This window comes from Eleutherodactylus coqui, chromosome 8, assembly GCF_035609145.1.
Source record: "Eleutherodactylus coqui strain aEleCoq1 chromosome 8, aEleCoq1.hap1, whole genome shotgun sequence".
Lineage (NCBI taxonomy): Eukaryota > Metazoa > Chordata > Amphibia > Anura > Eleutherodactylidae > Eleutherodactylus > Eleutherodactylus coqui.
The window spans coordinates 181,987,785-182,059,873 of NC_089844.1; the positions used below are offsets into that span (position 1 = coordinate 181,987,785).

The 72,089-nt window shown below is 46.8% G+C and overlaps 1 pseudogene; it reads right to left on the minus strand.

The window, feature by feature from the left end:
- Positions 1–8,026: 8,026 nt before the first annotated feature.
- Positions 8,027–16,593, minus strand: LOC136578057 (olfactory receptor 2D2-like; annotated as a pseudogene).
- Positions 16,594–72,089: the final 55,496 nt, after the last annotated feature.

The following is a 72,089-nucleotide window of genomic DNA, read 5'->3' on the forward strand; positions in this document are numbered from 1 at the left end:
CAATATCGCTAAAACTTACTATCTGAATGTCAGGGATGTCCAATTCATGATGTAATTGACTAGCTCATGTCAATAAAACACCATCAAGAGAACCTTCTAACAATGCATACAGACTGTCCGCTAAACATAGATTAGAGTCATAATTGTTAAAGTCATGCAACCACAGCTTTTTCTGATTGATGATCTGGATATAAAGTATGGATTTCAAATGCCTACAGCGTCTCCCGCCTCTTCTCCTGTTTCTGACTATAAGGACCATGAGTGTCAAACATTCACCAGCTAAATACTCCGCATTACTCAGTAACACATTGGCCACTGCATTTAAGAAGCTCTCTGCATTAAAATCATCCCTTGTCTGTTTTAGTGACTAAATAGGGTCCAGTCATCGACCACAGTCGACTTCCAGCTGTATAAAAATCACTGGGTTGTATATCCCATCCGATTCTATCAAGGAAAGACTGAATGATGTCATGTATGGCATTAACAGCATCAACAAATGAGTGTATGCGGTGTAAATGTACAAAGTTTAATTGATCAATGTGCTCAAAGGCTTTGAAGTGTTCAACTTTACTATGAAATTAATGCTGTAAAAATACAGATACATCAGCAGGTTGCTCAATCTGATCAGACGGCATGCAACCTTTCTCTGGTGCTGGGCTTGGAGCAGGGCCCTCATTATGAGCAGGATGTTCGGGCATATTTGGACTCTGCGGGGTATGTGTGGGCGGCTCAGGATTTTGCAGCTAGGTTGTGGCTTGGCTCTTTTGCCATCTTCTGGCAACTATCGACCTAGCGGTCATACAGAGCATTTTTAAAGCTTTAATAGCCTTTGTTCTGTGACAACTGGACGATCTGATACCACCCTGTTTTTTCAAGCCGGATCCAACCATAGATAGACATAACATGTTAGGTTGGCAAATTCCTGAAACCACCAAGCACATTTTCATACTGCTTGTATAGTTCAAGAATTTGGGGTGGGGGGTGGGGGTGGGGGTTCTATTTTGGTCTTGCTAAATGACTGTTAGCTCGAATCACTTCTGCAACATTTACAAAACCTTAGTGCCAAGATCTGGTACCAAGGCAGGGATCTAGGCACTGCATTTTATTTAAAAGGTCTGATATACCCATCAGCCATGGTTTATAAATAGGAATGTCACCATTTCTGTGTGTCTTTGGTCTTTTGGCGCCTTTACGCTCTTCAGATATTTTTGTGTTTCTTTGGATTATGGTGTTAACTGTAGGGCTAGCTAGCGACTGCTGTGTATAAACACATATTGTGGTAGTGTAAGCCGCCGACCGGGGTGGGCTTTCCAGAATACAGCGAAGTCCTGAACAAAAGATGCGACTCAAAACCAATCAGACATGCCTCGGTCACCATTTCTCCCAAATCCGGGCAATATACAAAGCGCTGGAGCCATTGGTACGTCTTCGCGCTCCCGAAATGAGCCCCCCTCTCATGGGCTTCTTGAGCGGCAGCTGGTCCCAGTGACATAGGGATGACAACCTGTTGCCGATGCTGCAGCTCTGACTGTACGTATATGGTCTGGCACAGGAGCCCCTGGTTAATACTCAGCTTATCCCATTGTCTCAGCAACTTCTGACCTTCCTGCGTCAGACTGGCCCGCTCGTCCGGGCGAGGCCAAACCTTAGTTCGGACCCACTCTCTCACTTTCCATAGGTCCGAGCAGCTACTTTGGACTCGTTCCCAATCTCCCAACGTCTTCCCCAACACCATCGGCATCCCTGAAGCCACCCCACTTGAATGTGTCAGATTCTGGAATGGTGGTACTCTGCCGAGGTGTGGAATTTCAGTGTCTTCTAAATCCTCTTCTCCCCTCTTGGTCGGCGACCCCACTGGAACTCGGGAGAGGGCATCGGCGTTGCCGCTCTCCCTCCCTGACCGGAACTGGATGCGGTATCGATACTTGGAAAGGCGGGCCATCCATCGCTGCTCAAGGGCGCCTAGCTTAGCGGTCTCCAAGTGCGCTAGCGGTTTATTGTCCGTCATCACAGTCACTTCTGCACCCGTCAGATACTCTGCAAACTTCTCAGTCATGGCCCAGACCAGCGCCAAAAGCTCCAACCTAAAGGAGCTATAGTTGTCAGGGTTGCGCTCCGACTCCCTTAACGACCTACTGCCATAGGCAATGACCCTCTCACGCCCGTCTTGAACTTGAGATAACACAGCCCCAAGACCATGTAAACTTCCATCCGTGTACAGCAAAAACGGGCTATCAAACTGTGCATAGGCCAGGATTGGGGCGCTGGTCAGAGTTCTTTTCAATGCCTCGAAGGCTTCTTGCTGTCGTGGCCCCCACTCGATGGGGCGATTCCTGGGCCCTCCAGTTGTGCCTCTCAGCAGCTCGTTTAGTGGACCGGCCAGATGAGAGAACTTGGGTATAAATCTCCTGTAATAACCGGCCAGGCCTAGAAACGCTTGTACTTCCCGTAGGGTTCTTGGCTGGGGCCACTTTTGCACGGCCTCCACCTTGCTAGGGGCCGGTTGTACCCCTTCTGGAGTGACCACATGTCCCAGGAACTCTATGTGCTGTTGAAGCGGTTGACACTTTTTGGGCTTGATTTTCAGACCATGATCTCGTAGTCGTCCCAGGACCTGCCGCAGTTTTTTAAGATGATCTTCGAATGAAGTCCCAAACACCACAATGTCATCCAGATATATCAATACTGATTCAAAGTTTAGGTCACCCACACAGTGCTCCATCAACCGCTGAAACGTCCCTGGAGCGTTGGTCAGTCCGAACGGCATCCTATTGAACTCATATAGTCCCATGGGCAAGATAAAGGCTGTCTTTGCCTTGTCTTTTTCAGCTACTGGCACTTGCCAATATCCACTAGCCAGGTCGAGCGTGGAAAAGTACTTGGCTCGACCCAAGGAGGATAGTGACTCTTCGATCCGTGGTAGAGGATAAGCATCCCGGATGGTTCGGGCATTCAATTTACGATAATCTACACAGAACCGAAGACTTCCGTCTTTCTTTCACACCAGGACCACAGGAGCAGCCCACGGGTTTTTACTTTCCTGTATCACCTGGTTTTCCAGCATGCTGGCCACCATATTTTTCACCTCTTGATACATCTTGGGTGGGATTTGCCTGTACCGTTCTCGAACTGGCGCAGCGTCGCGGGTAGGGATTTCATGCTCGATAGCGGTGGCACACCCGAAGTCTTCATCATGCCTTGAGAACGCTTCCTGGTATTCCCATAGCGTGTCTTCCAGAAGCTTTTGTTGCCCCGGGGTCAGAGAGCGGGGGTCCACTCCCATCAGAGACATGATCACTCGACCGTTCCACTCAGCTGTTGGGGCCTGTTCTTGCTGGACCTTCACAGCAAAGGTCCAAGCTGACCTCCCATCTGGCTGTAGCGTGAAGCTCCTCCGGTGAATGACACCGCCCTCGGGCACATGAACTTCAGCCAGCAGGGTATTCCCAGGAACGATCGACTCACTGTCCCAGACATTGAGGCAGCGTATAGGCACGCACCCATCTTTCACGGTGACGAGTGCTCGGGCTACCAGTGGGCGGTTCTGCAGTTCTCCCCGTGGAGCAGGTTCGATTAGGACCTCCAGTCCATTCAGTGGCCGCCCAGCTCCCACTGGAAGCATCAAAATTTTCTCCTGGCATGGTGGAATCTTCACTGGAGCTCTCAGCGGTACTCTCACATGCCCAATAGGACACCCTGACATGAGGCTCTTCTGTAAACTGCAGCTCCTCACCATCTGCTGTAGGACCTTTTGAGTTGGCTGGTGCGTGGTGGTCCGCTGCCAGTATTTAGGCCCTTCCTTGGCATAGAGGTGATGATCGAGGTCTCTCAGCACGTTCATGCCCAGCGTTACATCGAGTCCCTTTCGGGACGGATGATCTACCAGCACGATCCCCTTTTTGCCAATGTCCTGCCCAAACAGCCGGATTCGCATCCAGACGATCCCTTGTACATCCATTGCACCATTATTGGCAGCTGTCAACCGGATAACACTTCCATCTTCCGGTTCCATCATATGCCCGAAGTGTCTCTCGAAAAACTCCAACGGCATCAGGGTGCATTCCGATCCGGTATCCACTAGGCAGTGTACCTTTTGGCCCTCCAGCTCAGCTTCCATAATGGGACTGCTAGCATAGAGATCGCGTTCATTGCGTAGTGGGCTTAGCTCTGAGGGAACTGCCGCAGGATGCCCTGTTACTGCGGCAGTCGGAAGTTTAAAGCCAGCTCAGGTTCTGTCTGTTGGTGGCACTCTCGAGCGATATGGCCATACCGTCGGCAGCTCCAGCAAAGAGGTCCTCTTGATCCCCGCACCCCGGATGGGTCTGGATTAATGGATCCTCGCCCCCGGAACACTCTCTGTGGAGGTGGGCAGGACGATGGGGTCAATCCCGGGGCCCTGGATGAGTCCGCCTTCATCTGGGACACTTCCAGGCGGAGTTCTCTCATTTCTGCTCGTAGGGCCTGGACCACATCCTTCAAGGACTCGGAGTCTTCAAGACCTCCCCGGGCCCCTGTCACTTGGGTGCTACTCACTGCCTGCACACTCACAGCCGTGGGCTCTTCTTCTCTCTCTACAGCAGCCTGGTAAACGTTATAAAATGTCAGGTCAGCATCTGCCCGGGTCATCTCTTGCAGTTTATCCTGTAAAAATCTATTGGATAGTCCTAGAATAAATTGGTCTCGTAGTAGCCGGTCCACTTCCTTGAAAGCTCCCATGGCCCCTGAATCCCGTCATTGCACTTCATTCAACACTTCCTGTAGGGTGTTAGAGTATTGTATCAACGTTTCACCCTCTCGCTGGGACCGGTTGAAGAAGCTGCTGCGCAACTGCGCTACCCTGGTTCGCCCTCCCTGTGCCCCCTCCAGCAGGGAGAATATTTTCTCCAAAGTGTCTCTTTCTGACTCGGGCCGTACCATCACGGTCCGTCTAGCGTCGCCTTCCAGGGCTCCCAATGCTATCTCTGCATGCAGCGCAGGTATCAAATTACTCAATTTAACTATACTTTGTACCCTTTCGGTCCAGTCCTGCAACCCCATATTTTTACCGTTAAACTTTGGCAAGTGCTGCATTAGTGCTCCAGCCGATAAGTACCCTACTTGGGCTGGCGTGACAGGTACTGGGGCTAGGAAATCTTGTTGCGCCGGGGCACCCTGGGCCGCTGGCGCTAGGGGAATGTTTCCCGCCACGTCTCCGTCCATGACGATCGCTGTATCCTGCCGAACTACGCCAAGTGTAAGCCGCCGACCGGGGTGGGCTTTCCAGAATACAGCGAAGTCCTGAACAAAAGACGCGACTCAAAACCAATCCGTAGCAATGAGATTTTACTTAATTTGGCAGAACCCTTAACCAACCCGAACTCCCCCAGAAAGTTACATACACTCAGCGGGGAAGCTGAGACTCTTGTGCCATGCAGCGCTGTGCTCTATAATGTGCGCTCTATAATGTGCGCCTTCAATATCCTCCAAGCTTTGCCTAGCCACAGGCCGTCTCTAACCAGCCGCTATTACCTGCTATCACCCTGGAAGTAGGAACAATCAGTGAGGATGCTAGGGAAGCACCGGCGGCACAGCACAAGAGCTTACAATCTTATCAACACACCCGTATCCTCCCCTTACACAACACCACTCAACAGATATAACAATATATATAGCTCACAAGTCAAGGCAAAGTACAGTTGCTTAACGTGTGACTTGTAGATATCCTTAGACAGCTCTACGAGTATAGAGTTCTCTGTGTGTTAGGACTATGTCGGACAGCTCAGTCCCCAGCAGTGCGGCCAGCGGCCATCAGTATGCCTAACTAACTAACTAATTAACTGCCGGCCTTGTTATTAGTCTCAGTCAGATTGGCGGTGCGTGCACGGTTACACCAGAGGCCTTAGTTCTCTGGCTGACCCGGGTCTGGTGGGTACCTTTAGACTTTGTCCGGAACGCAGGAATAGGATTTCATCCAAGAACCATATGAACTCACTGACGCCGCTACTTCTGAGCCCGGTCTGTAATGACCATCTTCTCCGTTAAGATGGTAGTCTGACAAACTCTGGAACAGTCTCTAATGCAGCTCCCCTCACGGAAGCTCCGGTCCTCGTTGGGGTCCTTTTTCCGGTGGATCGCAGTGTCTCTCTCGCTAGCTGCAGTCCTCACCAGCTCGTCTCAGCTCGCTCGCACGCACCTAACCGCTTTTCTCTCCTACTCTCTATGGTCATGATGCACTTTTTTCTCTGTCTCAGTCCAGAGCACAGTGACCTCTTGTGGTCAAAAACAAAATGACAGTTACAACAGAAACCAGGACATTTACAGCAGGAGGACTGTTTCACCATCTTACAGTTACAGTGCTAGCACTAGACTGAGCTAGTGGGTGTTGTGTATCAGCTTGTATTGCATTATGACAGACCCATATATCTTTTGAAATTACAGCATGTGGCTTACCATTCCTGCAATGTGTGTCGTTGTCTGGATGATTGTGTGTCTTCCAAAATAGGAGCTAGTGCTGGTTTTCTCACATTTGTTTTTGTCATCATAATAAGCTGCATTGTTGTTTGCCCACAGCCACGGAGGTGGCAATGCATTCTTCAGTTATGTGCTGTTCTACCAGTTATGTTGTCGGTAGCATAGCGTATCTCAGGGAATTGGAGTGCGTCTGTAATCCCGTCAAGGTGCTCATGGGTTCCGTGGAGGTTGGCAGTTGGTTTGAGAACGCCAATGCTGTGTTTTTTCTGATGCTACAGTGACCATTCTGTGAAAGAGGGGCCTCTGGACCCCTCAGTCCTGGTTTACCAGAATTCCTGACTTAACAGTCTGGTTGACTTCAGCCGCTGGAAGCCATGTCATCTCCTGAGGACCATAACCCTGCCAATACATCAGATACTGCAACGAATTCCTGACACCATGAGAGTCAATAATGTGGCTGAACTCAAACTGCAGATTCCTATCAACCAACACTAGGAAAGGAGGTGACAACCCCAGTCTGGGATTCACCATATTCTTAAATAACGGCTTACTGAACACATCACTAATTTTAGGTGATCTAGGAATCTCCAATCTGAAAGACACCTGGGTTAATGCTCTCAGTGATCTTAAAAAGACTAATAAACCATGGTTTGACCCTCTCTAAAAACCTACGTATGAACTTACAATAGTAATTCGTGAACCCCATGAATCTCTGAAAGGCCTTCAAATTCTAAGGTTGAACCTAGTCCAGAACAGCTCGTACCTTCCCCAGGTCCATATTAAACCCAAGAAATGAAATCTCCTCTACTGTGAAAGTACACTTTTCTCTCTTGGGAAATAGGTCATTTTCATGGAGACCTTGCAATACCTGTTTAAAGTGTAATTTGTAGAACCCTTTGAATGCTAAAAACTCCTGCCTCTTACAAGAAAATGATCTGACAGATCCAGCTTAGGTTCTCTAACTGAACCCATACCACCTACATGTTGTTGCTTGACTTCAGCAAGCTCAATAGCCAGAGACCTAAGCTGGTTGAAAAAAAAAAAAAGGAAGTGTCTTTCTGCTTATTATGTCACGTCTATGCAGCACATGAGCACTAAGCTAAGCCCAGATGTAGGGTGTTGATAACCATGACAGTAGTTAATTGACTGTTGCACTGACAAACAGCGCACACCACAACCGATCAGCCACTTGTTAAACAACATACAATTCCTAGATGTAATGGTTATTAAGAAAGCGTTAGTGTAACCACAGAAAAACAGTTGAATCATTGCCATGGAGTCAGCTGTTAAGGGTATGGAGAATAACAGATGATGAATTTGTAGATGGACGGTTGGAACAGATGGCAGATAATATTAGGAAGAGTGGTTAGCCCAGATCTTTGATAGATAAAACGGTTGAAAATGTGAGACAGAGGTCGAGACAGGTGTATGAACAAAATAACTCTAGGATGCAGACCAATAGGATCCCTCTGGTAATGACGTTTGGCTCAAACAACGGTAGAATTAATATCATCATCAAAAGATACTGGCCGATGCTACAGAGGGGTTGTGAGGTAACAGTTCTCCTCACCCTCAATCATGGCCTACAGAACTTTCCGGTACTTAAAGGACCGGTTGGTAAAACCCTTTTCTTTGGAATAAAGGGGGATTTATGTAGCAGACCCTGGCACCCGCCAGGGAGGGTAGTTTTTCTTGTCTGGGATGTGTGTGCTGTGGTAACATGGTTAAAGGTAATGAATTTAGGCACTCCTTGACAAGCGAAAAATACAAGATAAAGGGCAGGTTTTCTTGTGCCTCTTCCTTTGTAGTTTACCTAATAACCTGTCCCTGCGGGATTGGTTATGTGGGGCAAAGCACAAGGAAGATTAGTGAAAGAATTAGTAAACATAAAAGCACTATGCGCACGAAAAATAAGGAACTCCCAGTACCAAAGCATTTCCTCAAGAACAATCAGGCTATAAGCCAGTTACGGTTTAGAGTCATTGACGGGGTGCCACCCTTCGAAAGAGGTGGGGATAGAGTTCAGATTTTTTTTAAAAAACTAGAATTATGTTGGATTTTCACTCTACATACAATGTCACCTAAAGGGTTAAACCTGCAATATGACTTTATGCCACATATATAATCTGCATGGGTTCTTCCCGGTTAGAGATATGTTTTGTAACAGATACAAACAGCACTGTTCTAATATCAACTATTGTATTTTATATAAATTATGTTTTTTGTTTCTCTCCAGGTGTACATATCATACAGGGTGATGATAACCACAACAGTGGTTGATTGACTATTGCAATGATGAACAGTGCGCACCACAGCCAAAGTACGTAACGCAGAAGTAAGGCCCATGCAACACCAGAGTACAACACTCCGCACGGCAACAGGGAATATACACAGTAGAAAATAGCCAAGCAACATGCTATGCAGAATGGTAGCGCCACTCCAGAGAGAGGAACGGAAGCCTGGCCCTAACCTTTCAGGGAGGGTGATGGGTCCCTGCCTAAAGCGGGGACATCACCTCTATAAAGGCAGTCCAGCGGTCTTCTTTCTGGGCCCTGATTGTGCCTATAGGAACCCCTGGAGAGATGAACCGACACGCAAAGCAAAAAATGAAATAAAAGGCAACAACACAAACTGGAAGGAACCAGCAGCTACCTATCTGCAAGTTGAATAACGCCCCGCCCACCGCCAAACCTCCAAACCCCCAAACCCCCAAACCCCACTATGGTTCTCCACTATGGACTGGTGTAAGTAGCACTGCTCACCAAGAGGGATGAGAATATATAGCCACTTTGCACCTGAAACAATGGCAGAGTGAATGGAAAACCACACCTCCACCTTACTCTCAGGCATGGCTAATCCAGCATGCATCCATGCAGCAAGGCAGACAGCACCAGCAGACCCTGCACATTATGCATTAACACTTTACCTGCTTAATCAGGCAACCAGTCTTTACCTGTGTTGAAGCCACCATGCCATGACATTGTTGTGACCGACAGGCCATGACAATTACTTTACGACTAACAACATAAAGGCAGCATTGGTTGAATGCTTTAATCGCACCTTAAAAATAAAAAATGTGGCGTTTTTCATGCATCATAACACATTTCACTATATAGACATTTTGGTGGCGCTAGTATCTAGTTATAACTGAACTTACCATCTCACTATTCAGTGTTATACCGTAGATATTACGAAAAATAACATTAAGAATATGGTAGAATATCTATAGCGATGTTCGGAACTTAAAGCCTAACAAGCTTTCTTTAAATAGGGGATCATATAAAGCACATGTGTCAAACACAAGGCCCTCCTTGTGTTATGTGGCCCGCGGCGTGCCGAGGCCGCTGACCACTGCAGCAATTACCAGCTGGGGTGCCGCAGCTCCCCGCTGGTAATCACGCCTGCAGCGCTGATCCCGGCGCACACTGACGTTAGTGTGCAGCCAGGATCCTCCTCCCCGAGTCCCCTGCTCTTCAGTTCCGCAGGAGAGGACTTGGGGAGGAAGCGTGCCGGGCTACACACTAATGTCAGTGTGCATCCTGGAATCAGCGTGAGAAGAGGAGGAGCGGCGCTGACAGCAGGGAGGAGGTCAGTATATGGGTTGGGGGGGGGCCTTATTGTTACTGAAAGGGCTTATTACTGGGGGAGGGGTCATTACTGAGGGGGTATTATTGTTAGTGAGGGGGCGTATTACTGGGGGGGGGGTCATTACTGGGGGGGCTTATTATTGTTACTGAGGGGGCTTATTACTGGGGGGGTCAAAGTTGCTATGGGGGTATTACTACTGAAGGGGTTAATATTACTGATTGGGCCACTGTGGGGGTCATTATTTTTACTGGGGCCACTAACAGGGTCACTATTAGGGCTCATTCACACGGGTGTAATTGTATTTCGGTTGTGCAAATACGCTGCGTATTTGCGCTATCGAAAATCGCTTAGGCCTGTATATTTACAAAAATGAACGCAGGTGGGCCCATTGAAATGGTGCGCAAAAATGCAGTGAATACATAGGTTTCCTGCGCATTCACCACGTATTTGCGCGGCCCATGCACACGGGCGGAAATTCCGCGGCGGGATTTCCCACAGAATTTCCTCCTGTGGAAGCTGCCATAGGATTGCATTAGAAAACGCAAACCTATGCAGACGGCCGCGATTTGTCCACACGAAATCTCGCGCAGAAAACAAATCATGGCATGTCACTCCCCGGCCGCTAGTTACGCTCTGCGCATTGCCGGCAGCCGGCACATCACTGAGCGGGAGCCACGGGAGCAGGTAAGTACTGCGCTGGTTCCTTCAGGGGCGCGGGTCGGGTCCCACTGCGAGAATTCTCGCAGCGGGATCCGACCCGGCCGTCTGCAGGCAGCCTTACAATCGTCATTTAAAGGTCACCATAAGCCTGATGCGGCCCTCGGTGAAAATGAGTTTGACACCCCTGATATAAAGATTTCACGGTATAAAGGAAAATTTGCGAGAGGGTGTGGGCAGACATACACTGACATTTTTGTAATATACTCTATTAATAAGCGATTTCAGAAACTGCTCTATAAATTAATCGAACTAAGCAGCAAGGCTATAGAGAGAACATTTTATAAGGAGGAAGTACAGCGGGTACCCACGAATAAGAACCGCGTCTACAGGATCAAAAAAAATACTAAAGAAAAGACATGTCAGCGGAGCGATGGATTATCCTGTAAAGTGGCTCCGGTACCCTACAAATTTTAACAGCTAGATCGATTGAAATCAGTTAACAAATGCATAAGCCAGGGAATCGTGATCGTGATAACTCTTCCTAGTAACTAGAGATGAGCGAAAACCAAAATGCTTGGGTGCTCGTTACTCGAGCCAAGCTTTTTCTAATCCTCGAGAGCTAGTTTCGAGTAATGAACCCCATTGAAGTCAATAGGGACCCGGGCATTTTTCAATGGAGCCTCGGCTACTGCCGGCGGCTCCATTGAAATCCATGGTCTGCCAGCACCCCTGCATTGCTTTTCATGGAATGCAGAAGTGGCCCCCAGGTTCCAGAGGGCTGCCAGATGTCACATCAAAGGGGAGGGTCAGATGTCATGGGAAGTAGTCGTGGCACCTGTCACTTTTCTAAAGGGGACAGTTTGATTGAATATCCCAACTGTATACTACTGACATAAAAGTCTTCCTTCATATGGATGTACCATTGGAGACTTGAGGCAGATGAGAAGGCTAACCCTCAGTAGGCCAGGCTAAGCAAATCCAGAGATGCCAACAGTGACTGAATGTCTAGCTGTATAAGAGAGACAGGTCTAGAGTGTTCACTTGGTGCGATGGGTAGTCAGTGCATGAGGCCTTCCCATAGGCAGGAAGACAGAATGATATGTTGGGTCTGGCTGGTTGTAAGGCTGAAGTGCGTTGATGCTCTATGCAGCTTGGCACACTGAGAAATATACATCATACAGAAAGGGAGGAATAAGTTTGCAACACATTATGTAAGATGGTGTTGGGCCAGAAAGTCTTTGTAACAAGTTGTGTATCTGAGTAACTGTGCCCTGGGTCTTATTACTACTTTTACATGTCTATGCAGACTGGAAAAGAACTGTCTCTTTAAACTGTGTTGTTAGGTAACACCTACACTCCAGGCATATTTTCAGATTGCTAAACACAAAGAGTTAATGCTCAAGCTCAATAAGCTTACAAAATTTACACACAGCATTGAATGTGCTGATAATGTTAATGCTTAAAGGGGTGGTCTCGCGGCAGCAAGTGGGGTTATACACTTCTGTATGGCCATATTAATGCACTTTGTAATATACATCGTGCATTAAATATGAGCCATACAGAAGTTATTCACTTACCTGCTCCGTTGCTAGCGTCCCCGTCGCCATGGTTCCGTCTAATTTCGGTGTCTTCTTGCCTTTTTAGACGCGCTTGCGCAGATCCGTCTTCTCCCTTCTTCTCCCTTCGGCTCCGCTCGGCAGCATCGGCATTTTGGCTCCGCCCCCTTGTACGCATCATCGCGTAGCTCCGCCCCATGATGTGTGCCGGTTCCAGCCTCCTGATTGGCTGGAATCGGCACGTGATGGGGGCGGAGCTACGCGATGACGCGAAAAGGGGGCGGAGCCAAAACGCCGATGCTTCCAAGACCAGCCGAAGGGAGAAGATGCATCTGCGCAAGCGCGTCTAAAAAAGCAAGAAGACACCGAAGTTAGACGGAACCATGGCAACGGGGACGCTAGCAACGGAGCAGGTAAGTGTATAACTTCTGTATGGCTCATATTTAATGCACGATGTACATTACAAAGTGCATTAATATGGCCATACAGAAGTGTATAACCCCACTTGCTTTCGCGAGACAACCCCTTTAATGTTAAGGAAAGTCACAAGGTTTATAATATAACAGACTAAAGCATATAAGATAGATGCAAGATACAAAATGCATACATATTTATCGCTCTCACAGTGTAAATATATTAATGCTGACTGCCATCATTGAAAGACTGTTTACATATGTTCCTACATCACCCCCACATCCCTTCTAAACCTATTAAAGGATATGCATCTGGGCACATCTGCCAAAGTCTGCATCAATAGTTCAACCTCTGCTAGTTTTGAGACTTTGCCTGGTGTTCAACAAGCTTGCATCTTGGCTCCCGCACTCTTTTGCAGGGCCATGGAGTGGATTCTTCAGCCATTGTTCAATGTAATGGGGCTACTCTTTTGGAGTACCACTTCACCGACCTGGACTACGCCGACGATGTTGCCCTCTTGGACGTCGCATCTGCTAACCTAAGACATTCATTGGTATAGTTCGATTTTGAGGCGTCCTGTCTTCAGCTTCACATCTCCTGGCAAAAAAACAAGCTGCAGAATCCAGTAGCCGATGCAGTCTCTCCATATCTAGACATAAATGTCCAGAGAGTCGACACCGTCAGTGAGTTTGTGTACCACAGATCGTTTAGCACACAGATGGGAGGGTGCTTCCGGACGTCCTGTGCAGAATACCACTAGCAGCCTTGGCAATAAGGTCCCAGGAAAAACTCTGGTAAAGGCAGTACATAACACTCAAGACTAAGATTCAATTTTACCAGACCTGCGTAATGCCAATATTAATGCACGGCTAGGGGACTTGGACCTTGTTGTCGCAAACCACTAAGCATCTGGAGTGCTTACACATGCGATGCCAACAGCAGATTCTCTGTGTCCCTTGGTTCGACTTCATCAGAAACAGCTAGATGCAGGCTTGCACTGGGCTTGAGGCAATCACAGAAACAATAACAAGGAGATAACCTGCATTTTTTGGTGATGTTGAATGCTTGTCAGAAGCTGTCCCAGACTATAGTACTCAAACCTTAGCAATTGCTAGGAAAATCGAGAGAGATGAACCCCTGCCGGATGGCGGAGGCCACCTAAAAAATAATGTTTATTCGGCAACATAGGGCATATTACCTTGTCTTTAGAAAGGAGTGCCCAATGTCTGTTGATAATGTTTTTAAAATGACCAATTTGGGCATTGAATTGGGTGATGATGGGGGTTATTGTATCATCATTATTATTGGAAGGGTTTTCTTTCGGCAACAGATTTGTCCTATCCATTTCAGCTACATGTAATCTAATTTGTTTTAACCTTATATTATCATGACTACAGTTGACGAAGCTTTCCATCAATTGGGAGCTCTCCTTCAAGTAGTCATTCATCTCAGAGCAATTTCTCCAAACTCAGATACATTGGCTTTTAGGGATATTGAATAGCCAGGAAGGAAGGCGGCAACTCATTAGTGAAATTAATGCATTAGAATCAGTTTATTTCTTATAGCCTTTAGAACAAAATTTCCTATATTGGGTGTCTACAAAAATGGGGGCATCCCAAAAATTGACCTTAACTTGACTCACATTAGGGGTAAACCTTAGATGAAAGTCAATAATGTCAATGTCTGCAAAAATTCTTTTCAAGGGATCTTTGCTCGCCTTCCCAGACAAAGAAGATTTTATCTATGATTAATTTCCAAAGGACCAGGCCAGCCCAGCACGGCAAATTGGGAAGATATGTGTGTCCTCCTAATAGTCAATATATAAATTGGTGAAGCTGGGCATGAACTCCATGGCAGTCCCTCAAGTCTGAAGGAAATAGTTATTTTCAAATTTGAAAGAATTGTGGTCTGGTATGAAAGCAATACAACTTACTGTTTGTATATGGGAATACAACAGCATTTTTACTGCTTTATTTTGATCCTTTTTTTTGCGATTACGGTTTCATTGATTCAACTTTGCCATAGCATTATAACCAATCCCACCACAGCATTTGCCATAAGCTGAAACACAAAGTTAGTCACTCTTAATAAAAATAACCTTTATTGATATTTTAAAAATATCTTACAGCAATAGTTCATTAAAAATCAAGAGTATCAATGCTGTGTGATTAAGTGTAATACATTAGCCTGAACCAGGCTACAAATAAGATACTATTCTGCTTTGCTAATTATGCACAAATGTCAGGGTCAAGACTGTAACAAATGGTGCAAATCGTGAGCGTTACTATGCAGAAATGTACTGCTATATACTGGAGATTAGATTCCTCCATAAACAACCAGCATGCATGTTAATATGCTGCCAGATAAACTAAGTCAAACTTGGCAGGATAGACTACATGAGGCTGCTTGCTAAAAGAACAGCTCCGTCTACATGTTTCACAAGGATTCTGGCAGCATTAGGTTTCTAGGAGCTATAGCACAGAGACTGGTTTAATGTAATGTATCACACTTAATCACACTGTCTTGAAACTCTGATTTTTAATCAATTGTTGCTGTAATACATTTTATTGCATATCAATAAAGGTAATTTTTATGTGGACCTAGATAAGGTTTTCAGCCTATGGAGAAGCCTGTGCTGAGATTGGACACAATTTAACCCTAGTAGGTCATTGAGAACCCTTTTTTTCATTTGCCATAGAATTATGTCTTTGTTTGTACTCAGTCTGTGTATTTTTTAGAACAGCTGAGTGTGTGGTCGGTTGTTTTATTAACATTTCCTTTTACAGAGTCAGCATTTTGCATCTAGTATAGATATTTCCAACTTGACTTTTATGACATTATTCCTGATCACCTGTTCTTGTGCGTCTAAAATTAGTACTTCAATTTATTTTTTTTTTAAAGTTCCTGATGTTGATCATAGCCATATATTTTCTTTATTTATTATTATAATTATTATTATCAGACACAATAGTATCATAAAACTCATTTTCTTAACAATTTTACAAATGCGGCTTTCACATCATTGTTTCTCAGGGTATAAATCATGGGATTGAACATTGGTGTGACAATTGCATAAAATACAGTAATCACTTTATCAGTGCCAGGTTGAGAACGCGATCTAGGTTTCATGTAGGAAGCCATTTTTCATGTAGGAAGCCATTACTGATCCATAAAAAATTACCACAACTATCATATGAGATCCACATGTAGAAAAAGCCTTCCTCCGCCCCGATGATGATGCAATTTTTAAGATACTTAGAATGATATTAACATAAGATATTACAATAAATGTTACTGGAATCATGAGAATAATTATGCCAATAATATAAATAATTAATTCCACTAGTATAATGTTCTCACACCCCAGTGACAATACTTCTGGCACTTCACATATAAAGTGATTTATTACATTGTGTCCACACATGTCAATATTAAGTGTGAGAGTTACAAGGGAAGCAGACATGAAGAATCCACACATCCATGTACCAGCTGCCAGTCTAATACAGACCTTCTTACTCATAATGATGGTGTAATGGAGTGGATAACATATAGCCACATAACGATCATAGGCCATAACAGCAAGCAGAACACATTCACATACTCCTAAAGACAGGGAAATGCACATTTGTGCTGCACATTCACCATAAGAGATTATTTTATTTACCGACAACAAATCCTTCAACATTCTTGGCAGAGTTGATGTAGAAAAACACAGATCCAGAAAAGACAGGTTGGAAAGGAAGAAATACATAGGAGTGCGAAGGTTGGCATCTGTCAGGATTAAAACAATGATGAGAAAGTTTCCAACCAAAATAAGTGTATACACTGATGTAAAGAGAATAAAAAGTGCAACTTGTGCCTTTGGGTCACTGGAAAGTCCAAGAAGAATAAATTCTCTAATTAATGTCTCATTTTTCAAATGCATTCTGAAAAAAAGAAATTGGGAAACTATTTAGATAATGTTGATTTGCTTGGAATAATTATTTATGAACATTCAGATTGGATATTTTTTTTTTAGTGAAGCCGTAACTCATTCTTTGTGTACATTTTATTAAACATCATATGTATATTTCAACTGTTTTTCAGAATTTTTGGACATTTTGTTCCTTTGGTAACAAAGACAATTTTCCAACTTTTGACATGTAGAAATAAAACCTAAATTGCAAAAAAAATAAAAACATACAAAACCCCCACACCCATACAGTTGTTATCAAAATTATTCAACAACCCTTTGTAAATTACAAACATTCAGTTGTTTGCAAAAAAATAGATCAATTAAATAGCTCAACACACCTATTACTAGAGGTTTCTCCAAAGCCACCAAAAAAGGTCACTTTAATAACCTCTGCAATGGCCTGCATAGAATCCTTCATAAATTCCCACATTTGCAAATTAAGTGTTGTCTCAAGCACACTTAATGCAACTAATTCAAGGCTTCATTAGATGTGCTTAAGCTAAAACACATCAAATATCTGAACTGCCAAAGGGCTCTGCTGACTTTGATTTTTGATTGCACTTTAAAAACATGGCATGAACAGTAGAGGAGTCCAAAAACTTAAAGGGGTTGTCCCGAGGCAGCAAGTGGGGTTATACACTTCTGTATGGCCATATTAATGCACTTTGTAATGTACATTGTGCATTAATTATGAGCCATACAGAAGTTATAAAAAGTTTTATACTTACCTGCTCCGTTGCTGGCGTCCTCGTCTCCATGGTGCCGACTAATTTTCGCCCTCCGATGGCCAAATTAGCCGCGCTTGCGCAGTACGGGTCTTCTTCTTTTCTGAATGGGGCTCCGTGTAGCTCCGTGTAGCTCCGCCCCGTCACGTGCCGATTCCAGCCAATCAGGAGGCTGGAATCGGCAATGGACCGCACAGAAGCCCTGCGGTCCATGGAGACAGAGGATCCCGGCGGCCATCTTCAGCAGGTGAGTATGAAGACGCCGGACCACCGGGATTCAGGTAAGCGCTGTGCGGGTTGTTTTTTTAACCCCTGCAGCGGGGTTTCGGCGCGGGACAACCCCTTTAAGACAAGAGATCATTGGCTTGCACAAACAAGGAAAAGGATGCAAAGAGATAGCAAAGGTCATGAATGTTCTTAGAGATAGAGCTGAAAGCAGTTCACAGGTTCAAAGTTGGAATAAACTTTCTTTAATAAATTAACATCAAACATGCTTACATAATAAATGTATACTGAAAGTTATAACCAGCAAAACAATAAAAGAAAAAAACATCGTTGTACAGCCACATAATAATCATTGCCCCTCTTAGATTAAGTCCTACATAATGAATATTAATTATATTCAAATATGTAGACACATATAAATTAATAACCAAAATCTCTTTGTTTTCCATTTTGACACAGCTAGCCATCCACCCGAGCTCATAAGAGAGCTAGAGTGGTGCCCTCTGGAGACCCATTGAACGACTAAAGCTCTTTATAATGGCTCAGTCACACGGGCGTTTGTAACAGGCGTTTTTTCCGCACGTCAAAAAATTTGCACTAGATAAAACCAATGCTTTTCAATAGCAGCGGTCACAGGTGTGAATTTTACATGCCGAGTAACGCCTGTGGCGAAAATTATTTGTCACCAGTTCGCAAAACGCATGTAACTGTGTTCTGCGGCAAACCGGTATTCTGTGTATGCGAAACCCCTGGATACTGTTGCATCCATGGGTTTCACCTTGTGCTTAATGGGGGCATCGGCAGCAGCGCCTACCCCATTGAGAACATATAGTGAAGATCATGATCCACTGCCATAGCTGTCATAGCTGTGGCAGAGGAGAATGATGTTCTCCCCTTGAATTCAATAGAGCCAGCAATACAGCCGGCTTCATTGAAAGCAATGAGCTGCCAGCAAGAACTGCAGTGATTTTCGGGGAAGGGCTTAAAATATAAGCCCTTCCCTAAAAGCCATCCTAAAAATGTGTAAAAAAAAAATCTATACTCACCTCTCTGCAGCATCCAAATCTCAGCCGCATCCAGCCGACTCTTCTCCTGCATTGCTCTGAGGAGTATTCAGCAGGCAGGGATTTAAAATCCCTGCCTGCTGAATGGGCTGCCTCTGATTGGCTGAGCACTGTAACCTATCAGAGGCAGCTCTCAACTGTCATTCAATAGCTTAGAGCTGCCTCTGATTGGTCCCTGTGCTCAGCCAATCAGAGGCAGCGCTCACCCATTAATTAATTCACATTTTCACTAGACACTGTGACAATACTGTCACAGTGTCCAGTGACAATGGGACTCTCCGCAGAGATGAAGAAATCCTCTGCCACAGCTGTCACAGATGTAGCAGAGGATCAAAATTTTCTCTGTATGTCAATGGGGCCGCCGCAGCTGCCGCTGGCCCCATTGACCACAGGTGAAATCCCTACATGAGACAGCATCCAGGGGTTTCACATCGAAGGAATTCCCTGCTGCAGCTGTCACAGCCACAGCAGGGGATAGCGGGCAGTGGTCTTTTTGAGTGGATAAATGCTGCTAGCAGCATTTTTTCTGCCATGACGCCCACTTCGATCATGCTAATTTGTAAACGCATAACTTATGCGTTCAAAAATTTGTGCGTCAAGATGCCCGTGTGACTAAGCCCTAACGGTTTTCTTTTAAGCCAGTATTATTTCTCCATAAGAAAAGCCTAAGAAAAAAGAACAAAAAAGAAGAAAAAAAGGGAAAAGGAAAAGAAGTAAAAGAAGAGAGAAAGAGAAAAAAAAAAAAGAAAAGGCGGTCTCCAACCTTACTGTCCTCCCCAAGCTCAATCAGTTTTTAATCTGATTTATAATCTAAATCTGATACCTCTCATCATTCAGGCCTCCTAGGGTTCTGTCCCTCCTAACTTCTCCTAAATTGGGGTAACTATATCCACAAGCTACCCAGCACTCCTCGGGGACCCTAGAAATACTTTCCAGGCTTCGTATTTGTGTTGTTATAAACCACCCAATTAATATCATCCTTAGCTCTGAGTTCCTCCACATAATTGATCCCGTCCATGGTTTTCATCTAACTAATACATATAGGTGGAACCTTGGACTTCTAAGATTGAGGAATCACAATTCTCATAGCCAGGACAGAGAAGCATAGGATATCCCTTTTGTTGATTGCGTATGGGACTGGTAAAATTGTGACTAGGGTGATCTCTGGGGTAAAAACCACTGATCTCCCACTCAGACTATTAAACAATGTCCCGATCTCCCTCCATAGGCCCATTATCGCCGGACAGGACCCCCAAAAATGCACAAACGTACCCAACTCCTCCTGGGATATCCAGCACCTATCAGACAACCCAGGGTGCATTCTGGCCAGGCAGGCAAGAGTATAGTACCACATCACCAGGAGCTTATAATTCAACTGCTGGTGTTTGCCCAACACAGAAATTTTATGGGACATGGTTAGAGACCTAGAACAATCCCTTATCAGATAGGGGTGACCCAATTCACTCCCCTGTTGCCCCATGAACTATTATAGTCCAGTAACTCCCTAACTGCCAAGAGACCATAAATCACGGAAATCTCTCCCTTCGAGACATGAGGGGAGGCACATTACTCCTCAAAAGGCATGGACTGGGCAGTCAAAGTCGTAGATAAAGCCTGACTTTGTATAAAATGACAAAGCTGTAAATATTGGAACCATTCACTTATCATGGGGCTCCAATCTCCTAAGAGCTCAGATGGTGTTTTAATTCCATCTGCCCACATGATATCTCTGACCCTGGGCAGATGTGTCTGCAGCATACCCAACAGGGGCAATACTGCTTCCCCCCGAGGAAGTCATGGTTTCCAAGCAATGGAGTGAAAGGACCAGGGGATTTTACCAGGCGACTTTGACATGAAAAGCCATCCCAAATTCTTAGAAGGGAGTTTAGGAAGGGGGAATCCCCGCAACTCTATCTCCCCTTGTCCCCTCTAAACTAAAAAAGGCCCCCTTTTCAATCTATGACCGAGGCCTGTTCCATTTTCACCCAGAGTTTGATGGATTGCCTATTTAAAAGATCTATTACTGTCTTTCCCATTACTGCACTGTAATAACGGAGTAAATCTGGGAGACCCATGCCCCCTTTTTCTCTTTGCTGAGTGAGAATTTGGTAGCTCAAACTTGGCTTAGACCCTCCCCAAACAAAATGCGTAATAACTAGAGAGGAGCGAGCACACGTGTTCAAGTATTAGGCTACTCAAGATGCTTGGTACTCAAATCGAACACCACACGGTACTCGAGGCAATTTAATTTCCCCTCCACACATGTTTAGCGCCATTTTTAGCCACTAAACGTGCAGGGAAGGCATTAACACTTCCTTCTGAGAGGTGACAGCCCTGAGCATGTATATAGCAGTGAGTGGCTGGTGGGATCAGGTGACCGCCGAGTACTTAAACTAGTGCCGTCCGCGACTCGCCTTAGACGCATGCTGGCAGAGGTTAGGGAAAAAGCTGCTGCTGAGATAGGGAAAGTGGTAGTGTAGCTGGCTGGGAGCAGTAGTGTACCACTATCTCACATCTTCCAATCGCTGCATGTGGGGAAAGACACAAAATTCTCTACAGCTGGTTAATTTTTTCTGCCCCTGTGCACAGCATCTCACATCTAGCATTGTATGTGTGAAGGGAAGTAGCCACAGTTACTAGCACTATCCACTCTGTTACTTTTTTCTGCTACTCCGTATAGCCTCTCTTATTTACAAGTCTCTGTGAGCCATAAATTACCCATAGATATCAGCGCAAGACAGCGGTTTAATTTTTTCTGTCACAGCACTGAGCCTCTGATATCTACAAGTCTCTGTGTGCGGTAAATTAGCCCTAGTTCTCAGCACTATACAGTGGGTTAATTTATTTGGGCCCTGCTCTATCCTTTATCTGACATGATGAAGAGTGGAGGCAAGGCTTGAGGACGTGGATGCGGACGTCCAAGTGAGGGTGTGGGCAAAGGCCGAGGTCCTGGGCGGCGTGAATCAGAGTTGGCTGCTGAGGGATTAGGAGAGTGCCGCGTCTCTCTGCTCCCCAGCTTCATCTCACAATGTGCAGGTCTGCGTGGTAGACTTCTATTACAAGCACAGCAGTGCGAGCAGGTCCTGTTGTGGATTGCAGATAAGCGGCCAGCAATGTATCGAACACCCAGTCTTCCACGCAGTCCACTCCTACGGGGCTAGGGACTGCACCTTTGAATCCTCTGGCTGCTCCTCCTCCCTCAAAGCCTCGTCACTCCATGAAAATGACAGATTCTGAGCAGGCAGACTCTCAGGAACTGTTTTCAGGTCCCGGCCCCCGGGAAATTCCCCCAACTATTTCCCACAGCACTCCCTTGCGGCAGGCCTTTGTGCAGAGGGCACGGCAACACAGCGGTGGAAAGCATCAGCAAGCTGTGCTGAAACTAATTAGCTTAGTTGACAAGAGGCTCACTGCCCCACAGCTGTGTGACATGCCCACATGCTGGAATTCTACGCTTTACATGTTGGCCAGACTGTACGAGCAGCATAGAGTATTTGTACAATACCAGCTGCAACATGGCTGGTGGAGTGGTAGTCAGCCTCCGCAGTTCTTCATAGACAAGTGGGCATGGATGGCAAACATCTGTCAGGTTCTCAGAAACTTTGAGGAGTCTACACAAATGGTGAGCAGTGATGTGGCTATTATTAGCGCTACCATTCGACTGCTTTGCCTGCTGAGAAGTTCGCTGCTAAGCATAAAGGCTGAAACTTTGCGGCTAGAATAGGAGACAGGGAATGACAGTATGTCGCTTGATAGCCAGACCACCCTCACGTCTGTATCTCTGCGCGTTTTGGAGGAGGAGGAGGGGAAGGGGAGGAGGGAGGAGAAGAGACTGCTGGCCACACTGCAGAAGCTACTCATGCTGCTTCCCTCTCATCTAGAGATGAGCGAGCCTACTCGGCCACACCCCTTTTTCGCCCGAGCACTGCGATTTTTGAGTACTTCCGTACTCGGGCGAAAAGATTCAGGGGGCGCCGTGGGTGAGTGGGGGGTTGCAGCAGGGAGTGGGGGGGAGAGGGAGAGATAGAGGGCTCCCCCCTGTTCCCCGCTGCTACCCCCCGCGCCGCCACGCCTCCCCCCGCCCCCCGGCGACCCCCGAATCTTTGCACCCGAGTACTGAAGTACTCGAAAATCACGGTGCTCGATCGAGTAAATACTTGAAACGAGTAGATTCGCTCATCTCTACTCATCTGTTAAGCGTGTATGGGCTGAAGAGGAGGGGGAGCATGAAAGTCATCCTCCTAGTGAGGACAGCGATGTGTTGTGTACTGGGACTATGGCACACATGGCTGACTTCATGTTAGGCTGCCTTTCCCGTGACTTTCGCATTAGACGCATTCTGGCCAACATGGATTACTGGGTGTTCATCCTTCGCGACCCACAGTATAAGAAGCACCTTTCCACTCTCATTCCTGAAGAGGGGTACAATAGTGATGCAATACCACAGCCCCTTGGTGGAAAAACTGATGCAAAAGTTCCCATCTGACAGTGCTAGCGGTAGAAGACGTAGTTCAGAGGGCCAACTAGCAGAGTAGGTACGGGCATCAGGCGGCATGTCCAGTGCTTGCAGGGGAACACTCTCCAAGGCCTTTGCCAGTTTTATGGCTTTCCAGCCAGACTGTGTCACCACTTCCCAGTCAAGGCTGAGTTGGAGGGAGCACTGTGAAAAGATGGTGAGGGATTACATAGCCCACCTTGCCGTCCCCCGTGATGCCTCTGCTCCATACAACTATTGGGTGTCAAAGCTGGACACGTGGCACGAATTTGCGCTGTACGTCCTGGAGGTGCTGGCCTGCCCTGATGCTAGCGTCTTATCAGAGAGGGTGTTTAGTGCTGCTGGGGGCGATCATCACGGATAAGCACACGTGCCTGTCAACTGACAGCACCGACATGCTTACACTCATTAAGATGAACAATTGCTGGATTTCCTCAGACTTCTCTTCTCCACCAGTGGAAAGCAGCGTATCCTAAAGAATATTTTAGCTGCAACAGGAGAAAAATGCATCCTCTCTCTAGCCCTAAAAAAGGGGAGAAGTAGCTTGATCTATCCATATCGGATCTTACTCCAACTCCTCATCCTGAAACAGCATGTTATCACGCTGAACTGCCAATTTTTCTGCGGATCAAAAGTATCTGTTAAAATAAATTTTTTCGGAGGGCTGCCTCCAGACTCTGTTACGAATTAAGCAACAACAATCTCTATCTTTAAAAAATGTTTATTGGTTTCACCTGCCCTCGTTGTAAACCAATTTTTCAGGGGTACACTTGTACTCTTGGTACACCAATTTTTCAGGCATTTGCCTATACTCTTGGTAAACACATTTTTTCAGGTGTTCGCCTATACTCTAGGTACACCAATGTTTCAGGGGTTCGCCTGTACTCTCAGTACACTAATGTTTCAGGGGTCCACCTATACTCTTGGTACACAAATGTTTCAGGGATTCGCCTATACTATAGCTACAGAACAGTTTAAAGGGTTCTCCTATACTTTTGCTACAGAAATATTTTAGGGGTCCGCTTATACACTTGCTACAGAAATGTTCTTCCCGTGTTCGTCTATACTCTTGCTACAGAAAGGTTTCAGGGGTTCGCATATACACTTGCTACAGGAAGATTTGAAGGGTTTGCCTATACTCTTGCTACAGAAATGTTTCAGGCGTCCGCCTATACTCTTGCTACAGAAATGTTTCAGGAGTCCGCCTATGCACTTGCTACAGAAATGTTTTAGGGGTTCGCCTATACTATTGCTACAGAAAGGTTTGATGGTTTTGCCTATATTGTGAGTGCACATAGGCTTTCCCATTGCGTTGTTCAGCTATCTGACACATGCACAGAATAAATTGAGCAGAAGTGTGGGCAGAGGCCGAGATCCTGGGTGGGGTGAAATTCTGCCATGTTTGGGCACTCTGATTTCTTCATATTTAATACTGTCCCTGGGTTTAAGGGGCTCACTTATTCCGTGGATGCACAATGGTTTCCCATAGCAATGTTTTAGCTATCTGGCACAAATATACTGAATGACTTGGGTAGGGTGCAGAGTGCAGATGGCTTTCCCATTGCATTGTTTAGCTATCTGACACATACGCAGAATGAATTGTGTGGGGACACATGAGTTTCCCATAGTTATGTAACTTACGGCACCTTGGGTCACATAAGGTGGAGGCTGGGACCGATCCTGACCCAGGGCCTGCTCACGTGCTTCCTACACAGACGATTGCAGGTCCTACCTCGGTCATAGTTTCTCTGGCTTATTATGCCACCTTCTCCTCCTGCTTGGGGTCTAGGAATCAGCGCTGGGCAACATGTATTTGCTCTCATGTTACCACAGTTATCTGAGACACTGGTTTGGACCAATCAGAAGAAGTGTCCTGGGGGGGTGGCAACTGAGCCAGGTTTGGCCTGTGGAACTTCTTCGTGGTTCATCCAGTCTTTGGAGCGATGGCAGCAACCGTAACTGATTTAATGAGATGTTCACAGCAGTACTAGCATCCGAGTCCACTTTATGCCCACGATTGCTGAGGCTGTGGGCAGAGGCAGAGCTCCTGGGGGGGATGCAACTGTGCCATGCTTGATTCATCCAGTCTTTGGAGTGATGAAAGGAACCGTAACTGACGGCACATTGGGTCAACCAAGTGGAGGCTGGGACCGAGTCTGACCCTAGGCCCACAAAGTATCGCAGGTCCTACTACTGTCATGGTTTCTCCGGCTTATTATGCCATCTCCTCCTCTTTCTTGGGGTATGGGGATCAGCTCTGAGGTATGGGGATCAGCATGTATTGTCTTTCGTGTTACACATTACCACAGTTATCCTAATTACTGGATTGGAGCATTCACAGGAAGCATAAATGATTTCATGAGACTTTCACAGGGTCACTGTATACCTGTGGTGGCTACTTTTGCGACACCTCCTGCTTCAAACCAATCTTTGGTGTTAGTATGCGCTGCTGCATCGTGGAGATGTGTAGAAGTACTGGCATCTGAGTCCCCTTTATGCCCATGTTTGCGGCTCCTGACAATTTTGTGATGGAGGTGGCATGGGATTGGAATGATGATCGTACGTCAATTTATCATCAATTGTCATCAGCATTGTGGGCTATCACCCACACTTTCAAATACGGTCTCTGCCAGGCCCTGCCAATCCTCTTCTGTGTGTGTCTCTGGTTCCTCCTCATCCAAGACGCACTTATAAATAGACATGAGTGTGGTGTGGCTATCAAGCGAGCGTGTGGCATGAGGCCAGCTGAACGCTGCGCAGGGAACATTTTCTGTGCGCTGTGGACGCAGGGTCGTGTCGGTCGTTGGACATCAATGGTTGGGTTCGTTACTTGAAACACGCTCTCGAGCATTACGAAAAGTTCGACTTGAGTAACGAGCACCCGAGCATTTTGGTACTCACTTATCTCTAGTAATAACACTTCTTATTTTAACAAAAAATGTCTGTCGAATCCAAATAGAGAGGGTTTAGAACAGATATAAAAATTTTTTGTTAAGAGATTCATATTAATAGCATAGATTTCCCCAAACCAGGATTGTCAGAAATTGCCACATCTCCAAAACTTCCGTAAGCCAAAGCGATATGTTCAACGCTTTTTATTTAAGCATGTTAACTTTAAAATTACTAACCCTACTATAGCTCTCAAACTCCCGCACAATAGCTGGAAAAGCTTGCTGAGAATTTGTAATGTGAATCAAAAAATCATTAGCGAATAGTACCATCTTATGCTCCACACTCACAACTTCAAAACGGTGGATATACTTAGTTGCTCGTAGAGCATTTGAAAAAGATTCCATGACTAAAACAAATAGTGTTGGAGATAATGGACACCCTTGTCGAGTTCTGTTACTAATACTGATTAAATTTGAATATTTACCATTCAGTTATAGATTTGCTAACGGGCGATCATAGAGTAACATTATCCATCCCAGTAGTCTATCTTCCAAACCTATCTTCCATAAGGTAGCCTCCAAGAATTTCCAATTAACCCGGTTGAATGCTTTTTTTCAGCGTCAACACAGAAAAGACAGGGGACGTTTTGCAGCCTGGGCTCTCCCAATTGAGGATAAAGTTCATATTGTGTTATCTCTTGACTCGCACCCCAGGGTAAGCCCAACCTGATCATAATGTACAAGATTCATGATAAGGGGCCTCCAACGGGTAGTGATCAGTCTGGCGAAGGTTTTTATATCCATATTCAGTAGGGAAATAGGGTGATAGTTCCCGCAGCACATTAGGTCCTTTCCAGCTTTAGGAAGCATAGTTATAATTGCTCGTAGTGATTGACAGGAAAAAGGGTAGGCCCCTGATATTGAATTAAAGACTTCACAGAGCAGCTGAGCTAAAAGATACATACTCGGTAAAATGAAGAAGTAAGACCATCAGTGCCTGGACTTTTGCCCAATTTTGACCTTTGAATCTTATCTAAGATCTCCTTAACCCCGAAGTCCCGATCCAAATAATCTGCTACCTTCAATGAAATAGCATCTGGGGAGTGTCTGAAAAGATACTCATCAATTGAATCCACCCCATTCAATGGCGCCTCATCTGTAGAACAACGAATGTTATAAAATTTTCCATTATACCTCTCTAAGATCTTACTCGTTGCATAGACTTTCCCTTTCTTTGTTGCGTTTAATCTGTAAATAAAAGATTGACTCTCTCATGGGTTCAATGTTCTTGCTAGCCCACTACTGCATTTGTTACCATATTCATAGAACCTCCCCTTCAATGTATCTCTTTTAGAGATGAGCGAACGTACTCGTCCGAGCTTGATACTCGTTCGAGTATTAGCGTGTTCGAGATGCTCGTTACTAGAGGCGAGCACCACGCGATGTTCGAGTTACTTTCACTTTCATCTCTGAGACGTTAGCGCGCTTTAATGGCCAATAGAAAGACAGGGAAGGCATTACAACTTCCCCCTGCGGCGTTCAAGCCCTATACCACCCCCCTGCAGTGAGTGGCTGGCGAGATCAGGTGTCACCCGAGTATATAAATCGGCCCCTCCTGCGGCTCGCCACAGATGCATTCTGACAGAGATCAGGGAAAGTGCTGCTGATGCCGGAGCTGCTATAGGGAGAGTGTTAGGATTGATTTTAGGCTTCAAGAACCCCAACGGTCCTTCTTAGGGCCACATCTGACTGTGTGCAGTACTGTTGAGGCTGCTTTTTGCAGTGTTGCACATTTTTTTTTTGTATATCGGCCGTGCAGAGCATTGCGTCCAGAGCATTGCGTCCTGCAGTAATTTTACATAGTCCAGGGCCAGTAGTGGTGGTGAGGCAGGGACAGTGAAAGACATATACAGTCTATATAGGCAGTGGGCTTTTCCAAAAAAATCTGGGAAAAAAAATCTATTTGGGCTGCCTGTGACCGTCCTGACTGTACTGCGTCTCTGCTGGGGGTAGTTGTTCTAATTCATACACAGCCAGCTAAGTGTTACAGCAGGCTTGCACAAATTTCTTTCCTGGCTCTGCGTTGCCTCTTACATCACCGCTGTCATCCTGTCCAGAGTGAAACAGTCTGCAGTAATTTTACATAGTCCAGGGCCAGTAGTGGTGGTGAGGCAGGGACAGTGAAAGACATATACAGTCTATATAGGCAGTGGGCTTTTCCAAAAAAATTTGGGGAAAAAAATCTATTTGGGCTGCCTGTGACCGTCCTGAGTGTGCTGCGTCTCTGCTGGGGGTAGTTGTCCTAATTCATACGCAGCCAGCTAAGTGTTACAGCAGGCTTGCGCAAAATTCTTTCCTGGCTCTGCGTTGCCTCTTACATCACCGCTGTCATCCTGTCCAGAGTGAAACGGTCTGCAGTAATTTTACATAGTCCAGGGCCAGTAGTGGTGGTGAGGCAGGGACAGTGAAAGACATATCCAGTCTATATAGGCAGTGGGCTTTTCCAAAAAAATTTGGGGAAAAAAATCTATTTGGGCTGCCTGTGACTGTCCTGACTGTACTGCGTCTCTGCTGGGGGTAGTTGTCCTAATTCATACGCAGCCAGCTAAGTGTTACAGCAGGCTTGCGCAAAATTCTTTCCTGGCTCTGCGTTGCCTCTTACATCACCGCTGTCATCCTGTCCAGAGTGAAACAGTCTGCAGTAATTTTACATAGTCCAGCGCCAGTAGTGGTGGTGAGGCAGGGACAGTGAAAGACATATACAGTCTATATAGGCAGTGGGCTTTTCCAAAAAAATCTGGGAAAAAAAATCTATTTGGGCTGCCTGTGACCGTCCTGACTGTACTGCGTCTCTGCTGGGGGTAGTTGTCCTAATTCATACGCAGCCAGCTAAGTGTTACAGCAGGCTTGCGCAAAATTCTTTCCAGGCTCTGCGTTGCCTCTTACATCACCGCTGTCATCCTGTCCAGAGTGAAACAGTCTGCAGTAATTTTACATAGTCCAGGGCCAGTAGTGGTGGTGAGGCAGGGATAGTGAAAGACATATACAGTCTATATAGGCAGTGGGCTTTTCCAAAAAAATCTGGGAAAAACAATCTATTTGGGCTGCCTGTGACCGTCCTGGCTGTACTGCGTCTCTGCTGGGGGTAGTTGTCCTAATTCATACGCAGCCAGCTAAGTGTTACAGCAGGCTTGCGCAAAATTCTTTCCTGGCTCTGCGTTGCCTCTTACATCACCGCTGTCATCCTGTCCAGAGTGAAACAGTCTGCAGTAATTTTACATAGTCCAGGGCCAGTAGTGGTGGTGAGGCAGGGACAGTGAAAGACATATACAGTCTATATAGGCAGTGGGCTTTTCCAAAAAAATTTGGGAAAAAAAATCTATTTGGGCTGCCTGTGACCGTCCTGACTGTACTGCGTCTCTGCTGGGGGTAGTTGTCCTAATTCATACGCAGCCAGCTAAGTGTTACAGCAGGCTTGCACAAAATTCTTTCCTGGCTCTGCGTTGCCTCTTACATCACCGCAGTCATCCTGTCCAGAGTGAAACAGTCTGCAGTAATTTTACATAGTCCAGCGCCAGTAGTGGTGGTGAGGCAGGGACAGTGAAAGACATATACAGTCTATATAGGCAGTGGGCTTTTCCAAAAAAATTTGGGAAAAAAAATCTATTTGGGCTGCCTGTGACCATTCTCAGTGTACTGCGTCACCTGGTGGTAGTTGTCCTAACTCATACGCAGCCACCTAAGTGTTAAAGCAGGCTTGCGCAAAATTTTTTCCTGCCTCTGCTGTGCGTTACGTAAGCGAAGTCAGCCTCCAACCACAGGCCAATAAGCGGCACATTTAATTACAGCATTCTGCTTCTGCACTACTGGTAATACAGCATGCTGACGGGTAGGGGTAGGCCTAGAGGACGTGGACGCGGGCGAGGACGTGGAGGCCCAAGTCAGGGTGTGGGCACAGGCCGAGCTCCTGATCCAGGTGTATCGCAGCCGACTGCTGCGGGATTAGGAGAGAGGCACGACGTTTCTGGCGTCCCCACATTCATCTCACAATTAATGGGTCCACGCGGTAGACCTTTATTAGAAAATGAGCAGTGTGAGCAGGTCCTGTCGTGGATGGCAGAAAGTGCATCCAGCAATCTATCGACCACCCAGAGTTCTGTGCCGTCCACTGCTGCAACTCTGAATCCTCTGGCTGCTGCTCCTCCTTCCTCCCAGCCTCCTCACTCCATTACAATGACACATTCTGAGAAGCAGGCAGACTCCCAGGAACTGTTCTCGGGCCCCTGCCCAGAATGGGCAGCAATGGTTCCGAATCCTCTCCCACTGGAGGAGTTTGTCGTGACCGATGCCCAACCTTTGGAAAGTTCCCGGGGTCCGGGGGATGAGGCTGGGGACTTCCGGCAACTGTCTCAAGAGCTTTCAGTGGGTGAGGAGGATGATGACGATGAGACACAGTTGTCTATCACTCAGGTAGTAGTAATTGGAGTAAGTCCGAGGGAAGAGCGCACATAGGATTCGGAGGAAGAGCAGCAGGACGATGAGGTGACTGACCCCACCTGTTTGCTACGCCTACTGAGGACAGGTCTTCAGAGGGGGAGGCAAGTGAAGCAGCAGGGCAGGTTGGAAGAGGCAGTGCGGTGGCCAGGGGTAGAGGCAGGGCCAGACCGAATAATCCACCAACTGTTTCCCAAAGCGCCCCCTCGCGCCATGCCACCCTGCAGAGGCCGAGGTGCTCAAAGGTCTGGCAGTTTTTCACTGAGAGTGCAGACGACCGACGAACAGTGGTGTGCAACCTTTGTCGCGCCAAGATCAGCCGGGGAGCCACCACCACCCGCCTCACCACCACCAGCATGTGCAGACATATGATGGTCAAGCACCCCACAAGGTGGGACGAAGGCCGTTCACCGCCTCCGGTTTGCACCGCTGCCTCTCCCCCTGTGCCCCAACCTGCCACTGAGATCCAACCCCCCTCTCAGGACACAGGCACTACCATCTCCTGGCCTGCACCCACACCCTCACCTCTGCTGTCCTCGGCCCCATCCACCAATGTCTGTCAGTGCACCGTCCAGCCGTTGCTAGCGCAAGTGTTGGAGCGCAGGCGCAAGTACAACGCCACGCACCCGCACGCTCAAGCGTTAAACGTGCACATAGCCAAATTTATCAGCCTGGAGATGCTGCCGTATAGGGTTGTGGAAACGGAGGCTTTCAAAAGTATGATGGCGGCGGCGGCCCCACTCTACTCGGTTCCCAGTCGCCACTACTTTTCCCGATGTGCTATCCCAGCCCTGCACGACCACGTCTCCCGCAACATTGTACGCGCCCTCACCAACGCGGTTACTGGCAAGGTCCACTTAAAAACGGACACGTGGACAAGCACAGGCAGGCAGGGCCACTATATCTCCCTGACGGCACATTGGGTGAATTTAGTGGAGGCTGGGACAGAGTCAGAGCCTGGGACCGCTCACGTCCTACCCACCCCCAGAATTGCGGGCCCCAGCTCGGTGGTGGTATCTGCGGCGGTGTATGCTTCCTCCACTAAACCACCCTCCTCCTCCTCCTACGCAACCTCTGTCTCGCAATCAAGATGGTTCAGCAGCAGCACGTCGCCACCAGTCGGTGTTGCGCGAGGTGGCAGCACAGCGGTGGGAAAGTGCAAGCAGGCCGTGCTGAAACTACTCAGCTTAGGAGAGAAGAGGCACACGGCCCACGAACTGCTGCAGGGTCTGACAGAGCAGACCGACCGCTGGCTTGTGCCGCTGAGCCTCCAACCGGGCATGGTCGTGTGTGACAACGGCCGTAACCTGGTGGCGGCTCTGCAGCTCGGCAGCCTCACGCACGTGCCATGCCTGGCCCACGTCTTTAATTTGGTGGTTCAGCGCTTTCTGAAAAGCTACCCACGCTTGTCAGACCTGCTCGGAAAGGTGCGCTGGCTCTGCGCACATTTCCGCAAGTCCCACACGGACGCTGCCACCCTGCGCACCCTGCAACATCGGTTTCATCTGCCAGTGCACTGACTGCTGTGCGACGTGCCCACACGGTGGAAATCTACGCTCCACATGTTGGCCAGGCTCTATGAGCAGCGTAGAGCTATAGTGGAATACCAACTCCAACATGGGCGGCGCAGTGGGAGTCAGCCTCCTCAATTCTTTACAGAAGAGTGGGCCTGGTTGGCAGACATCTGCCAGTTCCTTGGAAACTTTGAGGAGTCTACCCAGATGGTGAGCGGCGATGCTGCAATCATTAGCGTCACCATTCCTCTGCTATGCCTCTTGAGAAGTTTCCTGCAATGCATAAAGGCAGACGCTTTGCGCTCGGAAACAGAGCCGGGGGAAGACAGTATGTCGCTGGATAGTCAGAGCACCCTCCTGTCTATATCTCAGCGCGTTGAGGAGGAGGAGGAGCAGCATGAGGAGGAGGGGGAAGAGACAGCTTGGCCCACTACTGAGGGTACACATGCTGCTTGCCTGTCATCCTTTCAGCGTGTGTGGCCTGAGGAGGAGGAGGAGGATCCTGAAAGTGATCTTCCTAGTGAGGACAGCCATGTGTTGCGTACAGGTACCCTGGCACACATGACTGACTTCATGTTAGGATGCCTTTCTCGTGACCCTCGCATTACACGCATTCTGGCCACTATGGATTACTGGGTGTACACACTGCTCGACCCACGGTACAAGGAGAACCTTTCCACTCTCATTCCCGAAGAGGAAAGGGGTTCGAGAGTGATGCTATACCACAGGACCCTGGCGGACAAACTGATGGTAAAATTCCCATCCGACAGCGCTAGTGGCCGAAGGCGCAGTTCCGAGGGCCAGGTAGCAGGGGAGGCGCGGAGATCAGGCAGCATGTACAGCACAGGCAGGGGAATACTCTCTAAGGCCCTTGACAGCTTTATGTCTCCCCAGCAAGACTGTGTCACCGCTCCCCAGTGAAGGCTGAGTCGGCGGGAGCACTGTAAAAGATGGTGAGGGAGTACGTAGCCGATCGCACAACCGTCCTCCGTGACGCCTCTGCCCCCTACAACTACTGGGTGTCGAAGCTGGACACGTGGCCTGAACTCGCACTGTATGCCCTAGAGGTGCTTGCTTGTCCTGCGGCTAGCGTCTTGTCAGAGAGGGTGTTTAGTGCAGCTGGGGGAATCATCACGGATAAGCGTACCCGCCTGTCAACCGACAGTGCCGACAGGCTTACACTCATCAAGATGAACAAAGCCTGGATTTCCCCAGACTTCTCTTCTCCACCAGCGCACAGCAGCGATACCTAAGCAATACGTAGGCTGCACCCGCGGATGGAAGCATCGTTCTCTATCCCCATCAAAAACGGGGACCTTTTTGCTTCATCAATCTGTGTATAATATTTCTCCTCCTCCTCCTGAAACCTCACATAATCACGCCGAACGGGCAATTTTTCTTAGGCCCACAAGGCTCAGTCATATAATTTTTGTAAACAATTTTTATACGTTTCAGTGCTTATTAAAGCGTTGAAACTTTCACCTCAACCAATTTTTATTATAACTGGGCTGCCTCCAGGCCTAGTTACCAATTAAGCCACATTAACCAAAGCGATTAATGGATTTCACCTGCCCTCTTGGTTAGGCATGGGCAATTTTTCTGAGGTACATTAGTACTGTTGGTACACCAATTTTTGGGGGCCCTCGCCTACAGTGTAATCAAATTAATTTTTAGCCCACCTGCATTACAGCTGACGTTACATCAGCTCTATTGGGCACTTCAATGGGATACATTTATGTACCGCCGGTGGGTTCCAGGGAGCCACCCATGCTGTGGGTGCACACGAAATTCCCATTGCGGAGTTGTACCTGCCTGTGACTATTTATAAAAAAACGCGGTCTGACTGGGGCATGCAGACACCTTGACAGAATGAATGGTGTGTGGCACATAGGTTCCCCATTGCTATGCCCACGTGTGCAGCTCCAGATAGAGGTGGCACAGGATTGGATTTCTCATTGCTTCTGTACAGCATTGTGGACTATCGCCCCGCCCCTTTTAAAGAGGTTCGCTGCCTAGCCATGCCAACCCTCTGCAGTGTGTGCCTGCTTTTCCTCAGGCAGACGCACTTATAAATAGACATGAGGGTGGCGTGGCATGAGGGCAGCTGAAGGCTGGGCAGGGACAGTTTGGTGTGCGCTGTGGACACTGGGTCGTGTGTGTGTGTGTGGGGGGGGGTTGGGCAGCATGTAACCCAGGAGAAGTGGCAGCGGAGTGTCATGCAGGCAGTGATTGTGCTTTGTTGGAGGTAGTGTGGTGCTTAGCTAAGGTATGCATTGCTAATGAGGGCTTTTCAGAAGTAAAAGTTGTTGGGAGGGGGGGGGCCCACTCTTGCCGCTATTGTGGCTTAATAGTGGGACCTGGGAACTTGAGATGCAGCCCAACATGTAGCCCCTCGCTTGCCCTATCCGTTTCTGTGTGGTTCCCATCACTTTCTTGAATTGCCCAGATTTTTTTTACAAATGAAAACCTTAGCGAGCATCGGCGAAATACAAACATGCTCGGGTCGCCCATTGACTTCAATGGGGTTCGTTACTCGAAAACGAACCCTCGAGCATCGCAATAATTTCGTCCCGAGTAACGAGCACCTGAGCATTTTGGTGCTCACTCATCTCTAGTGCCTACCCACTAGTGATTTTTTTTTTTTTGCACTGTGATAGCGAGTAAAAACACACGCTTTGCAGCACAAAGAAACTCTAAAACAATAATGCCAATTTTTACCACAGCTGTGGCAGCTGTGGCAGAAGTCCAGGATGCTACCCCATAGCTTTCAATAGGGTCGGTGCTGCTGTGGCCCCATTGAAAGTAGTGGGTTACAGCCAACCCCCGCAGTAATGATTTTCAGGGAAGGGCTTGAAATATAACCCCTTCCCTGAAAATCACCTAGAGCTGGTGAAAAAAAAAAAAAAAATATGCTCACCTCTCCATTGCTCAGGACACATATGAGCAACAGAGAGCTGAGTATATAATTTCTTTTTCACTAGCTATGAATGATTTTCAGGGAAGGGATTATATTTCAAGACATTTCTCAAAAATTATCGCTGTGTGGGTTGCCTGCAACCCACTGCTGTCAATTGGGCCGCAGCAGCAACAGTTGTAGTATAAAAGGGCAGGTAGCAGAGCTTAACCAAAAGCTATGGGCACAATAACCCACCAGAAAGGAAATACGAGGCCCTATTTAAAGAGAGTATCAAATCAAGGAAACAGGGTGGAGCCAATCAGGAAAACAGGAACTAGATTTACAGGAGCAAGCAACAAGAACAAGTTTCTGCAGAGAAGCTACCCAAGGAGCTGAATAGCTCAGCAGGAAGAGCTGCTGCCTAGAGTACAGGAGCTCCTGAGTTTGAGTTGTGACAGAACCTTCCAAAAGAACAATGATCGCAAACATACCTCAAAGTCCACCAAGACTTGGTTTCAGAATTCGTCCTGAAAGATTCTGGAGTGGACGTCATCATCCCCAAGTCTTTGGTGGGATGTGAAGGTTGTGATTGCAGAACACAATTCTGACAATATTAAAGAGCTTGAGACTACTTTACAGCTGCTAACTGGCTTAGCATCATGTCTGCAGTAAATCATAGTATCAAAAGGTGTTCTACTAAGTCTTACTGATGTTCGTCATGAAGAGAGTAATTCTAAGAGTAAAGGTGGCTTGTGGTGAATTTTGAGAAACCGCTTGCTGTATGAGTTGTGTTAAGCTATTTATATTCTTGTTTGTTTTTTAGCTATTTATATTCCTGTTTGTTTTTAGCATACAGCTAAAACTTTGTAAATTTGGCAAATAGATGTAATTTACAGTGAGGGTTGAAGTATTTCGATTGCAACTGTATATTTTCTGAAGAAAAACACCTGGCAAATTGCCTAAATGGCACTCAGCACCATAGACCTAGGAACCTTAATGCATTGTGTCTAGATGTAATTTTGAATACAAATGTACATTTGCTTCTATAATGTGGTTCAGGCAGAAAATTAGGTGCACAATATATTATAGGAAACATGCCTTGTTCGATAAGCAATGTAAAATAAGCTAAGTTGCTTCTAAGACAGGAAACAAGTCATCCGAGGGTGTACTTCCTATTTGTACAGGGCTCTCAATTTTATTAGTTACCCCTGGAACATTCAGCTTTTGAGCATGTCTGTTTTCTTCAGTCAGTGTGCATACAGTAAGCTATTGTTAAAAATACAACAAACAGCAAAACAGAAGTATTTCAGTGTAATTTACAAGCAATCAAACTTGCAAATTCAAGTCATTATTAAAAGAAAAGTAAAAATAAGTAAAATAAATTAAAAAAAATATTAACTTAAAAAACTCCCATTTTTCATGGAAATACATAAATAAAGTAATCATAACTGGTACCATTGTATGCATAAAAGTCCATACTATTAACCTATATTATTATTTATTCCACACGGAGAACATGATAGAAAAAAAGCCAAAAGTGTGTTCTTTTGGGTTCACTCCACCTCCTAAAAGAATTAAAAACTGCAAAAACACCACTCTCACACATCCCAATCGACAGAAAAATATAGTTATGAGTATTAAATTGTGACAGAAAGTAATGTTCTTTTATTTATTTAAGGCCTGTTTCACACGGGCTACTAATTCGCATTTGACATTACTATAAAACCCATGTATGTGAAGCTCATGGTTTCCAATGGGTTCTTTTAGGCGACAAAACATCTCTCATGTGAAAGAACCAATTGGAAACCATGAGCTTCACATACATGCGTTTTGTAATGATGTCGCATCTCTACAAAATCCTGCGATTTAGTAGCCCATGTGGAACAAGCCATAACCTTTTTGTGACCGCCAATATGACTTTTGATAGCCTGTATCAGTGGTCTATGTATGCAGAAAGATCACATGGCGTCAAATGCCCCAATTAGCTGTGCAGCTTAAAGGGGATTTTAACCCTTTAAATGCCGCTATTTCTTCTGACAGCACCATTTAAACCCTCTGAACAATATTCAGGTGGTCCTTCTGAAAGGCCTCAGGGCTGCCTTAGCAGACTGCCTATCAAGCTATCCCCGTGGGGTGGCTTGATAGACTGCCTGTCAAAAAACAGTATGACGTAATGCTATAGCATTACGTCATACTACAGGAGCAATCAAAGCATCGCTGGTTGTAATTCTCTAGGAGGACTAAAAGAAAGTATAAAAATAGGATCAATAAAGTTTTAGTAATTATTTAAAAAAAAGGAATAAAAGTAAAAAAAAAACAAAAACCTTTTGCCATATTTGCAATAAAAAAATCAAAATAATAAACCTAAAATACATCTTTGGTATTGCTGCATCTGTAAAAGTCCGATCTATCAAAGTAATGTATTATTTACCCTGCATAGTGAACGTGGTCCAAAAAAAAAAAAAAAGAGCGCCCGAAATACATTTTTTTGGTCACCCTATCTCCGAGAAAAAATGTAATAAAAAGCGATCAAAAAGTCAATTGCATGTAAAATGGTACCAACTGAAATGACAGGACATACTGCACAAAATGAGCCCTCACATAACTATGTCGACAGAAAAATAAAAAAGTTATTGTGCACAGGAAATGGACACAGAAAATAATTTTAAAAAATTAAATATCTTAAAAAAAATATGAGTACTACAGCAAAAAAACTATATAAGTTTGGTATCGTAGTAATCGTACTGAACCATATAATAAAGTTATTGGGTCATTTTTGTTGCAGTTTGTGTGCCGTAGAAACAGGACGCACCGAAAGATGGTGGAATGTCGTTTTTATTTTTCCGTTTCTCTCCGATTTAGAATTTTTTAAAAGTTTTTCAGTACATTATATGGTACAACAAATAGTTCCATTGAAAAATACAACTTATCCTGCAAAAAACAAGCCCTCATGCAGCAACGTCGATGGATAAATAAAGGAGGTATGATTTTTTAAAAGGGAGGAGGAAAAAATGAAAACGGAAAAAAGCAAAAAAGCTCCGTCACTAAGGGGTTAAAGTAACAATACAGAAACAAAAACTGTGTAAATTTGGTATCATTACATTCCTACTGACATGCAGAATAAATTTAACATGCCATTCTTGCTGCACCATAAAAATATTAAAAAATAATGTGACAATCTTTTTCTGTTTTGCTCCTCTTAAAAATGTTTAAAAGTAAAGTTTTTCAATACTCTATATGGCACATTGAATAGTACTGCTAAAAAACCTAGCTCATCCTACAGCAGGGATGTCAAACTCATTTTGAGCAGGGGCCACATCAGCCTATTGCAACTCATTGCTGATCAGCCTCCCCTGCACCAGACTCTACCCTCTCCAGTCCATCCTGAATGCAGCAGCCAGGCTCATCTTCCTGTCCAGCCGCTACTCAGATGCCTCTGCCCTGTGCCGGTCACTGCACTGGCTGCCCGTTAAATATAGAATTCAATTTAAACTTATTACCTTAATCCACAAAGCCCTCCACAGTGCAGCGCCCCCCTATATCGCCTCCCTCATCTCAATCCATCAACCAGCCCGGGCTCTCCGCTCGGCAAACGAAACTAGACTGCACACCCCTCTAATTCGAACTTCTCACTCCCGCCTCCAAGACTTCTCCAGAGCAGCACCAGTCCTCTGGAATGCACTACCAAAGAACATCCGGGCAATCCAGGACTCGAAAAACTTCAAGCGTGCTCTAAAAACGCACCTCTTCAGGGATGCATACCGCATTCCCTAAACAAACTCCTCTGTACTCCGCCTGATAACATGCTCCCTGACCTACTGACCGAAATCCCTGCTAGCCATCATAAACCGCTCCTGTAGTCATATTGATCCTGCCGTCGCATAGCTAAATGTCTGACTGTTGTCTGTATATAGCATCCCTCACTCTCCACCTCGCCATACCGCACACATCTCCAGCCCTTTACCTTCTGTATCACCCCATTACTTGTAGTATGTAAGCTCGTTGGAGCAGGACCCTCACCCCTATTGTTTCCATCAACTGATTACTATGTAACCGTGGTTCTGTAATTTTTTTTTTTGTACTTTTGTCTTTCTGTATTCCCCCTGTCTATGTAAGCGCTGCGGAATATGTTGGCGCTATACAAATAAAGTTTATTATTATTATTGTGCCTTTAAAGGGCCATTTGTAAGCGCTCATTCACACAGACGTATCTGCACTCCATATAACAAGCATACTTTTTACAACATGGACAGCTTAATCTCCATTGATTTACATTGGGATATCCACACATACATTTTTCACGCATATATGTTATGTGTTTGGCAAAAAATCACAGCATGTCAGATTTTGGTCCCTTCTTATATGTCCAGTAAATATGCATGAAACTTATGTATTTACTGCATGCTTATGCATGTAGGTAGGAGAAATCTATGGGAACTTTGTGCATCTTTTTTTTACAGAAAATTATAAAAATGATAAACATTATAGCTCTTGAAAAATGAGTGATGATAAAACAACAAATGGAAATGTGATATTTGCTTGTCATTAATGGGTCAAACAGAAGGGTCGACTGGATTTCTTTTAATAATTAGTTTGCTTAAACTAAGATACGAATAGTCCCTGGATTAATATTTTAGCATTGTTAGTTGTGTGAAAGGCTTGCCAGTAAAATTGTACATTTGGCTGCTGAGATGTCTGATGGCAGGCAACAGGAGATAAGTGAGGGGGGAATTTTACATTATCACCATGTAGGTCTAATTTAGGGGCCCCCCAAACAGGCTATGTGAGCCATACATTGTTTCCCCTTTGCACCTCAAATTGGGGGATAGCAGGGATAACACTTGCTGAAATGAGCAGATGATGCAACACTGATAAGTTTGATGAAGGCCACTTTCACACAGCAATGTTTCAGTCAGTATCTTTTTGCAGTATTTGTAAGGCTAAGCGGGGGAGAATTGTACAGAGAAAAAAGTCTCATGGAGAGATTCGCACGTCTCCAATATTTTGGACACATTCATTTTTGCGCTTACCAATACTGTTGTAAAATACTGATTGAAGTACTGCTGTTTGAAAGTGCCCTAAAAGTGGGGATGACATTTTTTATTTCCCTGAAATGTGATCTGTGGATAATAACTTAGTTCTAAAGGAAGAGAAGGCTGTGGGATTGATTATAAAATTTAATAGACCAGACGGAAAACATTATATTATCTATATTGCTGGCAATCAGATGGAGGGAGTGAAAGAGTTTAAATGGTCACCAATTATCAAACAATATTTATTTCTATGATAGTGAATATGATCATTAGCAAAAGAGTTGATTACTTAATCTAAAATTACATTTTTGTGTTGAAAAATCCCTCTCAAGGGCTGGTCACTAGAGTTATCCCTTTCTCGTTATTTGCTATCCACTATTTGTTGTCAAGTGTAGCTCATGCCTATTACAACAAATAAAAACATGGAATATAGAAAGCAGAGGATCACACATGCTGCTTATTGAAGTCCATGAAAGAAAAGGGGGGGGGGGGGGGGTGATAAGGATAGTTTTGTGAATCCTGCATTGAGCAGGGCATTGGACCAGATGACCCTGAAGTTACATTTCAACTCCTGAATTTTATAATTTTATGGGAAGTAGAAAGAAGCATAAACAAGGTGTGCTACCTATTGAAATGGCCATCTCATATGATCTGATTTGGTCTGCAATGTTATATGCCACAATTAAGATGTTCAAAAGAAATTTGCTTTTTAAGAATTTTGTAAAGGTTTTAGTACTAATGTTTCACAGAGATTTTATCAGGCAGCTGAATTATTTTGCCTCATGTGATTACAGTTCAGTTCATGTCGGCGACTGTCAGATGAAAGGTATAATTAGGCAGAGTGGCTAAGGGGAAATTTACGGACGGCATAAAGATCCAGTAGAAACTAATCTGCAGCAAAATATTTACATGTTACATGGGGATTTTGATACGGGTCAACTAGAATCATCCATGTATTATATTATCTGCCCTTGCTGTGTTATCATTGTGGGGCAAACAAAAATTATCCATCAACAATTATCTTTTAGCAGCAAGAATTATCCATGATGTTTTATCTCAACATAATCCAATTATGTGAAGTAAAAGTAATAGTAAATGAGAAAACCTACCTTCCAAGCAGACATGTACGAACCATAAAATAATAGAATATTTCTCCCTTTTTCATGAGACCTTTTATAGAATTATTTGTGGCTGCTATAGTATTCCCCATTTTACAATATACACCCCTGGGGTACAAAGTATCCTCTGGTACATTAAGGAAATAATGCAATAAATTACATTCAAATCAATAAGTCCCAAATGAATCTACAATTCTGCGAAAAATGAGGATGCCATATCTTTTAACCCTCTCAGTGTTAACAGAATGTTTAGAGAAGAAGAGATAGTTAGAATCTTGACCACTGCAATGTATATAGGTGCAGGGCCAGACTGGGCCTAAAAATCTGCCATGACATAAAAACTTCACCAGCCCACATATAAAATCACCCAGATCATGGAAAAATAGCAGATCACTGTTCTCCCTATCACAACCTTTGCTTTACTTAAGCACACCCTATGTCACATGCTTTAAGTGCTTTCTCCCCTTTATCATAGTCATGTCTTACGACTTGAGAATTCAATTTCTGTTACATTGTTGTACTTCTTTTATTGCTGTTTGCTGTCTTTTGTAGTTTGTTAACTGTTCCATTTTTTTATGATAAATATTTTGATTATAAGTGTAGAGGTTGTTATAAAGTATCGTTTTCAGACAGTACAATAGAAACTTTCTGCTTTTAGGATTAATTGTTGGGTCATTTAGAAGAAAAATCTCTACACATGCAATACCTCAGTTATGTCTAATTTTGGAATAAAGGGCAGAGACATTCATAGTAACAAGCAAAAAATGATCTTCCTATTCTGTAGTTTCCTCCTCCTTGCAGTATAATAGTAGTTATACTCTTATACATAGTCAGCCAGTCAAATAACTAGGTCATTGTTGTTCTGTAAGCTCTTCATCGCTTCCCTCTTTGCCTTACTTAATTTTTCTTTTAGAAAGAATGTCTAGTTGGTTGATATTCTCAATATCTATCTAAACCAAGTAAAAAAAAGTCTTCATGAAATGCCCAAGTTTGTGTACAAGATAGAATTGAGATGTAAGTGAACATTAAAGGGGTTGTCCCGAGGCAGCAAGTGGGTCTGTACACTTCTGCATGGCCATAATAATGCACTTTGTAATGTACATTGTGCATTAATTATGAGCCATGCAGAAGTTATAAAAAGTTTTATACTTACCTGTTCCGTTGCTGGCGTCCTCGTCTCCATGGTGCCGACTAATTTTCGCCCTCCGATGGCCAAATTAGCCGCGCTTGCGCAGTCCGGGTCTTCTGCAGTCTTCTATGGGGCTCCGTGTAGCTCCGTGTAGCTCCGCCCCGTCACGTGCCGATTCCAGCCAATCAGGAGGCTGGAATCGGCAGTGGACCGCACAGAAGAGCTGCGGTCCACGGAGGAAGAGGCCATCTTCAGCGGTGAGTAGAGAAGTCACCGGAGCGCGGGGATTCAGGTAAGCGCTCCGGTGAGCTTTCTTTACCTCCCTGCATCGGGGTTGTCTCGCGCCGAACGGGGGGGGGGTTGAAAAAAAAAAAAACCCGTTTCGGCGCGGGACAACCCCTTTAAATCTTTCATTGGGAAGTGTGACTGCTGGCCCTTTGTACATATCTAGATGATTAATTATTAGAGATGAGCGAGCACCAAAATGCTCGGGTGCTCATTACTTAAGTCGAACTTCCCGCGATGCTCGAGGGTTCGTTTTGAGTAACGAACCCCATTGAAGTCAATGGGTGACCCGAGCATTTTTGTATGGGACCTATGCTCTGCTAAGGTTTTCATTTGTGAAAATCTGGGAAATTCAAGAAAGTGATGGGAACGACACAGAAACGGATAGGGCAGGCGAGGGGCTACATATTGGGCTGTATCTCAAGTTCCCAGGTCCCACTATTAAGCCACAATAGAGGCAAGAGTGAGCCCCCACCTAACAATTTTTACTTCAGACAAACCCTCATTAGCAAGGCACACCTTAGCTAAGCACCACACTACCTCCAACCCAGCACAAGCACTGCCTGCGGGACACACTGCTGCCTCTTCTCCTGGGTTACATGCTGCCCAACCCCCACCCCCCCCCCGCACGACCCTGCGTCCACAGCGCACATAAAAGTGTCCCTGTGCAGCGTTCAGCTGCCCTCATGCCACACGCTGGCCTCATAGCCACACCACCCTCATGTCTATTTATAAGTGCGTCTGCCATGAGGAGGAACTGGAGGCACACACTGCAGAGGGTTGGCAGGGCCAGGTAGCGACCCTCTTTAAAAGGGGCGGGGCGATACCCCACAATGCTGTAGAGAATCAATGAAAAAATTGACGTTCGATCTTCATTCCAATCTGGTGCCACCTCCGTCAGGAGCTGCAAACGTGGGCATGAGTTACATAGCTATGGGGAATCCATGTGCCCACACAGTATTCATTCTGTCTAGGTGTCGCATAGCTCAATCGACCACGCAAGGAGAAAGCCATCTGCACTCTGCCCCCTACCCAAGTCAGTCAGTGTCTTTGTGCCAGACATGTCAAACACTGCGATGGGAACTAAGTGTGCACCAACAGCATAGGTGGGTCCTAGGCAACCCAAGACAGGAACAATAAATAAATCAGAGCGGCCAAACATGGCAGACTTGCACCGCGCCGACGATATAGGCCTTGGCCCACAGCTTCAGCAATCAGGCAGGAAGCGGACTTTCACTTCACCCAGGACATAGGCCTCTGCACAAACCCACAGCAATCGCGGGCCTACAGCGGACTCCAATGCTAGCGTAGCTGTGAACGTTTCATTAGCGCTGTATTGCTCCTCTAGTTTGTCCCAATGCAGTGCCCCGGATAGCTGAGCTAATGTGAGATAAAGTACAGGTTGGCTTCGGCCCACACTCCATGCCCTACTCAGTCTGACCTTTTTCATAGTCACAGGCAGGTACAACTCCGCTCAGGGTAGTCTGTGTGGACCCACAGCATGAGTGGGTCCCAGGAAGCCACCGACGGTACATTAATAAATCCCATTGCAGTCCCCCGGATAGCTGAGGTAACGTCAGATAAAGTACAGGTGGGCTTTGGCCAACACTGCATTCCCCAGTCAGACAGTTTTTTTTTTATTAATCGTCACAGGCAGGTAAAACTCCGCTATGGGAATTCTGTGTGCACCCACAGCATGGGTAGCTCCCTGGAACCCACCGGCGGTACACAAATAAATCCCATTGCAGTGCCCCGAATAGCAGAGCTAACATCAGATTAAATACAGGTGGGCTTCGGCCCACACTGCATGCCCCAGTCAGACTTGTTTTTTTTAATTAATAGTCACAGGCAGGTACAACTCCCCTATGGGAAGTCTGTGTGGAGTGGACCCACAGCATGGGTGGCTCCCTGGAACCCACCGGCGGTACATAAATAAATCCCATTGCTGTGCCCCGGACAGCTGAGCTAACGTCAGATAAAATACAGGTGGGCTTCGGCCCACATTGCATGCCCCAGTCAGACTGTTTTTTTTAAAATTAATAGTCCTGGGCAGGTACAACTCCGCTCAGGGAAGTCTGTGTGGACCCACAGCATGGATGGGTCCCAGGAAGCCACCGACGGTACATTAATAAATCCCATTGCAGTGTCCCGGACAGCTGAGCTAACGTCAGATAAAATACAGGTGGGCTTCGTCCCACACTGCATGCCCCAGTCAGACAGTTTTTTTTTTTTGGGGGGGGGGGGGCAGATACGTAGAACACCGCGATGTGAAAATTTAGAGCAGCCATACTATGCACAGACCCCTGTAGTATTCCTGTGGCAAAGGTATAAGCTGACCCCACTAACAGTTATATTGCAGAATTCTAGGTAGACCCCAGTAATATTTCTGTAGTTACAGTATAGACAGACTCCATTTCTGTAGCAGCAGTATAGGCAGAGCCCAGTATCATTTCAGTAGCAGCAGTATAGGCAGAGCCCAGTATTAGTAACATTTCAGTAGTAACAGTATAGACAGACCCCAGTAACATTTCCGTGGCAACAGTATAGGCAGAGCCCAGTATTTGGTACATTTCTGTAGTAACAGTATAGACAGACCCGAGTAATATTTTAGTTGCAGAAGTATACGCAGAACCCAGAAACATTTATGTAGCTGCGGTATTGGCAGACCCCTTTAACATTTCTGCAGCTAAGTATAGGCAGACCCCTGTAACGATAATGCAGTTACTCTCCTCTCCTTTGGCCCAAACAAGTTTCTCTGATAACTGTGGTAACACGAGAGAAAATACATGATGCGCATTGCTGATCCCCTGACCCCAAGAGGGAGTGAGCTGGATTATGGTATTCTCCCGCAGGTTTCGGGGTATTTTGTAGCTTCCAAATTGTATAGTGTGCACATATCATCGACCAGATCAGACACAAATGCTGGTCTAAACCGGGAGAGTCTCTACAATGTGTTACTATCAGAATTGTGTACTGTGTACAATTACTATCAGAAATTTATTGGGGGATTTTCAGCTTTGGTCAAACCTTTGACTGATGTGACAAAGAAGGGTTATTTCTAGAGATCAGCGAGCACCAAAATGCTCGGGTGCTCGTTACTCGAGACGAGATTTTCGCGATGCTCGATGGTTCGTTTCGAGTAACGAACCCCATTGAAGTCAATGGGCGACTCGAGCATTTTTGTATATCGCCGACGCTCGCTAAGGTTTTCATTTGTGAAAATCTGGGCAATTCAAGAAAGTGATGAGAACGACACACCAACGGATAGGGCAGGCGAGGCGCTACATGTTGGGCTGCATCTCAAGTTCCCAGGTCCCACTATTAAGCCACAATAGCGGCAAGAGTGGGCCCCCCCCCCCCAAGAATTTTTACTTCTGAAAAACCCTCATTAGCAAGGCATACCTTAGCTAAGCACCACACTACCTCCAACAAAGCACAATCACTGTCTGCATGACACTCCGCTGCCACTTCTCCTGGGTAACATGCTGCCCAACTGCCCATTTCAGTAATAGTAGCAGTCAAGACAGGCCCCAGTAACAATTCCAAAGCAGCAGTACAGGGGAGCACAGTATTAGTTCCATTTCAGTAGTAGTTGCAGTCTAGACAGGCCCCAGTAACATATCACTAGCAGCAGTATAGGGGGAGCACAGTATTAGTTCCATTTCAGTAGTAGTAGCAGTCTAGACAGGCCCCAGTAACATATCACTAGCAGCAGTATAGGGGGAGCACAGTCTTAGTTCCATTTCAGTAATAGTAGCAGTCTAGACAGGCCCCAGTAACATATCACTAGCAGCAGTATAGGATGAGCACAGTATTTGTTCCATTTCAGTAGTAGTAGCAGTCTAGACAGGCCCCAGTAACATATCACTAGCAGCAGTATAGGGGGAGCACAGTCTTAGTTCCATTTCAGTAATAGTAGCAGTCTAGACAGGCCCCAGTAACATAGCACTAGCAGCAGTAAAGGGGGAGCACAGTATTTGTTCCATTTCAGTAGTAGTAGCAGTCTAGACAGGCCCCAGTAACATATCACTAGCAGCAGTATAGGGGGAGCACAGTCTTCGTTCCATTTCAGTAATAGTAGGAGTCAAGACAGGCCCCAGTAACAATTCCAAAGCAGCAGTATAGGGGGAGCACAGTATTAGTTCCATTTCAGTAGTAGTAGCAGTCTAGACAGGCCCCAGTAACATATCACTAGCAGCAGTATAGGGGGAGCACAGTGTTTGTTCCATTTCAGTAGTAGTAGCAGTCTAGACAGGCCCCAGTAACATATCACTAGCAGCAGTATAGGGGGAGCACAGTATTAGTTCCATTTCAGTAGTAGTTGCAGTCTAGACAGGCCACAGTAACATATCACTAACAGCAGTATAGGGGGAGCACAGTATTAGTTCCATTTCAGTAGTAGTAGCAGTCAAGCAGGCCACAGTAACATTCCCGTTGCAGCAGTTTAGGGAGATAACAGTCTCTTTCACATTTCAGTAGTTGCAGTATAGACAAGGCCCCAGTTACATTTATGTAGCAAAAGTGTAGGCCAACCCCACACACCTTGCTGTAGCATGAGTGCAGGCGAAGCCCATAAAAATTACTAGGATTACATTGTAGGCGAGGGCCCAAAAAAATTGATGTACCAACAATACTAATGTACCTCAGAAAAAAATGCCCATGCCCAACCAAGAGGGCAGGTGAAACCCATTAATCGCTTTGGTTAATGTGGCTTAATTTGTAACTAGGCCTGGAGGCAGCCCAGTTAAAATAAAAATTGGTTCAGGTGCAAGCTTCAACGCTTTATTGAGAATTGAAACGTATAAACATTGTTTACAAAAGTAATATGACTGAGCCTTGTGGGCCTAAGAAAAATTGCCCGTTTGGCGTGATTACGTGAGGTTTCTGGAGGGGGAGCAGGAGGAGGAGGATGAATATAATACACAGATTGATGAAGCTAAAAGGTCCCCGTTGTTTATGGTGATAGAGAACGATGCTTCCATCCGCGGGTGCAGCCTACGTATTGTTTAGGTACCGCTGCTGTCCGCTGGTGGAGAAGAGAAGTCTGGGGAAATCCAGGCTTTGTTCATCTTTATGAGTGTAAGCCTGTCGGCACTGTCAGTTGACAGGCGGGTACACTTATCCGTGATGATTCCCCCAGCCGCACTAAACACCCTCTCTGACAAGACACTAGCCGCAGGGCAAGCAAGTACCTCCAGGGCATACAGCGCGAGTTCAGGCGAGTAGTTGTACGGAGCAGAGGCGTCACGGAGGACGGTCATGCGATCCGCTATGTACTCCCTCACCATCCTTTTACACTGCTCCCGCCGACTCAGCCTTGACTGGGGAGCGGTGACACAGTCTTGCTGGGGATCCATAAAGCTGTCGAAGGCCTTAGAGAGTGTTCCCCTGCCTGTGCTGTACATGCTGCCTGATCTCCACGCCTCCCCTGCTACCTGGCCCTCGGAACTGCGCTTTCTGTCACTAGCGCTGTCGGATGGGAATTTTACCATCAGTTTGTCCACCAGGGTCCTGTGGTATAGCATCACTCTCGAACCCCTTTCGTCTTCGGGTATGAGAGTGGAAAGGTTCTCCTTATACCGTGGGTCGAGCAGTGTGTACACCCAGTAATCCGTAGTGGCCAGAATGCATGTAACTCGAGGATCACGAGAAAGGCATCCTAACATGAAGTCAGCCATGTGTGCCAGGGTACCTGTACGCAACACATGGCTGTCCTCACTAGGAAGATCACTTTCAGGATCCTCCTCCTCAGGCCATACACGCTGAAAGGATGACAGGCAAGCAGCATGGGTACCCTCAGCAGTGGGCCAAGCTGTCTCTTCCCCCTCCTCCTCATGCTCCTCCCCCTCCTCCTCCTCCAAAACGCGCTGAGATATAGACAGGAGGGTGCTCTGACTATCCAGCGACATACTGTCTTCCCCCACCTCCGTTTCCGAGCGCAAAGCGTCTGCCTTCATGCTTTGCAGGGAACTTCTCAAGAGGCACAGCAGAGGAATGGTGACGCTAATGATTGCAGCATCGCCGCGCACCATCTGGGTAGACTCCTCAAAGTTTCCAAGGACCTGGCAGATGTCTGCCAACCAGGCCCACTCTTCTGTAAAGAATGGAGGAGGCTGACTCCCACTGCGCCGCTCATGTTGGAGTTGGTATTCCAATATAGCTCTACGCTGCTCATAGAGCCTGGCCAACATGTGAAGTGTAGAGTTCCACTGTGTGGGCACGTCGCACAGCAGTCGGTGCACTGGCAGATTAAACCGATGTTGCAGGGTCCGCAGGGTGGCAGCGTCCGTGTTGGACTTGCGGAAATGTGCGCTGACCCGGCGCACCTTTCCGAACAGGTCTGACAAGCGTGGGTAGCTTTTCAGAAACCGCTGAAGCACCAAATTAAAGACGTGGGCCAGGCATAGCACATGCGTGAGGCTGCCGAGCTGCAGAGCCGCCACCAGGTTACGGCCGTTGTCACACACGACCATGACCGGTTGGAGGCTCAGCGGCGCAAGCCAGCGGTCGGTCTGCTCTGTCAGACCCTGCAGCAGTTCATGGGCCATGTGACTCTTCTCTCCTAAGCTGAGTAGTTTCAGCACGGCCTGCTGACGCTTGCCCACCACTGTGCTGCCACGCCGCGCGACACCGACTGCTGGCGACGTGCTGCTGCTGACACATCCTGATGGCGAGACAGAGGTTGCGTAGGAGGAGGAGAGTGGTTTAGTGGAGGAAGCATACACCGCCGCAGATACCAGCACCGAGCTGGGGCCCGCAATTATGGGGGTGGGTAGGACGTTAGCGGTCCCAGGCTCTGACTCGGTCCCAGCCTCCACTTAATTCACCCAATGTGCCGTCAGGGAGATATAGTGGTCCTACCCGCCTGTGCACGTGTCCGTTGTTAAGTGGACCTTGCAAGTAACCGCGTTGGTGAGGGCGCGTACAATGTTGCGGGAAACGTGGTCGTGCAGGGCTGGGACGGCACATCGGGAAAAGTAGTGGCGACTGGGAACCGAGTAGCGCGGGGCCGCCGCCGCCATCATGTTTTTGAAAGCCTCCGTTTCTACAAGCCGATATGGCAGCATCTCCAGGCTGATCAATTTGGCTATGTGCACGTTTAATACTTGAGCGTGCGGGTGCGTGACGGCGTACCTGCGCTTGCGCTCAAACAGTTGCGCCAGCGACGGCTGGACGCTGCGCTGAGAGACATTGCTGGATGGGGCCGAGGACAGCGGAGGTGAGGGTGTGGGTGCAGGTCGGGAGACGGTCGTGCCTGTGTCCTGAGAGGGGGGTTGGATCTCAGTGGCAGGTTGGGGCACAGGGGGAGAGGCAGTGGTGCAAACCAGAGGCGGTGAACGGCCTTCGTCCCACCTTGTGGGGTGCTTGGCCATCATATGCCTGTGCATGCTGGTGAGGCTGGTGGTGGTAGCTCCCCGGCTGATCTTGGAGCGACAAACCTTGCACACCACAGTTCGTCGGTCGTCTGCACTCTCAGTGAAAAACTGCCACACCTTTGAGCACCTTGGCCTCTGCAGGGTGGCATGGCGCGAGCGGGCGCTTTGGGAAACAGTTGGTGGATTATTCGGTCTGGCCCTGCCTCTACCCCTGGCCACCGCACTGCCTCTTCCAACCTGCCCTGCTGCTGAACTTGCCTCCCCCTCTGAAGACCTGTCCTTAGTAGTCTTCGCAAACCAGGTGGGGTCAGTCACCTCATCGTCCAGCTGCTCTTCCTCCGAATCCTCTGTGCGCTCCTCCCTCGGACTTACTGCCCTTACTACTACCTCACTAATAGACAACTGTGTCTCATCGTCATCGTCCTCCTCACCCACTGAAAGCTCTTGAGACAGTTGCCGGAAGTCCCCAGCCTCATCCCCCGGACCCCGGGAACCTTCCAAAAGTTGGGCATTGGTCACAACAAACTCCTCCGGTGGGAGAGGAACCATTGCTGCCCAATCTGGGCAGGGGCTCGAGAACAGTTCCTGGGGTCTGCCTGCTCCTCAAAATGTGTCATTTTCATGAAGTGAGGAGGCTGGGAGGAAAGAGGAGCAGCAGCCAGAGGATTCAGAGTTGTAGCTGTGGACGACGTAGAAGACTGGGTGGTCGATAGATTGCTGGATGCACTTTTTGCCATCCACGACAGGACCTGCCCACACTGCTCAGTTTCTAATAAAGGTCTACCACGTGGACCCATTAATTATGAGATGAATCTGGGGACCCCGGAAACTTGCCTCTCTCCTAACCCCGCAGCAGTCGGCTGCGATACACCTGGACCAGCTCGAGCAATTGCCTTTAGCGAGTATACTCGCTCATCTCTAATTATTATGTTACCAAAACTGGAAACTTTGAAAACCTGTTGACATGAAAAATGTTGCAGTATACCTGTTTCATCATAAAATTGATTCACTGCAAAAGGTCCCAGTGGTCCTCGTATGCAGAGAAAGATAGTTATAGACAATAAAGCAAAGCAAAGAAGGGAGTAAAGGGAGGGTGGGAAAGCCACGCAAATACTGATAATTAAAGTAAAAAACAAAAAGGGGTGTGGGGGTAAACTTGGTAACTAGAGATGAGTGAGCACCAAAATGCTCGGGTGCTCGTTACTTGGGATGAAATTATCGCGATGCTTGAGGGTTCCTTTCGAATAACGAACCCCATTGAAGTCAATGAGCGACTCGAGCATTTTTGTATATCGCCGATGCTCGCTAAGGTTTTCATTTGTGAAAATCTGGGCAATTCAAGAAAGTGATGCGAACGACACAGTAACGGATAGGGCAGGCGAGGGGCTACATGTTGGGCTGCATCTCAAGTTCCCAGGTCCCACTATTAAGCCACAATAGCGGCAAGAGTGCCCCCCCCCCTCCCAACAACTTTTACTTCTGAAAAGCCCTCATTAGCAATGCATACCTTAGCTAAGCACCACACTACCTCCAACAAAGCATAATCACTGCCTGCATGACACTCCGCTGCCACTTCTCCTGGGTTACATGCTGCCAACCCCCCCCCCCCCCCCCGTACGACGCAGTTTCCACAGCGCACACCAAAGTGTCCCTGCGCAGCCTCTATCTGCCCTCATGCCACACCACCCTCATGTCTATTTATAAGTGCGTCTGCCATGAGGAAGAACCGCAGGCACACACTGCAGAGGGTTGGAACGGCTAGGCAGCGACCCTCTTTAAAAGGGGCGGGGCGATAGCCCACAATGCTGTACAGAAGCAATGAGAAATATAATCCTGTGCCACCACCATCAGGAGCTGCACACGTGGGCATAGCAATGGGGAACCTATGTGCCACACACTATTCATTCTGTCAAGGTGTCTGCATGCCCCAGTCAGACCGCGTTTTTTTATAAATAGTCACAGGCAGGTACAACTCCGCAATGGGAATTCCGTGTGCACCCACAGCATGGGTGGCTCCCTGGAACCCAGCGGCTGTACATTAATGTATCCCATTGCAGTGCCCATCACAGCTGAGGTAATGTCATGTTTAATGCAAGTGGGCTTTGGCCCACACTGCATGCCCCAGTCAGACTGGGGTTCTTTAGAAGTGGACACATGCAGTTACAACTCCGTGTGGACCGACAGCATGGGTGGGTGCCAGGAAGCCACCGGCGGTATATAAATATATCCCATTGTATTGCCCATCACAGCTAAGGTAATGTCATGTTTAATGCAGGTGGGCTTCAGCCCACACTGCATGCCCCAGTCAGACTGGGGTTCTTTAGAAGTGGACACATGCAGTTACAACTCCGTGTGGACTGACAGCATGGGTGGGTGCCAGTAAGCCACCGGCGGTACATAAATATATCCCATTGCAGTGCCCATCACAGCTGAGGTAACGTCCGATTAAATGCAGGTGGGCTTCGGCCCACACTGCATGCCCCAGTCAGACTGGGGTTCTTTAGAAGTAGACACATGCAGTTACAACTCCCTGTTGACCCACAGCATGGGTGGGTGCCAGGAACCCACCGGCGGTACATAAATATATCCCATTGCAGTGCCCAGCACAGCTGATGTAACGTCAGCTTTAATGCAGGTGGACAAAAAATTAATTGGATTACACTGTAGGCGAGGGCCCCAAAAAATTGGTGTACCAACAGTACTAATGTACGTCAGAAAAATTGCCCATGCCCAACCAAGAGGGCAGGTGAAACCCATTAATCGCTTTGATTAATGTGGCTTAATTTGTAACTAGGCCTGGAGGCAGCCCAGTTAAAATGAAAATTGGTTCAGGTGAAAGTTTCAATGCTTTAATGAGCATTGAAACGTATAAAAATTGTTTACAAAAATTATATGACTGAGCCTTGTGGGCCTAAGAAAAATTGCCCGTTCGGCGTGATTATGTGAGGTTTCAGGAGGAGGAGCAGGAGGAGGAGGAGGAATATTATACACAGATTGATGAAGCAAAAAGGTCCCCGTTTTTGATGGTGATAGAGAACGATGCTTCCATCCGCGGGTGCAGCCTACGTATTGCTTAGGTATCGCTGCTGTCCGCTGGTGGAGAAGAGAAGTCTGGGGAAATCCAGGCTTTGTTCATCTTGATGAGTGTAAGCCTGTCGGCACTGTCGGTTGACAGGCGGGTACGCTTATCTGTGATGATTCCCCCAGCCGCACTAAACACCCTCTCTGACAAGACGCTAGCCGCAGGACAAGCAAGTACCTCCAGGGCATACAGCGCGAGTTCAGGCCACGTGTCCAGCTTCGACACCCAGTAGTTGTAGGGGGCAGAGGCATCACGGAGGACGGTCGTGCGATCGGCTACGTACTCCCTCACCATCCTTTTTCAGTGCTCCCGCCGACTCAGCCTTGACTGGGGAGCGGTGACACAGTCTTGCTGGGGAGCTATAAAGCTGTCAAAGGCCTTCGAGAGTGTTCCCCTGCCTGTGCTGTACATGCTGCCTGATCTCTGCGCCTCCCCTGCTACCTGGCCCTCGGAACTGCGCCTCCGGCCACTAGCACTGTCGGATGGGAATTTTACCATCAGTTTGTCCGCCAGGGTCCTGTGTTATAGCATCACTCTCGAACCCCTTTCCTCTTCGGGAATGAGAGTGGAAAGGTTCTCCTTATACCGTGGGTCGAGCAGTATGTACACCCAGTAATCCGTAGTGGCCAGAATGCGTGTAACGCGAGGGTCACGAGAAAGGCATCCTAACATGAAGTCAGCCATGTGTGCCAGGGTACCTGTACGCAACACATGGCTGTCCACACTAGGAAGATCACTTTCAGGATCCTCCTCCTCCTCCTCAAGCCATACACGCTGAAAGGATGACAGGCAAGCAGCGTTGGTACCCTCAGCATTGGGCCAAGCTGTCTCTTCCCCCTCCTCCTCATCCTCCTCATGCTCCTGCTCCTCCTCCTCAACGCAATGAGATATAGACAGGAGGGTGCTCTGACTATCCAGCGACATACTGTCTTCCCCCACCTCCGTTTCCGAGCGCAATGGGTCTGCCTTCATGCTTTGCAGGGAACTTCTCAAGAGGCACAGCAGAGGAATGGTGACGCTAATGATTGCAGCATCGCCGCTCACCATCTGGGTAGACTCCTCAAAGTTCCCAAGGACCTGGCAGATGTCTGCCAACCAGGCCCACTCTTCTGTAAAGAATTGAGGAGGCTGACTCCCACTGCGCCGCCCATGTTGGAGTTGGTTTTCCACTATAGCTCTATGCTGCTCATAGAGCCTGGCCAATATGTGGAGCGTAGAGTTCCACCGTGTGGGCACGTCGCACAGCAGTCGGTGCACTGGCAGATGAAACCGATGTTGCAGGGTGCGCAGGGTGGCAGCGTCCGTGTGGGACTTGCGGAAATGTGCGCAGAGCCGGCGCACGTTTCTGAGCAGGTCTGACAAGCGTGGGTAGCTTTTCAGAAAGCGCTGAACCACCAAATTAAAGACGTGGGCCAGGCATGGCACGTGCGTGAGGCTGCAGAGCTTCAGAGCCGCCACCAGGTTACGGCCGTTGTCACACACGAGCATGCCCGGTTGGAGGCTTAGCGGCGCAAGCCAGCGGTCGGTCTGCTCTGTCAGACCCTGCAGCAGTTCGTGGGCCAGGTGCCTCTTCTCTCCTAATCTGAGTAGTTTCAGCACGGCCTGCTGACGCTTGCCCACCGCTGTGCTGCCACGCCGCGTGACACCGACTGCTGGCGACGTGCTGCTGCTGACACATCTTGATTGCGAGACAAAGGTTGCGTAGGAGGAGGAGGAGGGTGGTTTAGTGGAGGAAGCATACACCGCCGCAGATACCAGCACCGAGCTGGGGCCCGCAATTCTGGGGGTGGGTAGGACGTGAGCGGTCCCAGGCTCTGACTCTGTCCCAGCCTCCACTAAATTCACCCAATGTGCCGTCAGGGAGATATAGTGGCCCTGCCCGCCTGTGCTTGTCCACGTGTCCGTTGTTAACTGGACCTTGCCAGTAACCGCGTTGGTGAGGGTGCGTACAATGTTGCGGGAGACGTGGTCGTGCAGGGCTGGGACGGCACATCGGGAAAAGTAGTGGCGACTGGGAGCTGAGAAGCACGGGGCCGCCGCCGCCATCATACCTTTGAAAGACTCCGTTTCCACAACCCTATATGGCAGCATCTCCAGGCTGAGGTTTAACGCTTGAGCGTGCAGGTGCGTGGCGGCGTACTTTAGCTTGCGCTCCAACACTTGAACTAGCGACGGCTGGGCGGTGCGCTGAGAGACATTGGTGGATGGGGCCGAGCACAGCGGAGGTGAGGGTGTGGGTGCAGGCCAGGAGACGGTAGTGCCTGTGTTCTGAGAGGGGGGTTGGATCTCAGTGGCAGGTTGGGGCACAGGGGGAGAGGCAGCGGTGCAAACCGGAGGTGGTAAACGGCCTTCGTCCCACCTTGTGGGGTGCTTGGCCATCATATGTCTGCGCATGCTGGTGGTGGTGGGATTGGTGGTGGTGGCTCCCCGGCTGATCTTGGCACGACAAAGGTTGCACACCACTGTTCGTTGGTCCTCTGCACTCTCAGTGAAAATCTGCCAGACCTTTGAGCACCTAGGCCTCTGCAGGGTGGCATGGCGCGAGGGGGCGCTTTGGGAAACTGGATTATTCTGTCTGACCCTGCCTCTACCCCTGGCCACCGCACTGCCTCTTACAACCTGCCCTGCTGCTGCACTTGCCTCCCCCTCTGAAGACCTGTCCTCAGTAGGCGTAGCAAACCAGGTGGGGTCAGTCACCTCATCGTCCAGCTGCTCTTCCTCCGAATCCTCTGTGCGCTCCTCCCTCCGACTTACTCCAATTACTACTACCTGAGTAATAGACAACTGTGTCTCATGGTCATCATCCTCCTCACCCACTGAAAGCTCTTGAGACAGTTGCCGGAAGTCCCCAGCCTCATCCCCCCGGACCCCGGGAACTTTCCAAAGGTTGGGCATCGGTCACGACAAACTCCTCCGGTGGGAGAGGAACCATTGCTGGCCATTCTGGGCAGGGGCCCGGGAACAGTTCCTGGGAGTCTGCCTGCTCCTCAGAATGTGTCATTGTAATGGAGTGAGGAGGCTGGGAGGAAGGAGGAGCAGCAGCCAGAGGATTCAGAGTTGCAGCAGTGGACGGCGCAGAACTCTGGGTGGTCGATAGATTGCTGGATGCACTTTCTGCCATCCACGACAGGATCTGCTCACACTGCTCATTTTCTAATAAAGGTCTACCGCGTAGACCCATTAATTGTGAGATTGTGAGGCCAGAAACGTGCCTCTCTCCTAATCCTGCAGCAGTCGGCTGCGATACACCTGGATCAGGAGCTCGGCCTGTGCCCACACCCTGACTTGGGCCTCCGCGTCCTCGCCCACATCCACGTCCTCTAGGCCTACCCCTACCCCTCAGCATGCTGTATTGCCAGTAGTGCAGAAACAGAACGCTGTAATTAAATGTGCTGCTTATTGGCCTGTGGTTGGAGGCTGACTTCCCTTACGGAACGCACAGCAGAGCCAGGAAACAATTTTGCGCACGCCTGTAGTGAGACGTAGGTGCGTATGACTGAGCTAGTGGAATTCACAGCGCAGAAGCAGTCAAGTGGCGAAAGGCCAGTAGTAGGCCATAAGTATTTTGCTTCTATTTTTTAAAATGCTGAGCTGATACAGCAGACAGATACTGTAGGCAGTGTATAATATTATGTATACTGTTTCCCTCTGGCGGGATGACGGCGATCATGTAACAGAGACAGCAGATCCAGGAAACAATTTTGCGCAAGCCTGCTGTAACGCTTAGCTGCGTATTAATTACGACTACTACCCCCAGCAGATAGATACTGTAGGAAGCGTATAATATTATGTATACTCTTTCCCTCTGGCGGGATGATGGCGATCATGTAACAGAGACAGCAGATCCAGGAAACAATTTTGCGCAAGCCTGCTGTAACGCTTAGCTGCGTATTAATTACGACTACTACCCCCAGCAGATAGATACTGTAGGCAGCGTATAATATTATGTATACTGTTTCCCTCTGGCGGGATGACGGCGATCATGTAACAGAGACAGAAGATCCAGGAAACAATTTTGCGCAAGCCTGCTGTAACGCTTAGCTGCGTATTAATTACGACTACTACCCCCAGCAGATAGATACTGTAGGCAGCGTATAATATTATGTATACTGTTTCCCTCTGGCGGGATGACGGCGATCATGTAACAGAGACAGCAGATCCAGGAAACAATTTTGCGCAAGCCTGCTGTAACGCTTAGCTGCGTATTAATTACGACTACTACCCACAGCAGATAGATACTGTAGGAAGCGTATAATATTATGTATACTGTTTCCCTCTGGCGGGATGACGGCGATCATGTAACAGAGACAGCAGATCCAGGAAACAATTTTGCGCAAGCCTGCTGTAACGCTTAGCTGCGTATTAATTACGACTACTACCTCCAGCAGATAGATACTGTAGGCAGCGTATAATATTATGTATACTGTTTCCCTCTGGCGGGATGACGGCGATCATGTAACAGAGACAGAAGATCCAGGAAACAATTTTGCGCAAGCCTGCTGTAACGCTTAGCTGCGTATTAATTAGGACTACTACCCCCAGCAGATAGATACTGTAGGCAGCGTATAATATTATGTATACTGTTTCCCTCTGGCGGGATGACGGCGATCAATTTTTTGGAAAAAGCCCACTGCCTATATAGCCTGAATATCTCTTTCCCTGCCTCACCAGTACTGGCCCTATACTCTGTACAATGACTGCAGACTGCGGACGCAATGCTCTGCACGGCCGATATACAAAAAAAAAAAAATTGTGCAACACTGCTAAAAGCAGCCTCAACAGTACTGCACACGGTCAGATGTGGCCCTAAGAAGGACCGTTGGGGTTCTTGAAGCCTTAAAGGGGTTGTCCCGCGCCGAAACGGGTTTTTTTTTTTTTTAACCCCCCCCCCCGTTCGGCGCGAGACAACCCCGATGCAGGGGTTAAAAAAACCACCCGCACAGCGCTTACCTGAATCCCGGCGGTCCGGCGTCTTCATACTCACCTGCTGAAGATGGCCGCCGGGATCCTCTGTCTTCATGGACCGCAGGGCTTCTGTGCGGTCCATTGCCGATTCCAGCCTCCTGATTGGCTGGAATCGGCACGTGACGGGGCGGAGCTACACGGAGCTACACGGAGCCCCATTCAGAAAAGAAGAAGACCCGGACTGCGCAAGCGCGGCTAATTTGGCCATCGGAGGGCGAAAATTAGTCGGCACCATGGAGACGAGGACGCCAGCAACGGAGCAGGTAAGTATAAAACTTTTTATAACTTCTGTATGGTTCATAATTAATGCACAATGTACATTACAAAGTGCATTATTATGGCCATGCAGAAGTGTATAGACCCACTTGCTGCCTCGGGACAACCCCTTTAAATAACTCCTAACGCTCTCCCTATAGCAGCTCCGGCACCAGCAGCACTTTCCCTGATCTCTGTCAGAATGCATCTGTGGCGAGCCGCGGGAGGGGCCGATTTATATACTCGGGTGACACCTGATCTCGCCAGCCACTCACTGCAGAGGGGTGGTATAGGGCTTGAACGTCGCAGGGGGAAGTTGTAATGCCTTCCCTGTCTTTCTATTGGCCAGAAAAGCGTGCTAACATCTCAGAGATGAAAGTGAAAGTAACTCGAACATCGCGTGGTACTCGCCTCTAGTAACGAGCATCTCGAACACACTAATACTCGAACGAGTATCAAGCTCGGACAAGTACGTTCGCTCATCTGTAGTGGCAACCAAAGAGAAAGTAGGAGATGGAAAATTTTGTGCCCTAAAAATATAGTATTCAAAGTGGGAATGGTATATTTATGTGGCTCCTCCACTCATTCGGGTCTCGAAGCACCCCTGTAGCCCTCCCAGGGGCCTCTACACGAGAGTGTTCTGAAACTCTTTGGTGCTCTCAAACTCCAACCAAGACTGCCACACTGATACAAATTTCTCACCATCCCCTGAGTGTTCTGCGCAAAGTTCCTCCATGTGACATAGGTGCGACATCTCCTGATGCCAGTCAGACAAGGAGGGGACTTGTGTAGAGCACCAATGGCGCGGAACAACTATCCTAGCAGCCGCCAGGCAAAAACGTAGTAGGCTCCTCTTTTGCGAGCTGATTGATCCAGGCAATATTGATAACAGGGCAATTTGGGGGCTATTGGCAATTTTTTGCCGACTAACTCTGTTGCATATATAGATTACCTTTTCCCAAAAGGGACACAGCAGGCTACAGCTCCACCACACATGAACCATGGTGCCCCTATGCGTTCCACAGCGCCAACACATCTCGCTCATCTCTACAGCACATCCATTTTAAGCACATTTATCCGCCCGAACCATGATAAGTCTCGTTTTGCATATAAAGAGAGGTCTTTTAATATGCGTTCCAGTAGTGCCTGATAATTTAGGGTATACAATCTTGATTCATTTGTGGGAACAAACAGCCCCAAGTACTTTATAGCCTCCTGTTGCCACTTAAAGGGGAATTGCCCTGACAAATGTTGCCCCTCTGCTGTCAGGAGGGATATGTTTAATGCTTCCGTCTTGGAGTAATTAATTTTAAAATTCGATAGGTGGCTGTATCTTTCAAATTCATGTATTAGGGAAGGAAGTGAGATGTGAGGTCATCTGCATAGAGAGCAGTTTTAATTTGGTTCCCCCCTATTTGAACACCGTGTATAGAAGGATTATTTCGGATTGCCACCGCGAGGTGTTCCATAACTAGCACATAAAGTAGTGGTGAGAGAGGGCAGCCCTGTCTCGTGCAGTTTTTATTTATGGGAGGAGACAGCATGCCATTCACCTATATCCTTGCTGTAGGGCAATTGTAAAGGACAAAGATTCTAGCCAGGAATTTTGGACCCAGACCAATTTGTTTGAGTGTTTCCGACAGGAATCCCCAATTGACCCTGTCAAATGCTTTCTCAGCGTCCACGGATAACAGGCACATGGGATCCAACCCCTTCTGCACCTTGGAGACTATCAATAGGGTTTTAAGGATATTATCTCTGGCCTCCCTGCCTCTAACGAATCCTGCCTGATCCGTGTGGTTGATAGAAGGGAGGTAAGGGAATAGTCTATTATCCAAAGCTTTGGAGAATATTTTTATATCCATGTTTATCAGAGATATAGGTCTGTAATTGGTAGATATGGTGAGGTCCTTGCCTGGTTTGGGCAAGACGCTAATGTGTGCCTCTAATGATTGTCGCATAAATGGAGACTCTGGGGAGACCGCAGAGAATACCTTGGCCAAGAAAAAAAGAGAGTCCATGGCAGCAGAAAGTGATGCAGTTTAAATCAAAGCTTGTTTATTCCTCCACAACACCATACGACATTTCGATCAGATTTACCAATTCCTAGACACGTCTGTGAACATCGGCATTCGGTGAGCCAACGTAGGTTTAGAGTAATTGATTGGGTCGCCCAACTACCTAGAGGGGGTGATCGGGAGGGCTTACTTAAACGGAAAGAGATAAAATGGATCTATGAACTAGTCACTTTGACCCCTAGGGGCTTGAATATAGAATATCCAATATCTTCTTATCTGTGATTGGGAATTGGTTAATGTATATGTGCTTAAGTCCATTGTGTATATATTGTATTTTATTAATAGAATAGAATATGGCCTCATCCTCGGTATTGTTTTTAATCACCTTTTCGTTTCTTTGTTTGTCTTACAGATACGTTGTGTTATGCATGTGCCCCGTACTCCTGGCGTCCGGACTTCTCCCGTTCTTCTCGTTTTGTACAATTTTTGATCCTCTATTTTCACAATAAATATTGCATTCTTCCACACTAGTTGATGTGATAAGTTCTCTTCAGGTCTGCAGTTGAAATTTGTGACATTAATTACATTGCTCTGAACATTCTATAGATGCATGTGTATATATACCATTGTTGGGCTATATCTACACCAGTTCTTATACTATTTGTAAAACTAAGAGCGAGATAGTTGGGAACACATTGGGATTTATATGCTACGTATGGTATGGAAAATCCCCCTATATCCATATTATTTTATTAAATGTGCAGGTAATGTAATACATTGAGTAGTAAAGTTATTAGACTAACTTTATTGTCAGCTATTTTTCTACCAATATGGGTATATTGATATACACCCTTTTGGATATGAGCACTTTATTGTATGCCTATATAAGGTTTTTGTTTTGGATATACTATTTTAAATTATGGAGTAGTGCCATATTTAATCTTGAATAGCCCCTTACAATAGCCCTACAAGTAACCTACATATGCGTTGGGTACTACTGCGTAGTGCACATTTAGTCGGCTCTTACGCGGTGGTATAGACGCCATACTATGATATGAGCGATCTCCGTGAGTGACTGCGCATGCCCAGTATGCTAAGCTATGTAATAGGCTTTGACAGCACATAATAGTACATCGCTGCTTTGTAACCGTGGTCTCGCGGGAACAGCGGCGTGAGAGGTACATGCAAAATAGCCGGCACATGCCCAGTGTGCTTGGCTGTGTCATATACCTTGACAGTGCTTGGTAATACATCGCTATATTACAGCTGTAGTCTCGCGAGAATAGCAAGATCCTGCGCATGCGCTCTAATAATATCAACAAGCCATGGGAACCGGAGGCCATGGAGGACGGACGCGCATGCATTCCAGGTATTGATCTGATGTCCAGCTGTTTGGTATCTGTTTTTAATTTAGGCACTATATTAGGATTGTATTTGAGGGTGTGTTTATACTTGATAAAGATACTTGATAAAGATCAGTTATCTGATCGAAACGTCGTATGGTGTTGTGGAGGAATAAAGAAGCTTTGATTTAAACTGCATCACTTTCTGCTGCCATGGATTCTCTTTTTTGCTGTGCTGTTTGGGGTCGAGTTGTCCGGACTCCTTCTGTGGCTGGCACTTGGACGGTCCCACCCTATGGGTTTAATGGAGTAGTGCTGTTTTGCGTTCTTCATATACCTTGGCCAAGAAAGGCGTAAGTTGCTGCTGGAATAATTTATAGAAGGCTGGTGTAAAGCCATCGGGCTCTGGGCTTTTCCCAGCTGGTGTGGATTTTATTGTCTCCTCAATCTCTCCTTCCGTGATATCTGTCTCCAATACCTCTTTAGTCTCACTGTCTACTATTGGGAGAACAGTATCTGCTATGTATCCAGAGATACATTCTAGTAAGGTCGATGGGTTCATGTCAGAGAACTGTCCTCTGATATCATATAGTTGAGCATAGTATTTCTGAAATATCTCTAGAATTTCTGAGGGGTTATGAGTGTCTAAGCCCGCTGTGTTTTTGATCCTAGAGATGTAAGTGTATGCCGCCCAGGGGTGTATTAAGCGAGATAGGTATCTGCCAGCCTTGTTGGAGTATTCATAATAGAATCTCTTGCGTTGCTCCTTGAAGTGAAGATACTTTTGATCTAACTTTGACTGTAATTCTCTCCTGGCCTTGACTAGGTCTGCTAGTATAGTTGCAAATAGTGTTTGTTTGTGTGATTTCTAGTGTGTGGATTTCCTGGAGTAGCTTAGATATTTGGAACGCCTTTTCCTTCTTGAGTCTCGCACCGTGTTTGATTAAAGGGGTTGTCCCGCGAAAGCAAGTGGGGGTATACACTTCTGTATGGCCATATTAATGCACTTTGTAATATACATCGTGCATTAAATATGAGCCATACAGAAGTTATTCACTTACCTGTTCCGTTGCTAGCGTCCTCGTCTCCATGGTGCCGTCTAATTTCAGCGTCTAATCTCCCGATTAGACGCGCTTGCGCAGTCCGGTCTTCTCCCTTCTGAATGGGGCCGCTCGTGCTGGAGAGCTGCTCCTCGTAGCTCCGCCCCGTCACGTGTGCCGATTCCAGCCAATCAGGAGGCTGGAATCGGCAATGGAACGCACAGAGCCCACGGTGCACCATGGGAGAAGACCTGCGGTCCACCGTGGGTGAAGATCCCGGCGGCCATCTTCGCAAGGTAAGTAAGAAGTCACCGGAGCGCGGGGATTTGGGTAAGTACTATCCGTTTTTTTTACCCCTGCATCGGGTTTGTCTCGCGCCGAACGGGGGGGGCTATTGAAAAAAAAAAAAACGTTTCGGCGCGGGACAACCCCTTTAAGATGCCCCTTAGGACACACTTCAATGCTTCCCATTGAGTGGGTATGGTTGTGCTATCTGACTCGTGTATAGCCATGAAAAGATGAATATGTCCCTTGATGTCAGCTACACATGCAGCGTCTTTTAGGAGGTTATCATTTAACCGCCATGCCCATTGCCGATCTGTTTGGTCAGGAAGTGAGAGACTCAAGAATATTGGAGCATGGTCCGACCACACTATATCCCCAATAGAGGCCACTGGTTGCCACGAGAATGCATGATGGCCAAGCAAGAAATAGTCAATTCAGCTGTAGGAGTTATGTGGGTGTGAGTAATAAGTATAATCTTTATCTTGAGGATGTAACACTCGCTAAACATCCACTAATTGGAGTGTGTGCAGTAGACGTTTAAGTGATCTTAGGTGTCTGTCTGGGACAGTGCCCCTCCCTACCGACATGTCGATCCCTGGATTCAAGGTGACATTAAAGTCCCCTCCTATGACTAGCACCCCTTCAGCAAACTCTGCCAGTCTATCCAAAAAGGAACGGCAAGCTGCCACCTGGTTCTGATTGGGGGCATACCAATTAGCTATGGTGAGCCTGGTTGATCTAATAGTTAGTTTGATAATTGCAAAACGACCCTGCGTATCCAGGCGCTTGTCAATTAAGCAATAGGCCAGGGACCTATGTATAGCAATTACCCCGCCAGAGCGAGATTCAGGGTTGGCGCTGTGGAACAAGTGTGTGTAGTAGCGGTCTTTTATATCAGGTATATGTCCCTCCTTAAAATGCGTCTCATGAAGTAGGAGCACCATGGCCCCCTGTTTATGCATATTGTATAGAACTTGAGATCTCTTCTGGGGGGTGTTGAGTCCCCGAGCGTTAAGGGAGCCAAATTTCAGAGGCGCCCTTTAGATGGTAGGAGAAGGAGATGGGAAAGAAAGGGAAATAATAGGACAAAATAATAGGGGAAAGAGGATAGACAAAAAGGAAGTAGAACAGCAGAGAGTTACTGTGAAAAGAAGGCAGCAACGAAACACAGGGATAAATATCTAAATTTCCGTCCTCGTCCAGAGGACATAATGTCCCTATCGGGTGTCGGGCTTTCTATAGGAGAAGTCTCCCTCAACTACGAGTTGCCGGTATTATTCAGTAGATTAATAGTGGTTGGCATAATTGAAAAAACCTTGTAAGGCCTATATTTAGATAAGTATATGTTAAAGCACCTAAGCCCAGAGAGACCCCCCACATACCCTCCCTCTCATTAACCCACCTAGTGCACTTAGTACTATACCCCTTCAAAATAGCCCCCACCAATGTCCAGTGAGGTTTGTAGTGAGTGCATGAGTTAAACTCACGTATCCGAGGTAAGTTTCTGAATTTGTAGTGGATTTGCCCGGCTGGTTGTCCACCCGCTGAGGTCCTTTTTGTTTTTGTGCCTGAGAGATGTCAAGCTCCTCCCTCTAGATGAAGAAGTCAAGTTGTTGAATGTCTGATTGAAGAGGAAAAACCGGGTTAAACAGATATGCAACCCTATAGGGGAGTAGTGTGCTCCTGGAGTCCGAGTAGGTGAGTGAATATTAGCTGCCTTGAGTGTCTGATGTGAAGGAAAATGGGTTCTGAAGGTCTCCCCAATGCCGCTGGAGATATCCTTAACATCTGCTAGGGTCTAGGAGAGTCTTGTGTTTGCCTCCATTCCAGCCGATCTCTCCCCTCCGACGACCTGTTCTCTGAGCAAGTGAAGGAACTCTGTCTGGTAAGGGCGCGGGAAGGGAGGGCCAATCCCGAATTAATATTGTCGGGATGCCTAAAGCAGACGTGAAGGTGGGTAGATCTTCTGGGCTCCTAAGGACATGTAAACGTCCTTCTTGACGAACTTGAAGACAAAATGGGAATCCCCAGGTGTATGAGATATTAAATTGATGCAGGGAGTCCAGAAGAGGCAGAAGGGCTTTCCTCTTTAGTAGGGTCACTCGAGACAGGTCTGGAAGTATCTGAATTCGCCTGCCCTGATGGTGTATTGGCTGCACCTCCCATGCTTTTTTCATAATAGCCTCTTTTACTTGGTAGCGGTGGACCCTACAAATAATGTCCCTGGGGCGTTCAGGATCACTTGACCTAGGTCCGAGGGATCGGTGAGCGTGGTCCAGCTCAATAGGGGATTCTGGGGGAACTTTTACGATAGAGTTCAAAATGTGAAGCATTGTTTCCTCCAGCTTTTGCCGTTCCACTTCCTCTGGAAGGCCCCTTATCCTGATGTTATTTCTTTTTCCCCTGTTCTCGACATCATCTACAGAGTCCATTAATGCCTGCATCTGGTGGGCATGAGATGCTATTAGGGATTCCTGCGTATCAATGCGTTTTGTTAAGTCGGCGAGAGACGATTTCACTGCACTGACCGTAGTGTCTACTACTTCGCGGACTGAGGCCAATTCAACTTTATATGAAGTTTCCAACCTTGCAATATACTCTTCCATATCCTATTTAGTTGTTATGGCTTTGATATGTGCACTGAGAGCTCTGATTTCAGCTAAAGCATCATTGCTTTGAATGCTTTTATGCAGGCTTGTAGCTGACAAGTCTTCCACTAGGTGGCAGTGTGGTGTTCTGGCCTTTCTGTTAAGGGGTGTTACTTGGCCCAAAGTGCTGCCTGTAATGGTGGGAGAGCAGGGGGATGGGGAGCAATCCTCTACCTGGGAGCTGACAGCATTATCCAGCTTGTGTCCCCTGGAGTCTGCATCCCCTGGAGTACCTTCCCTCTCCATCTGGAGGGTGACACGTGGTGACCCTGCTCTCACCTCTCTCCCCTCCTCAGTGTCTTCCTCTGCCTGCCATCCTGGTGCGTACTGTAGGAGTGCAGGGCACTCTTCTTCTGTGCGTCTCAGCTGCTCTGCCCCTGCTATCTCCAGCAGGGCTACAGACGGCAGTTTAAGGGATTCCCCTGCCCCTGCGCTCTGATCGGGTGTGTGGGGAGTTGCTGCCACCATGTTGTCCACGGTCTGCTGTTTCTCCATTTGCAGTGAGCCGGCCAGATAGCGCTGGATTCCCCATGCTGACTGCGTTGCCGTCGGGGAGGAGGCATGGGGTGTTGGCTTTCTCCTCTTGTTTCCCATCTTGTCTCTGGGTGCCTATTTTTTCTTTTTACCGGCTGTGTTCCCCCTTATAGCTCAGGAGAGGAGGATGTATGTGTCCTCACTCCTGCATAGCCAGGCCACGCCCCCGGCTAGAGTGTTTTTTATGGTAATAGGGTCTTTGTGTATAATACCCTGTAGGTCATGGATTGACAGACCTTTGAATATGTCCCATAAATTTTCTGGAGTTCAGACCTTGGATGTTTGATACTAAATGGGAGTAAGCTTAAAGGTCTGTTGAGTGAGGGTGTGGGTGCTAGTATGTGGCGAAGAGAGTCCCAGGTCTCGCAGATGCCCCTCAGCAGGATATTGAAGTCTCTAGAGCAATATGTTTTTGAGCTGGGAAGCCACATGTCTTTGAGAAAATTTTTCCCGTGGGACGATTGTGATATTCTTCTCAGTTTATGATTTTTTATCGGGGACATTAAGTCTAGCCATCTGTTTAAATTGATTGCTTTGTAGTATTCTAGAATATTTGGTAATCTAACTCCTCTATACTGTCTCCTCTTTGACATTAATGAGCATGCTAGTCTTGGACGTTTGTGTTTCCAGAAGTAGCGCGGAAATAGTGCGCTTATTTTCCTGAAAAAGGATTTTGGTATGTGTATCGATAGCATCTGTAATTTGTAGAGGATCTTGGGAAGTATATATGTTTTGATGAGGTTCTTTCTCCCAAGCCAGGATATGATAGTTAGATTGTATGCAGATAAGAGAGATGATAGTTCTGATAATAATGGTAATAGATTGATCTCGAACAATTTTGAAAGGTTACTTGTAATTTTAATGCCTAAGTAGTCTATATAGTTTTCTGACCAGGTATACGGGGATGATTTTTTGATCTTTACCGCTCTATGTAGGGGTAAAGATACATTCAGTATTACTGATTTGTTTTTATTAACTTTTAGGTTTGAGAAGCTGCCATAGAGATCAAGTAGTCGGTTTAGACTGGCGAGGCCTTACTGAGGATTTGAGATTAGGAAAAGTACGTCATCTGCGAAAGCAGCCGATTGCATATAATCCCCTCCTATCTCCAGTCCTTGTGTTTCTGGACTTTGTCTGACAGCTTCTAGCAATATTTCAAGTGTGAGGATGAATAGTGTAGGGGATAATGGGCAGCCCTGGCAGGTACCATTCATGATGTTGAATGGTTGGGATAAGATATCATTTATCTTTAATCTTGCGTGCGGTTTTGCATACAGAGAAAATATTGCTTTGATTAATTGTGAAGGGAAGTTAAATTTATGTAGAACTGCTCTCATGAAAGTCCAGTCGACTCGATCGAAGGCTTTTTCAGCATCGATTCCCAAGAATGCTAATGGGATGTTCTTTTTTTGCATGGTGTATAGAGTGTAGGAATATTGCAGAGTTGTCTTTGCCCTCTCTACCCTTAACAAAACCTGCCTGTTCATCCATTATTAGTTTGGGGATAAATTTGCCAATGCGGCATGCTAGTAATTTGGCCCAAATTTTCACATCTAGGTTTAATAGAGAGATCGGTCTGTAATTATTACATTGGGTAGGGTCTTTGCCTTCTTTATGTATTAGGGTGATGTGTGCTTCTTGCGATTGCTTAGGGAGTGGTGCGCCCTTCAGAATTGCATTTAGTGTAAGCATAAGATGAGGTAATATCATCTGTTGTAGGGTTTTATAGTAGCATATTGTCAGACCATAGAGTTCTGGACTCTTGCCGCTAGGGAAGCTATTTATGATCTCAAATAGTTCATCTTGACTGACAGGTGCTAATAATTTTGTAGTTTCCTCCGGGCTAAGTGAGGGAAGTGTTAGGTTATCCAGAAATGTGCCCATTTTTTTGTATTAATTTTGTAACGCTAATTGTGACATATTCTCATCGAGGTTATATAGTTTAGTATAGTAAGTTTGAAAAGCTGCGGCTGTACCCTGTGTGGATGTGGTTTTCTTCCATGTTCTTTCCTAGATCTTCTGTTTATATGAGGAATCGGGGCATGACTGAAGCCTCACAATTCCAACCAGCCCAAGGACACCCCCAATAACAGAAGTACTGAATATGTCCAATGTCGCTAAAACATCTACCAAAGCGGATGAATTACAAATTATCAATCTGTCATCGAGAATGTTGACAGCACAGGAAGAATCAGTTATTAAAAAGGGACTGTCATTTATCCCCACCAATAAATTTAACTCCTTTGAATGGACTAAAGACATTGCTCTATTCCTGCGTAAATTACGTTGGAAGAAACATTACGCCATTCAGAATAGGAAAAAATGTATGGAGTTAGGGGTCGATCTTAAAGATCTTGATACAATAGCAGTACTGGAGTCACTGGAGAAGGAGGCTATGAGAGACCCCAGTAAGGGCCCATTTACTAATCTGAAATCTAAAAACACAAGCTTGCCTCCCTCTGGCGACTCTCCATATATTGATATCTTCGAATCCATGGTTACCGATGAATTAGATAAACCGTCAAGAGATAAGAAATATAAACATCAAAATCTTACTCCAGCAGAAAAGGTAGCCCTGGCTGCGATTGAGAGAGATGAGAATACCATCATCAAGCCCTCCGACAAGGGGGGCAATATTGTTTTGATGAATCGAGACACTTATAGAGAAATGTGCCTTCGCATCCTCTCTGATAGAAGCAATTATGAAGTACTTGCAACAGACCCAACTGATATCTTCCTCAGTGAATTGAAAAACATCCTCGTACAGGCGAAAGAGGATGAATTAATTGATAAGAAAGAATTCCAATTTCTCTATTCACCAACGCCTCAGGTAGCGACATTTTATGGACTACCAAAGGTCCACAAAGGACTAAGTCCTCTAAAAGGCCGACCCATAGTCGCAGGAAATGATAGTCTCACACAGGGAATTAGCACGTACCTTGATATCTTATTAAGACCGTTTGTAAAGGCCCTCCCAGCGTACATGGACATGACTGACGTTCTCAAACGGCTAGAGGGGATCTCTGTGTCTCCTAATACCATGCTAGCCTGTTTAGACGTAGAGGCTTTGTATAGTTCCATCCCACACGGAGGGGGACTTAAAGCCGTCGAGTTCTATCTTAACCAGAGAGGTACGCATCTCAGAAAACACAACAACATGCTTCTCCAATTTTTTTCCTTCGTTCTCACTAAAAACTACTTCCTCTTCGAGGGGAAGCACTTCCACCAGCTCAGGGGCACAGCTATGGGGAGCCCGTGTGCCCCCAGCTATGCTAACCTGTACCTGGGCTGGTGGGAGGAAACCATCGTATTTAGTGAGACTAATGAGAACTGGACCACCCATGTTGACATGTGGGTGCGTTTTATTGATGACATCCTCATATTGTGGACGGGAGAAGTGGAGGACTTCTGAAAATTCGTTGATCATCTAAACAGAAATAATCTAGGTCTGTTCTTTACGGCTGACATTTATGCTCATAAAATTACATTCCTGGATCTACTTATAACAAAAACAGAAAAAGGATCCTTGGAAACATCTATTTTTCACAAAGAAACGGCTACGAATACTCTCCTACACTGGAAGAGCCACCATCCCTTATCCCTCAAATGTGGTATCCCCAAGGGACAATTTATTCGTGCCCGTCGCAATTGCTCTGTTGATTGTGACTTCTCTATAAAATCACAAGAGATGAGTCGCAGATTCATCAACAGGGGCTACCCGACTGAAGTGGTGGAGAGAGCTAACACTTATGCGAAGAATTGTAATAGAGATCAATTTCTAAAAACTCAAAATAGAGCTAATATGGACAGCAAGATGCGAATAATTGGTACGTTTGATGATCAATCAAGTGAAGTGAGACATATCATCAGTAAATATTGGCACATCCTCTTGAGAGATTCTGACCTTGTTACACATCTCCCCGGCAAACCCTTGATCACGTACAAACGCGGACGTAATCTGAGAGATCGACTGGTCCACAGCTTATTCCCACCGAAGTTGTCAGCTGGAACATGGTTGGGATCTGATCTACCTAAGGGCACCTTTAGGTGTGCTGGCTGTAAGGCCTGTAGATTTATTGTACGTGGCGATACCTTTACAAGCTCCACCACAGGAAAGGTATTTCAGATAAGGGACTTTATAAACTGTCGATCAAGCGGTGTTGTGTATAAAGCTACATGCCCGTGTCCATTAGACTACGTCGGGAAAACTATTCGTCAGCTGAGGAGACGAGTCTTGGAATACGTTGGCAATGTGAACCGTGGTGAGAATACCAACTTGGCGGTGCATGTACGTGATATGCATAACAATTACCCTGCATGCATCAAATTTCAGGGTATTGAGATAATTAGGGAGAATGGGAGAAGAGGGAACCGAGACAGATTACTATTGCAGAAGGAGACACGTTGGATTCATCGCCTGGAATGCTGTAGCCCGAAGGGACTCAACGACTGTCTTTCATTTGCAGCATTTATTTAGATATAACGTACGCATATATATAGATTAAATGTGGTAAGTGCGCCACTATTGTTTTACAACAAATAGGTTATATGTGAGCGCTCTATTATTGTTTTACAATAAACTATTCCACATCCATGCAGGTGACTGTTACTGTCAAAATTTGCGGCTTTATAATCTATATATGGCCCTATGACATAATGTATCCAGCTGTGTACATTTTGTAACTGTATACACATGCTAAGCTATACTTGTCTCCATATTTTATATCATGGAGAGGCTTCTGTTCAATTAGGAGAGTGTTAATTCATATAATCTTTATTCTCCTAGTACCATCTTCTTTTAGCCGCATAGCCCCGCATGTATTGCGATACTTACCAACAACATGGGCACTATACTGCATTCTATATAGTATATGCACTTACTAATCTTACTTACCAACAAATATAGTCACCATGCTGCTTTGTCTCTACGTACCTCCTGTGTGTCCCCTAACCACTTCTGTGGTCAACTTACATCATTTGCCTGCATCAGTGAATATAAGAACTGACAAATGTGCTGCTCTGTTTGTTTTACTTTCATTTTACACCAGCTCTATATATTGCCCTAGTAGGGGCTCTTCTGTCCCTTCCAGTTCTCACTGCCGTCGCGCGCTGCGTTGCCATGGTGCTGTACGCCGACATTGCTATCCAGTTCCCTGGTTGGCAATGGTTGGCGTCCCGGACCCGCTGGTGACACTGCGCATGCGCGAGACTTCCAATTTATCGCGGGATCTTGGCTAGGCTATGTGAAGTACTGATCTTTGCTCAATGGAGCTGTTGGGACGAGCCCTCTTACAGGGAGGCGTGGTCTGGACTTTATAAGCCTCCTCTGAAGGCTACATACCATTGCTGCTCATTCTTTTACAGCCAGTCAGGCTGTTCAGTTCTATACCAGATACTTACCATCCTGATGATGCGGTTATACTACCAATAACCGCGGAAACGCGTTGATGGTGTTAGCTATGTTACACAAATGATAGCCTTACTGATCTGATGGACATGCAACATATGTCCACCTAATCTTCTATCAGGCTTTTCATGTGCTGATGGTGGTATTGACTATAGCAGTTACTGATAGTGGGAGTTCAATGCACATCATATTGAATTCCCTCTTGTTCAACTGTTTATTGCCGCTAGTAATTGCAAAACGTTACAATTAGCGGCATTTATCTGAATGAAAGCAGTTATATTCAGCCTTTATCTATCGGCTGTATATAGTATTGAAAAGTCCTTATGAGAGGGTCATTTTGTTACCATACAGTGCGGCATGGGGTCCCGCGGTCGGCGCGCGTCGCTCCGGCGTCGGCTCCAGCAGCCTGGAGCCCTGTGTCGAGGTCATCCCAGCAGCTTGGGTTGGCCAGTGGGCGGCGGCGTGGGCGTGCTCGCCCGTAGGGTGCCGCCCGCACTCCTCTGTGCTTCTTATACAGCAGTGGGTGGAGTTGCCTCCTCCCACTCTCCGCCCCTGGGCGGAACCTTGTGGTTAGAAGACTGGCAGTGAACTGAGCTCATTGCCAGTTATTGGTTCTGCATGCACCTAGCCAGTCTGTCTGCGGT